The sequence below is a fragment of the Odontesthes bonariensis genome, chromosome 20 (assembly GCF_027942865.1).
Source record: "Odontesthes bonariensis isolate fOdoBon6 chromosome 20, fOdoBon6.hap1, whole genome shotgun sequence".
Classification (NCBI taxonomy): domain Eukaryota; kingdom Metazoa; phylum Chordata; class Actinopteri; order Atheriniformes; family Atherinopsidae; genus Odontesthes; species Odontesthes bonariensis.
Genome location: NC_134525.1, coordinates 25,196,421 through 25,248,732, shown reverse-complemented (window position 1 = coordinate 25,248,732; position 52,312 = coordinate 25,196,421). Strand labels below are relative to the sequence as shown.

The window sequence follows — 52,312 nt, the reverse complement described above, 5'->3', positions numbered from 1 at the left end:
AATTCTCGGTCACACTACATGCTATTTTTACAGGTCATGGCCGATTCATGTGTACTTGAAAAAACACTGAAATAGCTTAATGTACACATGGCATTGTTAATGTATGAACAAGTGTGATATAAATTCAGATCTGAAAGTTCTGAGAAGCTGCAACTTGCCGATGTTATCATGAAATATTTAATGTTGAATTGAAGCGTCTCAGTGTTTCACATGCTGTTTCACATGCTGTTTAATGCTGTTTTTTAGTTTTAGAACATCCCGCGCTGTGTTATGGGGGTGTCACTGACCAGGGCAGCCCAGTGGACCACCGCCACCTCTGGTTCTGGCAAACTGGAGTCTACGCCAATGAATGAGTTCTTGTTGAAGAAAATCCTGTGCTTTGTGGAGCAGTTCACTTCCCAACACCCACAGGAGGCAGAGCATGTGTTTGAGGAGCCACTCCAATGGAGCACTACTTTGGTGGCTTCTGATTTCCAAACAGGCTACGACGTCAGGTTGGTTTAATCCTGCGGCATACAGCTGGCAGACCAGCACTGTCACTGCTATGTGTCTGTACGAGATATTATGCTGTCACGAAAGTTTCCAAATGTGTTTTACTTTGGCTCTCTTCAAAGCAGAAAGCTATAATTAATTTGTTTTCCACTTTTAGTAAGATTGAGAACATTTTTGGTCTACCTTCAGTGTGTGGTTGGCCGTGTATCCCATAGCTGGGATGCAGAGAAGTACAAAAAACAAAAATTACAGGCTCCAGTATGCTTTCATTGTTTTGGAATTTGTGATCTAATATGAAACAAATAACTGTTGATATGTTTTTATTTCCCCTCAGTGACTGGGCTGTACAGTCCTGTGAAAAAGACAGTGAAGGGCAGCCCCTGTTGCAGCTCTCCCCTCCTAATGTTTATGTGCGCAGCTTCGGCCAGCTGTCTAAACTAGTTCATATGGCCGATGAGAGGAAGCTGGAAGAGGTTCGAACATGTCTAGAAGGTAACCATGTTGAGATTTGGATTGTTTTGCGTCCCTAAGCAGTCCAACCACCATAACCCACTGCCTTAATTTGTTTGTCCTCCTTGCTACGCTCTACAAACATCCAGTTATGCTGCCACTGGCGATTCTGTACAAATAGATATTTACTGTAGAGGCATTGCCAAAAACAGTTGTGGTAATATACACAATATTTGCCTGAGACATGACTATGTAAAGAATGTGGTAAAAATTTGTTTCCATTTTCTGGAGATGGAATGTTAGTTTGAGTTGTTTAAAAGTAGTGCATGTGTGAAAAAAGTACACACAGTACAGGTGACACCAGCTGTATTGGTAGTTCAAACTAAATCAGTACAGCTAGTCTCTTCTGTTGTTCAGAAAATAGAGACCCCATTGCTGAGATTCTTGGTTCAAGCTTTGCCACTAAGTTGGACAGAGACGAGGTCTGTCTCGATGTTCTAAGCCTTAAAGATGAAGTGAAAGAAGAAGGCTCAGCCGCGGACTCCTCGGACGTCAAAGTCAAGCTGTTTGCAGTGCTCCAAAACATGGACAAACAGATCCTCAGCCAGATTCTTGGAGAAATATCAGAGTGAGTGCCTCACTCATATCTCACAAATGTCTTCACACTCAGAGTGCCTATAAATCCTGCTTTCTTCTTTGGACACATCCAAACAGACCTGCTCCAACATGTGGTTGATGTGGTTGTGTCTGATTTAGATAGACAATAAATTTGTTTTTTTCTTTTCCATCTTTGCAATAGACAGGTCAGGCTTGATGCCACCGCAGTGAAGAATGAAGTGGAGTTGTTGAAACAGTTCTGCAGTGGAGGGGAAAAGAAAGTGTTGAAGTCACTTCGATACACATCAGGTTTGAATTATCTTCACATCACATCTCATTGGGTTGCAAGGCAAGCAGTTGCTGTTAACAGTAACACTGGATCTAATGCCGGAATAGTCCAGAGCATAAAAACTCTTTGCCGCCTAAATCGTCATGGAAGTCATTATATCTGTCAGATTCCAGTTTACCAAATCATTAGTCTGCACGTGCTTTTTGCCTCTCTGTGGTGTATTTATCATGTCCAGACAAAGCACGCAGTGGCATGCACAAGCCTTGTGATGAATGCAGCCTATGTCCTCCTTTTCTCCAGGTGAATTGATACCTTCTATGAAAATACTCCCCAAACCCACTTTATAATATGCTGGTGTCACGGTGTGGCTCAGTTTCCTGGTGTATGATTTATATTAGACGTGAAAGCATGGTTCCAACCCTGGACTGGTGTCTCTTTGGAGTTCTATTTCATCCTCTGTTGCTCACCAGACACTTGATGAATCCTAATTTTCCTTTGACTTCATATTCTTCTGAACGTCATGTTAGAAAGTTTGATGCTGGATTGCTTTTCCCTTTTTTTTTTTTTTTTTAAGATTTTGAATTTCCAAATGGCTGTCGCGCGCCTCCATGGAGACAGGTGCTCGGTGAGATTTGTTACCTTGTGATCGAGCCATGTGACACTGAGACCCTCTATATCACCTCCAGCACAGCTGGGGTTTTTCTTAATGAGGTGAGACTGGCAACAAAAAACACTGGACTACTTAGTTGCCATGTAATTTGAATTATGCTATTTGTATATGATATTTTCTTCTTACAAAATTACAGATCTTTTTTGATAGATACGTTCCGATTAATCAGTTTCTGAGTTGCAGTGATGGGATGATTTTGAAGCTGTTTGGTTTAAGATAATTTTGTTCTTTCCTTCTTTAAGCTCGATATTTTTTGTAAGTATTTATTTACTTTTTCTTTTCTGAGAGCGAGAGAGAGAGACAGCAGAAAAACCCTTTTACCTGAAAATGAACCAAAACAATAAAGAACATTCACATAGTACACAAGAATGCAGACAAGATACAGATGAGGCGCGTTCAAACTGACTCAGAGAGTAATCGGTTTTGACATTTTTAAGTCCTTTCTGTGCGTTGCTCCAGATGGATGAGGCAGCATGTTTAAACAAAGAGAAGTACGTTACAAGATAACCATGACCCATAAAAAGGCCTCAGAGCACAGCACTGAGCCACATCAAAGTCCACGGTAGGTGCGTTCTTTGAGCGTATGCCACCATAATCCAGCTGGGTGAAAACGTAGAATGCATGGATTTCATGAGACACCAATCAGTTTGAAATGTTTTTTTAGAAAATATCAACAAATGTAGAATCTGATGCCAGCAGCACAAGTGAAAAAGTTATCAGAGATGCAAAGAAAGACAAATAGCGTAGTGGGTTTTAGCAGGCATCCCATTTACAGAGGCAACAGTCCTCGCTGCAGCTGGCCCCGGTTCACGTCCCGCATCAGATGGCCCTTTGCTGCATGTCATTCCCCCTCTCTCTGCCCCCTGCTTCCTGTCTCTCTTCAACTATCCTGTCCATTTAAGGCATAAAAGCCCCCAAAACATAAAAAGAATAGTGACTGGGTAGTTGTAGTTTTAAGATTGCTTCCCTTCATGACTGGAGTTCAAATCCTAACCTCCCCCTGCATGAAAGAGGGATATGAGTGTAAGTCGCTTTGGATAAGCATTTACCAAATGCATAAACATAAATAACACAGAAGAAGATTTATCAATCAGCAGATTAATTGGGGGACAGGTGAGGATGTCAGAATTGGTCATAAAAGGAACTTTTACCAAAGGATTAGTTTGTCCAACTTTCAACATTTACCGAGAATAAAATTGTGAAACATTCAGGAAGTCTAGAGAAAATCTCTAGTTTGTAAAGTTCAGTGCTGGAAAGCACTATTGACTGTGGCCTCCTCAAGATTGCACTGCATGAGGAACTGTCATGCTGCGATCATCAATAGTTATAGTTATATAACCAATATGAGCACATGTAGCAGAAAACTGTCTCCACTCAACAGAGTCTGTCGCTGGATCTATAAACGTAACCTGAACCTGTATAAGACAATGATGAAGCTATATAACAACTGTAGAGCTGAGTTTGTTGGGCACCAGGTGTACCCAAATGGACAACAAAAACGTGACCACTGTGTAGTGGTCCATGTTTCAGCTTGATTTGGGTAAAAACAGACACGTTTTGCGTGCCAAAGATGAGAAAGACCATCCAGGCTGTTGCAAAAGCTAGCATCTGTAGGTATGGGGCCGCATCAGTACCCACGGTATGTGAAGACTCCGCTGAAGCAGAAGCGTATGTTAAACATTTGGAGAGACATATGCTACCCACGAGGGGATGTCTTTTTCTGAGGAGACAGGGACTCCTTATTCTGCACGTCTTACAACAGGGTGGGTGTTCGGAAAGATTTGTCTCCTCTCTCTTTTGCATTTCTAAAACACTTCCAGTCTTCTAAAAATGAAGGACATCTTAACACAACAATATTTCAAGCCTATCCAGTATATGTACATGATTGAATATAATTGCATGTAATGGAGAGAGGGATAGAGAGCTTGTGAATATTTGTTAAATGTCTGGAATTTGTCTAAATTTGTGTCATTTGTAAGAGAGATGTTGCATGCAGCAGCACCTTTTACTCTTTCATGACGAGCCTTAGGTTTCCTGTCTCTGTTTCTTCACCTGGAAATGGTTGAAGCAAGGTAAAAAAAAAAGTACAACCTCTAACCGAATTGGTGACACTGATGAAAATGAAACCTCAAAGAGCAACAGTGTCTTAAACCTAATTTAGCGGTTTACACGGTTTTAAACTTCCTCTAAGGCTGCCTGGAGATACTCCGGGCTTCAACCGTTCCAGCTGACATGTGGGCCACGTTTTGATTGTGGTTTTTCAACTTAATGAAGCTCTTTTTCTGTTTTTTCTTTTTTTTTAAAGGGCAGGAAACAGGAGGGAGACGAGAGTGGCTATGAGCGAATAAGTGACATTTACAAAGATCTGATGACGCTTCTGAAGAGCAGATCTCCGCATTTTGCAGACAACATAAACAAACAGGTACAGATGACATCAACACATTAAGGCCCCTCTTTTTTTAACCTTAAATTTAGCTCTCTAGCAAACACGTGGGTGTTAAAATGCATCTTTGTCTCATGAACCTTTATTTGATCCGTCTTACTGTCTGACTCACATTCGCAAACAGAGTTGGGATTGTGCAATCAGTGTCTGTGCTGTTCCACGAGCTAGTGGAAGTGAGCTAGTGTCTGGTTGTCACTGTGTTGAAAAATTTCTGAATCAGCCTCCTCCGTGTTCCAACATCAAAACAGTGAAGCCACATCCCAGTCGTCACCACGACCTCCTCTCTCTCTGTCTCTCTCATACACACACACACACACACACACACACACACACACACACCTTGTGCTGACCCTATCCATCACAACTGAATGCCCAGTGAACTCCCCGTTTTTTGGCCCTTATGAACATAGAAAAACAAGTACACACTCACAAACACGTAAACACACATGCTCATTTTTAAGCATTGAAATACGTTGGATTTATTGAATAGTGCTATTTCCTGCTTTAGTAATTTGACGACATAACAAATCACTGCAATAATGGATTCCATCTGCTCTCAAGAATCTGTTATCATTTAAAATATGTGATCATTTTTTTCTCACTGATGTTGGAAAATGTGGCATCATCACAAGCTCATCAGATTCTTGACATGTGCTTAATGCTCCCCACCTGCTTTGCATGCTTATCCGCACCATTTCTTAACAGAGGAAGCAGCACTTAGTGCGTCATGTGAAAGATCTTTTCACAGTCGTTTGATCGTAACGATGCGATTCTCAGCTCACTGAAATGTAAATATGATTACAAGCAATAACATCTGAATTCAATTTCTAATCATCTAACGTACAAATATTTCTGTCAGAGCTGGAACAAAGAATACGGCATTCACAGTATTAGTGCGCATCACAATTAGCTAATGTCGGCAAAGATGCAACATTTCTATGTGTTTTCAGGAAAGACTTTTAACCTTAAGACACACAATTCTGCACGTGAAGATACATTTGAGACAACAACTAAAGTCGGCAGAAATGTTTAAAAACGATTCGAGCATTTAGTGGAAAGTCCTGCTGATGCTGCTGTAGACATCTTGGTTGCATCTAGATTTACTCTCTACTGCTTTGTCCAATTGTCAGTGTGAAATGTGTGCAGCAGATAGTACCCTTATTAAGTACCCTTATAGTACCCTTCCAAGAACAGAAAAAGAGTGTCCATGGAATGTTCCCAATCCCCTAATGCCATGCTGCACCCGTCTAACCCTACACCTGTCAGTGGAGACTCTAAATAATGATGATCGTGTGTAATCTTAATTCACTGCTCCATACCAAGTGGACAAATTGCTGCGTTACATAAAAAAACAAAAATGAACGAGTGAAACTGATGTGATGGCCTTTTTTACAGCACAGACATTTATATTTATATAGACATAACTTATTTGTGCAACTGTTGTTGGTCAGTGCAACTTTAACAACTTACAGTTGATAGATGGAAATGTGGTTTATGAAGACTTCAGTAAACAATTGAATAGATCCAGGCCTAACCACGATGAGAAAAAGACGTTTTGGGCTTTTATGTTTTAGGAGTGCTGTGGGAAGAATGATGGCTAAAGTCTGAACAAGCTAAAAATGATGGACAGCTGCATTAAAATAGCTGTGAAAGAGTATGTGGAGGCACAAATCATTGTTCGAAACTTTTTCTCTTGGATTCCTCGACTCCTTTGATATGAGCAGTGTGCACTGTCCTGTTACTTTGATTTGAATCTGTGTGGAATATTTTCAATGCCTCATCCAGTCTAATCCTTTTTGTATGTGGTGCTTTAACCCGTTGCTTTGAAATGTGTCTGATTGATTGCTGATGACAGCAATCAAAGGGTACATTATACATCATCCGTATGAGAAGTTAAGTAACATCACTCATTCCTCTGGATTTTCTCCATTCCAGTTTTGATTTGTGAAAGCAATAACTGTTGTCTGTCAGAAACACTATTTTGTGTTGTTCTAGCTCAGTTCCCTGATTGCAAAGCAAGGAGCCCAAACCCAGAAGGGTGATAAGGCTATAGATAAAAACATTTAATCTCCACACTCGCTCCTTTACAGTCTTTTTTAACTGGAGCATTAGATTTGACAGCCTCAGGCGGCCAAAGACAACGATAGCTGCGGCATAGAGAGGAAGCAGACTTTCCTCGTCTGTTTAGTTTGTGGAGTCCTTTTGACACCACGGCGTGATTGGATATTGAACAAGCTGCATATTTGCACGTTCCGAAACACAGTGTCACTGTGGGGCTGCGTGGTGGCGCGGAGGTTAGCAAGAATGTTCCTGGTTCCACTTTCAGCAGGGGCCTTCCTGTGAGCAGTTTGCATGTTCTCCTTGTGCCTGCCTGGGCTCTCTCCAGGTACTCGGGCCTCTACGTCCAAAAACATGCATGTTCAGTTAATTGGTGATTCTAAATTGACCTTGAGAGTGCGCGTGGTAGTTTGTCTTGTTTGAGGGGGCCCTACGTTAGACGGGTGACCTATCCAGGGTGTGCCCTGCATATTGCCTGACGGCAGCTGGGGTAGGCTCCAGCCACCCACCACTCTGAATTGGATAAAGCAGGTATGGAAAATAGATGTATGATTATGAATGTTTTTAGTGTTCAGGTGTCAGTCCTGTTCCACACAGCAATGGTCTACAATGAATTTACTGTCACATGCTACGAAATTTGGAGTGTTTCCTTCTATGTCGGCAAATGGATTTTGTCCACTTCACATATGACAGAAATAAACAAAGTTGGTTAGCCAAATAAAGTCAGACTTTGAGTCTGTGCTTGGGTGACTTGTCTTGTTTCCAACTGCAGGTCACTATGTGTATAAAGAAAAAAAAAGTGATTGGGCATGCTTGCCTCTTGCTGGTGGGTGAAAACAAGCCATAGAAATGCATCTAAATTCTTTTTCACTCCCTTAAAAAATGTTGAGCCCCTAACAGCCAATGACAGTCTGAGCTATTTCTGCTGAAGCAGGTGTCTGTGATTAAAAGCTCTCGCCAACAAGCCATTCATACGTGTCTCACTGGCATTCATATACGGGCTGTAAAGTTTGGTATTAAGACCTTGAAAACCTCCAAAAACTAATCATACCCGAATAACGGTGACACAAAGGCGTTACTTAGTCTGAGCCAAGCTGTAAGGTTTTAGGTGAATGAGAAACAGTAAGTGTTTTGACATTGTTCAACCAATTAACAAAGAGAGCGCTCCTCTCTGTGAAAGTTCTTTTATTCCATTGCCTCAGTAAAGACTCGGTTCTCATGCAGTTCGGCATGGTTGTCGAGAAAGGGCTTTTATGGGAGTTTTGTGTTTTTCATTTGCTACTAATACTGCGTTTACCTCTTCTTGAAGTGACACAACCAACACTTTGTTAGACATTAATGCTGAATGCTCTGAGTCTAGCCTTATGAAGCAGGCCTAATCGGTGCAGTAGGTGGCTGGAAAATTCATAACAGTGAGCATGAAATGAACATTCTTTTTCATGGGCAACGTTTGGAGAATTTTCCAGCCTGATGATTTTTGCTACCAAAATGTGTTGTGTTTTGGGAGCGTTTTTGCAAGTTGAAAGAAGTCTTCCTCCTCACCCCTCGGCCTCCGTCTTTCTCTGCTCACCGGCAGGTTTTTGTAGTTCAAGAACCTCTAACAATACAAAGGATTCCGCATGTGGAACTGGTTGATGGAGAGGAACAAGGCCAACTCCAGAAGTCTTACGAGCAACAGAAAAAGAATGTGCTCGAGAAGCCGAAACAACAGCATACGTCGAACAAGGCAGGCGCAGAGAAGAAATATGAACCATGTCTGAGATGGAGGAATCTTGGTCTGTTGTCTAAATGTGGGTATGTGATAATTCATCTTAAAAGATGTGTCCTGAAATATCCTCGGTCTGCTGCACACTGAATGTGACAGGTATTCCTCTTCTAGAAGAAATTAGCGTCAGAGGACAGTAATGCCAAGCTTTAAGCAAATCCTTTCAATGTGTCTGCCTGCAGTCACATGTTATTAAGACATTGTTGTATGGTTTATACATTTCATTGCAAGCATTCTTGATTACACTGGTGATCTGAGTTAACAAATACTTCATGTATGGAAACCCTTTTTGCTCAATTACAGATACAAAACCAAGAGAAGAGTACCAGGAAAAAAAAATCCCAAAAATATCCATCACATATGGTCTTTGATTGATAACTAGATCTACTAAGAGCTGAGCTGTTGCAGCTGCACCTTTTGATAAGTGTACCCGTTTGAGTAGAAACTGGCTTAAGATAAAAGTGCTTCAGTTGCAAAAGAAAATGTCCAGCACAACCCGTGTGTTGAATTGTTAAATAATGATTATGTTAGAAAAATAAACCGTATTCAAAAAAGAAGCAGGCACAATGTCTATTATTTCAAATCATTATTGCAGAGCGGAGAACACGAAGCCCAGTCAGAGCTCTGGTGAGAAGAAGAAAAGGCTGAGACCAGGAGCCAAGAGCAAGATAAGAGGAGAATTCACTGTGTCTTCTTCACCAAGATGCCTGTCCTCTCAGAAAATGTAAGTCTTCCAAATGAATGCTCCCTCTCAGGTCTGCAACGGCTCCTTCAGGCTTTAGACTTGGAATGGTTTGCAGTATGAAGCAATTGGATTTCGATAGGGCTGGGCGAGTTAACTCATTATTATCGTCTTAACTCGTTAATTATTTAACGCCGATAAATATTTCATTGCGCATTAAAGGGATAGTTCGCCTCTTTTGACATGAAGCTGTATGACATCCCATATTAGCAATATCATTTATGAACATTGACTTACCCCCTGCTGCATCCTGTGAGCCGAGTTCCAGCCGAGTTTTGACGTTGACGAAGGTAGTCCGGCTAGTTGGCTGGAGCTAAAAAAACAATATGCGTTCAAAAGAGTAATACATTTGCATCACAAAATTGTCGATCTAGAAAAAGTCAGATCTCACATCGCTTGGCGCTATTTTTGCCTCCCTTGATATCAATGCGTCAAGCCACCTAGCGATAGCCGCACCTGTTACGGTGTTTACTGCTCGGAAGCAGGGGACTGTTCGGTCTGCTCTTCGGTCTGCACAGTTTACATTGGACGCATTGATATCAAGGGAGGCAAAAATAGCGCCAAGCGATGTGAGGTCTGACTTTTTCTAGATCGACGATTTTGTGATGCAAATGTACTACTCTTTTGAACGCATATTGTGTTGAGAAGCAAGACGCTTTATTTTTCTAGCCCCAGCCAACTAGCCGGACTACCTTCGTCAACGCCAAAACTCGGCTGGAACTCGGCTCACAGGACGCAGCGGGGGGTAAGTCAATGTTCATAAATGATATTGCTAATATGGGATGTCATACAGCTTCATATCAAAAGAGGCGAACTATCCCTTTAACATAGTTTTTTTTTTATCTAAAAACTTTTTTTTTGGGGGGGGGGGCTTTTGTGTCTTTAATGGATAGGAAAGTTCAGAGAGACAGGAAGCAGGGGGCGGAGAGAGGGGGAACAACACGCAGCACAGGGCCGTCCGATATGTGACTCGAACCGGGGCCTATACCCTCTTGTACATGGGGTGACTGCTCAATCCACTACGCCACGGACCACCCCTGTTTTATTATTTATTTTGTAAAAGTCTGTTGCTGTCTGCTGTGGAACCGGAAAAGAAAGTTATCGGCGGATCCACCAAACATGGAGAAGGGTACGGAACTTTTACTCGGCCATTTTCATTTTAAAGTTCTTCCAGACGGCGGAGTCGACAGAACCAAAGTCATCTGTAAACACAGCCAAGTTGAATTGTCTTCTCAGCGTAGTAGTTCCAGTCTAAAATATCACTTAAAGGCAAAACACACAACTGATACCAGCAAGTCATTCAAGGAAACAGACAGTGGAGCGAGGCTTCTACATAAAAATGCTGATGTTAAAAGTGTGTTTGCACAACAAATGTTATGGCACTTTCATTCATATGGCAGTACATTTAAAATAAAACTAAATGCTAAAAGCTATACACTACTTTTGAATTCATTTTTGGATTTTGCGAACAAATGCGATTAATCGTGATTTATCAGGGAAATCATGTGATTAATTAGATTAAAAATTTTAATCATTGCCCAGCCCTAGATTTTGATTATTTGATCAATCGTATGTTTAAAACAATAGCAATTGTTCCATGTTCAGGCTGTAAACAAGGTTATGTGGGATCCTATGAACACCACAGCTTTCTCACTTATGTCCTGTGGTGTGTCTAATGCAACCTGGATCGACAAGTAAGAAACACTCACTCATGTGTGTCACCATCACAAAGCTATTGCAAATAAGCCAAAAACACTGTTGGAGCTGTGAAGACATACAGGAAGAACCGTGTTACTACTAACTAATGGCACAGTGGCCGTCGATTTTGCAGTGCATGCTTGCATTGAAAAAACAGACGGCCGAGTGGAAAAAGAAAGGCAATACAACAGTTTCCAGGAATAACTGGACACTGTTGAAACTCTTGTGTCAGTGAATCTAAGAAGGGTAGAAGAGCTTTGCATGCTGTCAGCTACGAGAAAACTGTGCAATAACAGGGCTAAACTTTGCCAAACAACAACTGTGCAACAAAAAAATAACCCTGCATCACACTGGGTCCATAATGTTTGCATGCATTTTAAGGCCCACTATAATGGGTAATGTGTGGTATCTGCTTTAAAACATGGAGACGTGCTGATATATGGCTTCATGTGTGCAAAAAAATGTGCTGGAAATATGGGTTTGCATACCAAAATATCCCATAAAAAGATGACATCAAGCCTCAGGAGACTTGGTTCCAGAGACACTTTCTAAAACGACGATGATGCCAAATCTTCTCCAAAAATAAGAGGGGTGACACGGTGAACTGTCAAAGTGTGCCTGGCGTGTGTTACAGTGGTAGATCAACTCCCAACAGATCTCTGCAGAACAAGTCGCACACTGATGAAGGAATGCCTCACTTTTGATGCCTTGAAGTTTACATTCGGGTGTGTATTTATTTTGCATAGACCCATCTCAACACTTTGTTTTCAATCACACTTAAAATCAAATATCCCATCTCTCAACTCAGAAATAACGCATTCAATTTCAAATTATCGAACGTTCAGTCACTAAGTATTTTGTTGGTATCGCTAAGTTTGTTGTGTTCTGTGCACGGGATTTGGACATTGATAGCAACATTTGCATGAACTTGCTAGCATTTTCCTGAACATGACCCGATGTGAAATGTTTTTCCCCCTCTTGGCTCTTGGCAGCTACAGCTTTTCAGCTGTTTTTGTACTCGATCCCGCCAATGTATACAAACTGTTAGTGTAATCAACAAAGTTGATCCAAACCCCTATTCACTGATTGCATGTTTTGCTGCAAGTCATTTACAAGCAGTGTAAGCAATAAAGACTGAACTTACTCAATCGTACTCATCACCTCTCACGTGTCAGGGCGCTGTGGGTCTCAGAGCGTTGTTTGATCTGGTGTTCGCCATGGAAAAAGTGTTTACATCCTGGAAAACACTCATATCAGCTTACTGCGTCTGATAATATGCTCCCCTGGAAATGCTATTTGTATGTACATGGTAACTGCCTCTCTGTGGAACCATTTGAACATGTACCAAATTTCATTGCTCCACAGTGCCCAATTTTTGCGATAGTACCGGCCCGTGCAACTTTAAAAAGCCATCTGCATTTCTGGTTGCATCAATAGCTTTGCAAGAGTCTTTGTTCTGTATATGATGACAGCTCCAGTCCTCCAGTGACATTTTTCCAATCTGTGTTTTCCTGCTGCTTAGATTCAGCGGAAGTTCATAGTTGAAACTTAAATTTCAGAATCATTAATAGGCTTTCTTGTGTGGGATGACCAGACTGTTTATCCATTAGAAATTTCCAGATGAAAATGTTTCATGCTATTGTGTTTGGTTTTCTTTGTCTGGCTGTGTACAGTATTGTCTATCCCACACCTACGCACGCGCATCATTATCTGCAGTAAGAAGTGCGCTGTGATCTGCTCCTTCATCTTCAGGAAGACCTCAGCGGGAGCCGTGCACGTGGAGTTTTTCAGCGAAAGTTCCACCGAGAGCGAGGAGGAGGAGGAGCAGCCGGAGCGCCGTCCAGAGAGCAACACAGACCTGCCCTCTGAATACTGGCAAATCCAGAAGCTGGTGAAATACCTCAAGGTATTAGAAAGTCACCCTATACACTGCTGTTTCCCTCTTCAGATGGATCTCATCCCAAATCAGCGAGAAATGTACAACTGGAGATAAAGACGGGACACAATTGACAGGAAGCATTGAAATTCATGCTCTTTTCCTGTCATCTTTACAAAACTTTGATGCGTACTTGAGTCTGCAGTCAAATGTCTTAAACTTTTATAGAACTGCAATCTATGGAAATTATATTTAGTCACAAATGTGCAGGAGGGAAGTTTCACCAAAGGTAATTTTCCTATCACGCCGTCCCATCCAGCTGCCATGCCTCAGTCATACCGAGACACTCTTTGTGACAGAAAGGATGTCGGATGAAATGAAGAGTGGGTTTATCCCATTCAAAGCTGTGGTTTGTTGGAAGATGCTTACTGAAGTGCTTGGCTGGGCTCATGGATTCTTGTTTTCTGACACAGGCCTGTTTGGTTGCAAATGCAAGCCAAGGCACAGGGGAAAGTACTGTCTGACAGCAGCAGCTGTACATGCTGTTTGCCCAATCCACAGAAGCATGAAAATGAAGCACGCCTCCGATAGATCTGACGGGGCATATGGGGAATATTAATGTGTCAAAACATGGAAGAAAAAATAAGGAAGACAGAAATGTCAATGACCCAGACTGGCTGGGAATGCCTCGGACTACTTGACTTCAGAAATGAAGCCGCCCCCCCGCAGTGGTCCCTATTACCTATTTATCTGGAGAGTATCATTCAGACAGGTTATAGTAAAACAGCCCCTTACAACCAGTCCCTTTGTCTTTAACAGTAAAAATACTTCAATTGCTATTTCAGTTTAAAGAAATGATTTTTTTTTTGTTGTTATTCTTTCAGCGTGGAACATTGATAACAATTCTAAAACAGTGTGTGAGTTCTCCATATTACCGTTTTGCTCCTGGCTTTCGTAGCTTGTTGCTCAACGAACTCGTGCGTCCTGCAACCAAAGAAATCTTTTATAGAAAACACTGCAGTCAGTGCAATTCTGAGCGGGTATTTTTAGCTTAGCAGAATAGAAAATAATGGAAGGAAATTCCCATTCTAAAAGTAGGCGCTTACTGTTTCCAGAAAGGGAAAAAAAGAAAAGAAAAAAAGATCTAAACGATACGAGAAAGGCAAATTCAGGAAAAGAAAAAAAAACACCCCTCTGGTTTGTAAGTTTTATACTTTTCAGTGGGATTGTGGTGAGTGCCTTAGAGTTTTATGTGTGTGTGTGTGTGTGCTGCTTCAAAAAGATGCATCAGTGCTATAACCAACATGTCCCAGTTTTCTATCTGTCTGGAAACTACACAGCGCAGTTATTTATGGGGTTAGTCCAGTAGTCATTTTATAATATCATTACCATCAGATGCTGAAACTTAACTTGAGCCAAGTTAAATATCTGTTTTATTTTAGGAGGAGATCTTTTTCCCCCTTTTTTTTTCTGCGCACTATAGGCAGGCGTTTGTACTCTAGGAAGTTTAACACTTTCACTGAGCGACGCATGGAGATTTTGTTTTGTGTTTTAATGATGTGTATGTAAGAATATTTGCCTTTGGGTCTGATGTGTTTGTTTTTATTCCTGTATGACTACGGGTACAAGGGTTACACCGACTGTTACAAAATCCAGAATTTAGACTGAAGTCAGTGGCTTGCAAGAGTGTGTGTGTGTGTGTGTGTGTGTGTGTGTGTGTGTGTGTGTTTGTTCAGTACATGACATACTGACACAGAAAACATTTTACAAAATTCAACTCGCATCCACAACACGTATACATACGCTGTATTTATTGGCTGGATGCTGAACGTACGACGACATATTTTAAGGACAGGACTTTTGGAAATTATGGAAAGAACACAACTTTGATAAAAATAAATAAATAAATAAATAAATAAAAGCATCATTTTAAAACTGACAAAAAGAATGTTTAAAAAATTTCAAAAAGTAGAATTTGAGAACTTTTGTCCAAGTTTGAATAAAGACCAAACTTGCCAGTGGAAATCAGTTAAGTTGTCCTTCCTAAACACAAAACCATTTTCACATTCTCAGACAATTATTTATTGAGTTTGATATGTAATTGTTGTCCAAAATGTTACCAGTTAACAGATAAAGATTTTAGGATACATCTATTTTCATGAGCAACCTTTTTGGTGTGCAAATGATCTCTTCTCAAGTAAGATTTTCCATCTTACCATTCAGACTGCAGCTGGAAGTGTTAAAGAGTCTTTGCAATGATACCTCTTTTAAAAAAAAAAGTTGTTGCACATATCAGCAACAAGTAGATGCAAGCTCTTGATAAACATGGTTTTGATATTCCATCCCCTATTAAGGTTGCACTCCCTCTGCTGGACAGCAGCGGTACTACTGCACTGCTTTCCTCTCAGGAGAGCCATCCTACTAATTGCTGCACTAAAACTAATGCTGTTCCCTATGTAAAACGTCCAGGATCGGTGCATTCTATCAACAGAGCGCCAGTTGTAGCTACTGTAATCACTTAATCATATTTCCTGTCTTTCTGAATCACTACAGCACTCGGTCAAAACCTTTTATTTTTGGTTATTGTAATTCATTTACAACATGCCTAATGTGGAGAATTTTCTCACGAGAATAATGACATCCTGTCATTCCACTGACATAAGCAACTCTCAGCTCAAAGACATAACTAGACGTTTGCTCACCATGCACAGTGCTCATTTTATGATAATGAGGCCCATTAGGTGATTAAGTTTTATGTTGTTGGAGATCCCATGTCAAATACAAAGCTAGAAACAGCCAATAATCATTCATTCTGTCCACTCCTGCTGGACTCTCCCTATAACAGAGTCTGAGACTTGGTTTGTTCTTGTCATTAGTAGCTTTCCCTCTGAGTCTACTATTGGAGCACAGAGTATGAGTGCACATGCATCCTCTATAGCTTGACCTCCACCAAGACTCGGCAGTCTTTCCTTACACTAAGATCTACAAAGCGTTTTCAGTCACCCAACTTCACCTGACACCAGTCCAGCATTGCAGACATATTTCTGTCTATCTGAGCGTGGTGCTTATGTGGATATTTATTCTCACAGTTCTGCATGTGGTCCAAGTCAAATGCAAAATAGCATCAAGGAAAAGGTTGACAGGGTATCACTGACAGCACTGTTAACCCCATTCCTACTCCCACATACTACGTGCTGCGATTTGTTGGCCTGGAGTGACTCTGGCAGGGCAGTCTGTGTCTGCAGAATCGAGTCCGCCGCTCTAAAGGAACCACACCAGAATAAGACCTCCATTCAGTAGTGTGGAAGCCTCTGCTATTTAGTAGCTCGGGCAGAGACACCTGCAGTAAAAGAAGAGAAAAAATGTATAAAGCATCTTTATGCAGCTGATATCAAGTTCAGGAATGGGCCATGTTAATCCAGTTTTATGCTTCAGATGGAGGAGCTCAAATTTAATTGTTTAGTGATGAATATGATCGCAATATGGTGCAATTTTCAGAGTGATTAATACTTATATATTTAGTCTCTGGTCTTTTACTTAGCGGTTTACCTTGAAATGTATATGAAATCTTTTTTCAGCAACGCTAGTAACAGCACTTGAGGTTTTATTGATTTACGAGTTTGGGTATTGTGTAAATTCATTGTACTTGTGCTCACAACTGCCCAAAAAAGATTGTGTACTTGAATTATAAACTGTTATTTTTGGATTATTCCCAACTCCTCCTGTAAACTATTGGATCTTTACACTTTAATCACAGATATTCAAGGCCGATTGAGGATTTGAATGATTTTTTTTTTTTTACTCAAGTCAAACATATTATGATCAAAACAAATTTGAACTTTGTTTTAAGTAGCAATAAGCAAACCTTAGCAAAGTACAGCATGCAAAACACCTCTGAACAAAGATAATAAATATTGGCAAAGATATTGAACTCCTTTACCTTGTTTGAATTTGTTTTTCTGTAATAGAATTTCTTTTTTAATTTGTTCCACATTGACCATCTGCACCTATCATGTTCAAAGACAGACACCGTAAAAGATTGTCAGATGTTGTCAATGTTTTAAAGAATGTCGACAATACTTCAAGACCAAAGCTAGCAAAACTGAAAGCATATGATCTGTTTTCTGTTCTCCCAGCTATCACCCTTAAACATTGCGTTTGTGTTGTTTTTACAAGGTACGAAGCTCGCCTGCTGAAGCCTTTGAAGAGTTAAAATGAAGGAGACAAAGGAAGCAGTAGATCCACTGCTGTTAATGGGCAAATGGTTCACATTTAGGCTAGCATTGTGATATGGAGAACACATGTGCCTGTTACCCTGCTGTGTCAGAGCATTGCTTTGTGAGGAAGATATGATCAAACACCCCTTCCAAACTGTGGCACAGGTCTATACTGAAGAGTTGCGCCCTCCATAATTTGCATCAAACAGATGATTTGCATTATTTGGGTTATTTTCCATGTAAACGAGTAGCAGGATAATCTAAATTCTTTTGCTCGGTTAAAACAATCTACTCCGATTGTTTGCCAAATGTGCTCTTAATAAAGCTTTGCCGAGGCAAGCTTGAATCCATTTAATCTGATTCTTTCCATGGCACATTTCAACCTCTGCAAAAAAAGGAATCATATTTGATGTTCACTTGCCAGAAGATTTTGGACTGAGAGCATCAGTGCCACATATTAAAAGACATGTAGCAGGCCGAGTATTACAGCTGCTATCTGTTTACTTTTTGCAGACTTTAGTTGGGCACGGATTTTAACATCATACTTGCTATTAAATCTACTGTCTACTGTAAACAAGCAAACTAAGCTGTGTTGGGAAATACATACACACACATATATGTGTATGCATATATTTTCACACTGATCATTCTCCGTGAAATTGTCTGTTTATGCAAACATATATTGTTTTTGTATATGTTTTTCATTTCCACCTTACCACACGAGTCTTTCATTGCTCTGAAAATATGTGTATGTATACTCCAAGGAAAACGTTGGGTTCACACTTTCTCACCGCATATCCTGTCTTTATACGTGTATATATTTATACAATGTACATCTATATACATATATAAAAGGACCACTGCCAGCCTGAACAGTGCTTTAAGCTCCTCACAGCACCGGCCATGAGACTGGTATTTTGAGTGCTGTAATGCATCAATCTACACTTTGGACATTATGTGGATTTATATTGGATTTTGGAAAAGACAAAAACAATTTGGATACTAAATTTAGGGGAAATAATAAAACAGATTGAGGCTTCTAACTACAGCATGCGTCACGTTTGACCACACATGCCTTATTTTTAAATCCCTCTATTGTTTCTGTCTTACTTTTTTTTCTGCAAACACAGTGGAGTTAAGTGGCAATAAAACGTAATCAGTTCAATTTCCTGCCTCGTGTGCAGAGAGGCTTGAGTTTAAATCAAAGTACAGATTTTCCACCCTTAAAACACTTGTTGACTGAGCGGTGTTGTAGTCAGTAAGTTGCTAATACCTGGGATGCAAGTCTAAAATGATATGGGTATGCTGTGCAGCAACTGTCAATGCATTCTGTCTTATAAATGCTAACTCATTAGCATTAGTTTAGTTTTGGGTTCAAGAGCTAACAGTAGTTTTCTTAAGGGGAATGTCTAATGGTTTCCTGTCTTGGGGTCACAGTGCTGTGCTCTGATAGGAAAGCATTTCATTCCATCACCATTAACCACCACAAAACTAAATGCGTAAAAAGATGTGGTAACTCCAACTCCAGTGAGAATGCTATTGCAGAGGGAGTGATTTCTGGTATTGGAATGGTGGGACCTTTGTTTCCTCCCCCCTCTCCTAAATATCTCCTTAATCTGTCACTTTCTTTCCTGATTTTATTTATGCATGTTTTGGCATTGTTATTTCAGGGAGGCGACCAGACAGCCACCGTGCTCACTCTCTGCGCCATGATGGACTTTAATTTGATGCAGGAGACATGCCAACTGGCCATCCGGGACGTCGGTGGCCTTGAAGTCCTCATTAACTTGCTGGATACGGACGAAGTCAAATGCAAAGTGAGTGGCTGTGCCAAAGCTGGACCTGGACGGCCTGCAGGCATGAACAGAACTCATCACGTTTGCCAGCCTGTGTTTTAGTAACAGAAACCCAAGTGTTCGGTAGGGAACGTGTCTTTGAAGACACAGTATAGCAACCACTCACCAATATGTTTGGGTGCTTTTTAACCACAGTATTTTGTCTACTATTAGTGGACATGCAAACATTTGGCTTCATATTTCTCAGCACAAACAGAGGCCTCATTTTGGCATGGTAACAGTTTAGTTTTTTCAATCTTAGAACAAATCTAGAAATTGTCATTTTTTGTTGTACATGTTCTATAAATAGATTGGATCACTGAAAATCCTGAGGAAGATCAGCCACAACATGCAAATCCGGTGGACCATTGTAGACATGGGAGGCCTGCAGAGTATAGTGAGGATTCTGGATTCACCAGTTAAGGACCTTAAGGCCTTAGCTGCAGAGACCATTGCTAATGTGGCCAGGTTTCGCAGAGCAAGAAGAACCGTCAGGCAACACGGTGGTATCAAAAAACTAGTGAGTATAAATCCACTGAACATTTTAATTGTGCTTTTTCAGTTTTTCAGTTTTTAATTTTTTTAATTTTTTTTACAACCCAAAGTGCTTTTATACAAAATAACACTTTTACTGATTCACACACACATACAGCACTTCTTAGTCAACACAGTTCACAGCCTTATGGTGCTTTTTCTGCATCATACACAATCTCAAACATCAATGTAAAAGTGGGGCTTCGTGCCTTAGAAGTGCCAAGAATATTTAGGCAAGTGAACTGGGGAAGCCATGGATTAAACCACTGACCCCTCCGATTGTCAGAGGGCCGCTCTCCTTCTTGAGCTACACCCGAAGCACAAAAATAGTTTTCTTTCTATGCTTGTCTCTGCTGGGTTTGTGATTTAATACAACCTTTTTGTTCTTAGCCACAGTCAATTTGGAGACATATTTTACAATTACTAATTGTTCGTTTTTTTTTAATTTAAAGTGTACAATAAATACTAAATTACCCTTTTCACACTGTACTGTACAGTAGATTTCTGACTGTGGTGTCCAATCAGTTTTTTAAGGTGGCTGAATGGGTGCAGAGTAAAACAGAATGTCTCCTACTTCCACTGACCTGCATCCATGTTTGTTGACAGAAGGACCTGTGATTAAAGCCGCCATGGATTGTATATTTTCCTCAGTCCTAAATCGGATGTTCTCATGTGCAAGTCACTCACGGAGGCAGATTAATTTCACGCTATTCTACAAGACCACCTTTGAACTGTGCACTGTAAAATAGCTTCGCCTGCTCTGTCTCACTGACCAGGAACTATGGATTATAACACTGAATGATGGCCATAAACCATCAAACTGGGCTTTCCAGGCCTAACATCAACATCTGTCCTGACAGTTTTCCACTCCTTGCATCTCTGGTGTTTTCATGCTTGCAGACCATGTTGTAATAGATTTTTAATTACACTCTTAATCATAGCCAACAAGTTGCTGTTCCCATCTGGAACCATCCATTTTCACTTCAATCTTGCAGGCGAACTTTGGAGAGAATTGAATTTATGTCAGGTTCACTGAATTTTTGTATGTGTAATTATGGAGGCTTTCTGCTTTAACACACATGGTCTTCTTGCTTGCCTTCGTGCCTTCTTATCTTTGGTTTTACCCACATGTGAGTCTGGTGTCTTCTCTCTGATCAGGTAAAGCTGCTGGACTGCGTCCCTAATTTAGCAGACCCAAGTACAAATCTGGAGAAGAATGTGGAGGTGGCCCGCTGTGGGGCCTTGGCCCTGTGGAGCTGTAGCAGGAGTACCAAGAACAAGGAGGCCATTCGTAAAGCTGGTGGTATCCCTCTGCTGGGACGCCTGCTCAAGTCTCCACATGAAAACATGCTTATCCCTGTCGTGGGCACCCTGCAGGAATGTGCCTCAGAGGTGGGGACAACTACATTCTGTGCAATAAAACATGGATACATGGTTCTGTTTAAATACAGATATTGAATGAACAGATCCAAGTGATCCAACTAACTGTTGTGCTAGGCAGCATACACCTTGTTACCATAGATGAGCACAGCTCCATATCATTGTCTGTTGGAGTTTGAATTGAATTAACTCCACTTGTGCTGTCAAGATCCCCCAAAACACTTATTCTTTAGTCTTTTTTGTCAAAAATGACCATGTCTGAACAATTAAAGAAACAGTATAATGAATATTATTTTGAATTGAAAGGCTTGGAGAGGTACTGAGAAATGAGGATTTGCAGACGCTAAATATGTGATGATTGTCCCCCTGACAATTCGTTGAGATTTTTTTAATCGGTTTTGGCCAAGAATATTAACTCCTCCCCACAAGTGAATATGCAAATTTTCATTAGTTCTCTTCCGGCTACTCTGAAAAGTTCATTCAAAATGACTCTAGCTTTGAGTTGGATGCTTTTAGTTTCTCTGTTAAGTAGCATGTTGGACTAAGAAAGGCTTCCAAACTATTTGTAATATTATTACTGAACTTGTAAGTGGTGAACGCTGAGAATAGTGAATTTAAAAAGAAGCCCTCGACTGTCAGATGCTGCACATCTGACAGTGCACAAAGTGAGGTCTAAACACTTAAGTGGAGTAAATATAAGTGAAGTCCATGTAGATTTACTATGATGATCAGAATAAAAGTACAAATATATTTGCAGCAAGATGTTTGGATTAATAAGATGCTGACTAAAAGATGAAAAGAATATTAGCCACATGTGAAGTGATTCAATAATTATCCATGGTTGTGTTGATTCTTTTGTTACCACAGGAAAACTACAGGACTGCCATCCACACTGAAGGAATGGTCAAGGACTTGGTCAAAAACCTAAGCAGTAACAATGATGAGCTACAAATGCATTGCGCCAGTGCAATCTTCAAGGTGCTTGCTTTTCTTTTTTTTGTGCAGTGGGCCGCCTTATTCTATGCAAAAGAAAACAGATTTTTAAAAAAATATGGACTAAAATTCTTCTTTAAGATTTCACCTCCGTAGCTCATGATGCAGGCTGCAGCTGAATTAACATATATCTCTCGATGTTCCTGTTTGCTTTACAGTGTGCAGAGGATAAACAAACCCGTGACCTAGTGCGCAAGTACAAAGGCCTGCAGCCGCTGGTTTCACTGCTTGGTAAAGCAGGCAACAAATATCTCCTGGCCGCTGCCACTGGGGCCATTTGGAAGTGTTCCATCAGCTTGGAGAATGTGACCACGTATGCACAGACACAGTCTTACAGTATCACTGCTTGTTAACACACACGTATTGAAACGCCAGATGCATAAATGATGCATACACACAAACACCATGCAAGTATAAAGACAGGATATGCAGTGAGAATGTGTGGACCCAACATTTTCTTTAGAGTATACGTACACATGATTTTAAAGCAATGAAAGGCTCATGTGGTGAAGTGGAAGTGGAAATATTGTTAACATAAAACAGACAGTTTCATAGAGCATGATCAGTATAAAAATACATATATATATATATATATATATATAAAAGATAAAAAAAACTCCACACTCTAGTGGGCGGTGCCCTTCCTTCCAGCTCAGGTCCTATACCACAGGACCGGGAGCTTAGGCGTTCTACGCAGTATCTTCGCTGTTCCTAGAACTGCGCTTTCTGATGTTTTTCCCGTGATCTGCTGGAGCCACTCTCCCAGTTTGGGGGTCACGGCCCCGAGTGCTCCATTTACCACTGGTACCACTGCTGCCTTCAATCTTTTAAACCTCCTCCCTCAGCCGTTAGTATTTTTCAAGCTTCTCGTATTCCTTCTTCTTGATTTGCTGTCACTTGGAATGGCTACATCTATCACTGCTGCCTACATCTGTAGTTTGTCACTTGCTTATCTATCTGGAAGTCCCTCGGGATTTTAGCTCTGTTATTCTTTACTACCTTCGTAGGTGTCTTTCCATGATGGTTCCTGCTCTTCCTCCTTGCCTCCCCTGGGTTTCACTCACACTCACTTAGCAGTTCATCACTGGAGGTCATCTTCCTGATGAGTTCCTGGATCTTTGTTGTTTCATCCTGGATAGTGGCTCTGACGCTCACTCGTCCCGGCCTCCCTTCTTCCTCTTAGTGTACAATCTCAGGATGCTGGACTTGGGGTGAAATCCTTTGTGCATTGTGAGGTCTTGTCTTGATATCAGGGGCTTCTATCTCCTCCTTTGGCCAGGTTGATATGCCAGCGGGGTATCTGATGACAGGCAGGGATTAGGTGTTGATGGCTCAGACTTTGTTCTTCTCATTCAGCCGTCTCTTCAGGACCTGCCTCACTCTTTACAGGTTCTTGGTTGTGGCTGACTTCCTTGCAACCTCCTCATGGTTGCCTTATGCCTGTGGGATCCCAAAGTATTTGTAGCAGTCTCAACGTCTGTCATGGTGCCGTCTGGTAATTCATCATCTCGCCTCTCTTAGATATCATTCGGCTGCATTTATCTTGTCCGAATGACATCCCGATGTCCTTACTGTATATTTTCGTGAGGTGTATAAGTGAGTCGATGTCTCACTCAGACCTGGCAGACAGGTTGATGTCGTCCATGTAGAGGAGGTGGCTGATGGTCGCTCCACTTCAATAGCCACTCTTTGTGATGATGGGGCTGAAGGGGTTCAGACCTATGCAGAACAGCAGTGTGGACAGAGCATCTACTTGGTAGATACTGATGCTAACTTGTGGAATTGGCTTGGCATTAGTGTCCAGGGTTGTCTTCCACAGTCCCATCGAGTTCCTGAAGGCTCTTAGTGTCCTGTTGATGTTGTAAAGTTCTGAGCGTTCCAGTTATCATGTGTGCAGGATGGAGTCGTAGGCTTTCTTGTTGTCGATGCAGGCAGTGCACAGATTTGTATGTCTGATCTTACAGTCTTGAGTGAAAAGTCCTGTCCATCAGTAGCTGGTGTTTAGCTCCTCGGCTGTTTCTCCCAACTCCCCTCTGGGCCCTGCTCATGTATTGAGCCATGTGCCTACTCACCTTATCTGCTATAATGCTTGACAGGAGCTTGGTAGTTGGACTGAACTCCCCCTTCTGTGGATCTTTCATGATCTAGAATATATGACCTTGGGTTAACCAGTCTGGGTGGGTCCCATCCATTAGCAGCTGTTTCATATTTATATTTCCACAACACAAGTTTAGTTTGCTTCTTTCCATTGGATAGTACATTTAATATCCCTAGATATATCTATATAGATATGTTATATCTATACATATATACGATATACATATATGGTTGTTATTGGGTATCTTATCGTTAGTTTTTATAACACATTATTATTTAAATGTGGGAGCTTTAATGGCCATGCGTCAGGAGGGCTGCTCTGGAGCTGTTGGAAGACCTTATATTGTGTGGAATAACTCATGCAGCCCTTTAGGTTTAATCAGCTGTTCCTCTTGAGCTGATGCCGTCTATGTGTGTGATGCCTCTGATCTTTCTTCTCTTAAATTTACCTACACAGTCAATGTTTCTGTGGCACTGTTTCAGTCAGCAGTTTTGTTCTGTTTGTGATCCCAGAGGCTGAGACAACCAAACAGATCAGTTTGACTTCTCTCTTCTTCACTCAAGAGTGTCTCGGTTTCGCAATCAGCAAAATTGCGCCTCTTTGTTGCTGTTCTGTTGCTTTTATTTTTGGGAATATTCAGTTGAGGTGGAAACAGTGTTTTTAGATGGAAATGATCAATTAGTGGAGTGTCTACATGCATTCATGGTTTATGTGGGTGTGTAAAATTAACTCCTGCATGTGCATATATTTTCATGATGATTAAGATTTATATAGGGAGTCACACGTACAGAAGGCTTAATAAGTGCGGCAAAAATAATGCATATACACGTTTCTTCCTCTGTGTTGACATGCAGTGGTCATAAAACTACTTAGTTTTATGCATCTGGCACTTAAACTCATGCAGACACATATATCTCGAGCACATTGCAGCCATCTCTTGTGGGATCTACAGAATGATTGCATTTTTTGTTATTTGTGATCCTACAGATTAGTGTGAATTTGACAGATTACTCACTGCATATAAGAACAGAAATCTAATGAGGCTCTGTGTAAAAAGTTTAATAGGAATTGAACATTTTATCCGCATGTGCCCATAACTTTTCAGACATGTGCTTGCTAAGCTGATGTGGTTAACAGCAGACTTGCAGTATGTAAAAAAAATTAACAGCAAAAATGGATATGGAACACAGGGGGTTCAGCCAACTTATGCGCATTATCGTCGTCATGCCATAATCACACATGTTACTTTTATATGCGGCTCTCACTCAGTCATGACTAGTTGTATCACTCTTTCCACTCTTCACTATTGTCATTCCTCCCTCTGCTTTGCCATTGTCTCCGGTTGAAGTGATTACTTGTGTAAAATGTCAAGTTTTTGTATGGATTCTATCACGCTTTGAACTTTTACATGAGTTTTTGCCTTTAGATCTCGTACTTTTCCACCGTTAACAAAGGATCAAGTAAATGTGCAGATTTTATAGGCCTTAGTGATGTGTCATTTAAAGCCCATTAGTGCTGTACCAGCTGAAGGCATACTGAAAGAATCAGGAATTTTTAATGTCAGAACATGCAGGCTGACAGGGCCTTTAATCATTTGTCATGTAAGACAGGAATTTATTTAAGTGTCATTTAACCTACTTCCTTCAGTAGTGACATTTCTGGAATGGTTTCTGACTTGTACTTTAGTGTCAGATGACTTTTATGTCTGTAATTTTCCTTCCTTCTAAAATAAATAGTGCCCAGACCGTGCCCTGGCAGACCAATACGTTTCCACTTGTGCACCCCTGAAAGAATGATTTAGCTGTATTTATTTTCTTTTTCAGTGTGAGGCTGGGAATGTAATATGTAACCCACATGCAGTGATTTAATACCTCAATAACACATTAATCAATTCAAAGCTTAAATCCTCAATGTAGCCAAAAAACTGATAAGACATCTTTTCTTAATCATCCTTATGATAACAAGTATGGAAGCTAAAGTTTTCTGGTTTGTGGGGCGATTATCTAAAAACACTCTTCTTGTTGTTGCACTCTTGATTAGCAGTTAAAATTGTTGTGGAATTCTGATAATGACAAGAAAATTGTCCAGTAGCAATCACACGGATCGCTCCGCACTGCATATATCATAACTGACAGAATGATGCATGAATGATGCAATGATGTTAAGTTGGCCCATCTGAAACGGAGTGTCGGCTTTCACATTGAGTTAAGTGCGAATTCCTTTACAAAAGAAGAGGGATGAGAGTAACGTTCCTTTAAAAGCAAGTCTTTAACAGACACCATGACAGGAATCTTGAAGGGTTTGATTATGGAACAGTAGTAACTCGATCCTTATTCTGTGGATAGAGGTGCTACTTTTATAGCTCAAATCCAAACTTTAAAGTGATATCTTAAGTGGGATCTTAATATTTTTCTGAAAACGAGCAAAACCAACAACACTGGCACTGACTAACTGTAGCTATGCAAGATGATAAAACAGCCTAACCATGCTGGCCATAAGTAATATGCAGCAGAAATGCTTACATTTAGGGAAGGTATTCTGTCACTCCCTGTTCCTTGCCTGTTGCTATAGAAATACTACTTCTGATGATGATACAAATAGAAGTAATTGTAATGGTGCTATTAATCATATCTAAGCCACATTTAGTGACACTTCATTTAAAAACTGTGAAAATATAAAAAACACACCACTTATGACATGTCATGGAGTAGCAACAGATTCCCATATGAATTGTCTTCTATTTGGTTTTGCAGATGATATAGATAGCTGGTAAACTTGGCCACATCATTAGGAGGAAACCAGCGTGATGCACTGCAAATGATTTTAAATGCCCACTTGAGTGTTTAAGTGGTTCTGTTTTTTGCATTTTGCCTCATTTGAATTGCTCAAAAAGCCTGGGTCAGGCAAAAGCTTGGAACGAACCAACTGAATCATTACTGTCAAAAAGGAAAGGATACTAATGGTAACAGGGGCACACGCTCTTTTCAGAATCAATCAAAGGCTCAGTGGTGTAGTGAAACGAAAATCATTTTGGAATATATTTTGCTGCAGCGATGCAGCAATGTGAGATTTTTTTTCCCCCTTGTGCTTTCAGTAAGTCAAATGGAACAGGTCCTGTGGCCTATTGCAACAACAGGATTACTTCTTATTTATGTGACTAATGACTTGTGTGGTCTGGACAGTACTGAGGTAGGCGAGACCTCCATTCAAGACAAGTAGCGGCATGTGTTAGCCATTTTCCTGATTAATGATGCGTCCAAATGAGAAATGATTGATGCCTTGAAATATAATTACATTCATAACATAAGCGTGTATGTCTAAAAACCACATTGTCTTAGGCTTATGTTTTTTAAACATGACTACCATCATTACCCGGCCAAGTTTATATGTATGAAGAGAAACCTTAAACAGTGAAACATTATTTTGTCCCACATTTATGGATGCACCACATGTGGCCCCTTGAGCCTGTGTACTGAGGTGTTATGGACACACAGAAATAATGTAAAAGCTTTAACAAAAGAGTTGGGGAATAAGTTTGCAATGGAAAGTCTCGACTGCTAAGTCTTGGACTGTATTTGCCAATGCAGTAATGCTTGGGGTCAAGCTTGTGGGGCTTGCTTCCAAATACTGGCTACCCCTCCATCTTACCTCTGTTCCAGCCCTACGATGAGCAGACGATAATTGCCCCCTTAAACGATTATTCTCCTCCCCTCATGATAGCTCACCCAAGTTATTTATTGTTCTGCTATTTCCTTTCAAATAAAATAGATTAAACTTTTTGTTAAACATCAGATTGAATTAATAATAACTATTTCTACCCTCGTTGTCATTGGTCATTGTCTTGCTTTTGCTTAAAAGCTCGAGTTACAGTAAAGGGCAGCTTTTGATTTACTAGACTTTACTAAAGGTGTGACGAGAGCACATGAATCTGTGAAGAAAGGGCATATAATCAGTTTAAAAACAATGCTGCACAGAAGCTGCTTTGTGCTTTCTGCATTCTCATACATGCTTCAAACCTTCATTTGTGTAGATCCCAGTGTTTGCAACTGAAGCTGCTTCAGGCAGCTTTGTGTAATGTTACTCTTGCCATGGCGTAATTACCTCAGCTGGGCCTGGCTTAACAAAAATAGACACGGCACACTGTTCATTTTTTCTCAAAAGATAATCCTGCTGTTGTAAAGTGCAGATGACACCTCGGTGATGGCATAGGAAAACTATTGTTTTGGTGGATTTCACTGAAGTTAACTTTGGCAGCTGCTCTATTCATTAGCAGTGTTTTCACTTGCAAGAATAGGCTGTCTGTCGGTGGACCCTGACCAAAACCAAATGACCTTGGCCATCTACAATGGCTTACGAACTACGGTGCCAGCAACCGTAACTGTGAATAAAAACAGCCGTAGAACTTAACTGTACATCAGAGGTTTGTTGAGGTTTTTTGCAACCACAGCATATCCCTTCTGAATGTTTACTGTCTATCTACCACTCCATAGCATACACAAACAAGGCAAAACAGCTAAGGAGGGAGGAAGCGTTTCCAAGCCACAGCAAAGCTTTGGTTATGCAAAATAAATGCGAGGGACAACTGTAAGCAGCCGTGGGAAAAGTGCATGTGCTGCCATTGTTGTTGAAAGCAATGTTATGTCCATGTTTGACTTGGACAGCTAGTAACTGATCATTGATTACCTGTGCAAAGCGTGTGGCTCTGATGGCTCCCATCCCCTCCTCTGGCACTGAGATGAGTTGCCACCCGAAGTACAGTCATGTTTACTTTTATTTTCCTGGGTTTTCACCATATTTTTTTTTTCACTGACTGTGGTAACAAAGTGGCCATGAACATTCACAGCTGTAGTAATCTCCTGGTGTTACATGCACTGCAGCCATAATGTTTACATGTGAGCCCATGAATCGCATGGCAATCGATCACAATTAAAGGAAATATATAATACCCTTGTTTTCTTTTTTAAGTTGACACAACCTTAATGCTGATGTTAGTAACTGACATTGCAGTCGACTCTATTTTTGACTCTGGACACGTGCTCATTAATCAGTTTATATACTGACTATAACAAAACAGTCTGAATTGTTTATAATGCAATCTTCTCTTCCTTCTCTTCACTCAAAGCTTTCAGGAGTACAAAGCCCTAGAGATCCTGGTTCGTCTGCTAACGGATCAGCCTGAAGAAGTGTTAGTCAATGTAGTGGGAGCCCTGGGAGAATTTGCTCAGATACCCACAAACAAAGCCACCATTCGTAAGTGTGGAGGCATCAAGCCGCTAGTCAATCTACTCACCGGAACAAACCAGGTTTGTGAAACTTTCTCTTACTTAATTTAGAACGATCTCGTCTTCAAAAAACATGCTTCTACATTGTATGTCCACCTTGTCTTTTAACCAGGCGCTGCTCGTGAATGTAACCAAGGCTGTGGGTGCATGTGCCACAGATAAGGATAGTATGACGTAAGTCTTGGTCTCCTCCTATTCACGCTAACATGGTCTTTTGGTATATACAGAAGTTCCGAAAAGCCAACAGATTTTTGTTAGTGTCTCTTAAAATGTCACCAACGATCTACCTCCAAATGCATACTGCTGGCCATCTATTGATGTCATCTGTTTTTAAAAGAGAACGACACCATTTCAATGATCTAAACACAGTATCATTAACCTGCCACGGCTTGATGCATAAAGAAATTTACGTCCTTTTAATTTGTAATGATGCAGGTAGGCTGCTCTTTCATCTCCAGCTTAATGACAGATTTTAAAAGCTTTGTTTATTGTCCCTGCTGTGTTAAATATGGTTGTGGTTTAATTCCCAGTGTTTTACTATAGCCTTGCGGTCACTGCGCTGGTCAGACCAACATACCTAAGGCCCTGCCCTTTCCAAGACTATATGGCTGGAAAAGCACAGTGAAGCAGAGCTCGGAGCGTTTTTATTTTTGTGTGTTCGTTTAACCTCACCCTCAATACTGCACATCACTGTTGAGCTTCCATCTGTGCCTCATTTGCTTTTACAAGGCCGTTACAGACTACAAGACCTTTCTTAATTAGCACTGGACAGAAATTTAACTAAACGTCTGTGTTTACATTGTTAGTTAGCTGCTAATGCTGTTGCATGAGCCTTGCATGTTTGTTTGGAGGGAAAAAGCAAGGGGCTGGATTTTAAAAATGAGCCGTGTCAAAGTAAAGCCAGGAAGTGTGGTAAAATTCACACAACAGAAGTCCATGACATCTGTTCATCATGTTCTCTATATTTTTCCACGTATGCATGTTTACACCAGACCTTAATCCTTCAGCCTTCACATGATGCTGTAAACAGAGAGTTCCTATTTCAACAGCCCCTCTCTGTATATTTTGTGTCGATTGCTTATTTTGAGACACACACATGTACAGTAGTTTGCCGAGCAATTAACGTAAATCACATTTGCTTCTTTCCTTCTCCATCGCAATGCTACCATAGTTTTTTTTTTTTTCAGATTGTGACAGCAATGACAGATGACATATAACTAACATATGCAATTATGGATGTGCTGATAAGACAATTAGTTGCAAAATTTTTGTTAATGAAGTTTTCTTAATTTCACCACAATACATTTTTTCAAATAGCCCCTTTCTGTTATTCAGCAGAATCATGATCTCATTATTGATCTGACGTAGATTATTTATAACTACTGAGAACTCAAAATTAGCATTGATCACTATTAGATTCCCATGAAATGTTTTCATTCTCAGCTAGTTGATGACCTTCCACGAATCCTGTGTAACGACAGGACAAACACACCGTTTTTAAGGCCTAGTTTGTGGTCTCCTCCTCTAATCCATCACTGTCAGCTGCAACTTCATTGCTAATCTGTTTGATACCTGCTTCATATGGGAAGATGGGGCTGCTTTGGCGGATGATATGACGCTTCACTTTTGTTTTTGGTCTGGATTTAAGAGGCCCTGCAGACTGGAATCTGATGTTATGATCCCTCTAGACTGATTTATGTGCAAACGGAAGACAGATGGCGCAGGGGACATCCCTGATGAGTGTTCGCTCGTTGCCAGTCACGGAGATACTGTGATTAGGGAGTGTTTAAGTAATTATGACAGCATTCAATGTCGGCCTTGTTGGTGGAAGCACACATGGGGAACACGTTACATGTTATTTATACCAGACAACGGGTGCACTGTGGTGTAATTCTTTGACTTCTCAGAGCTTGCCTGCAGTTTTGAAAACAGTCATGTATATGACATGAAATAAAGCTCACGCTAAAGCAAACTTCACTCAGACTTTATGAAATATAGAGCGACCTGTCTCAGGCTCTGTTTTATTTGGAAGGGGGCCTTTTCTGGCTCCGCTTTAAAAACAAGGCACCAACATGAAGTGTAAGTTTGCCTCATTGTCTATTTATAAATCCATGTATGAAGCACAGATATATGTGAGTTGACCTTTGGCCCCATCGTTGCTGAGCTTTTCCGTGGAGGATGATTTGCGCGAACACAGTGGGTGGGTTACAGAGGAAGAGAATGAGCCAGACTGAAGGCATGTTGAAATGAAAATTGAGTGCTTACACTTATCTGACAAAATAGATGAAGAAAGAAATACAGAAATATGCTCTTATTTCAATCGTGTATGATATTATGCTCTCTTCCTCACTCTCTTCAGAATAATTGACCAACTTGATGGAGTGCGCCTGCTGTGGTCACTACTAAAAAACCCCAGTGAAGATGTTCAGTCTAGCGCCGCATGGGCCCTTTGTCCATGTATCGAGAATGCAAAGGTACAGTGAAGTAAAGTTTTTTTTTTTTCAATCCCTGGAGACACAAACTGCATAATTCTTCTGCATCTGTCTGGTGTCATACTGCTGAAACACTCCAACGGCACAAAGATAAGCTGTAAATCAAGGAACTTTGCAGAGTTCGTGTTGTTTCAGAATGAAGGGTTATCTCACTCACAAGACAAAATCCTGCTTATATCACCACGCTTGACTCCATAGCTCTCCCTCTAACCTGCTGCTGCTGGGAGGTTAACAGGGGCAGAGCTGTGTCAGTGGAGGCTTACATGAACCTTGGACTAATATGAAGCAGAGAAGCCTCCTTGGCACATTGGGATTGGGGAATTGGGGAGCAGGCAGGGAGAAAGACTGAGTAATATCCTGTGGCACGGCGTCTGATTTCCTAGCTGAAAATCTTCCCTCAACATGCTACTTGTTACAGAGGCACACAATCCATGCAAAGAGCGCAAGGAACCAGACGGCTTCTGTGAAGCCACTTCTCTAATGAAAACACTTTGCAAATGTATCCAGTACACGGCTATGAATATTACATAACTCTAAATATAATGTTATATAATATGAAATTAAGAGTGTCTAGGTCACCTTGACATACTTTTCTCAAATTAAAAGTTGTATAAAGTTTTTCGTGGCTATGCAAAGCCTGAGAAATAGCCTGGAATATGAGCTCCTTCAAACATTTGCTTTAAACTTTTAGCAAACTATTGTGCATGCAATGTTCATGCAAATCATGCAATGTTGTCAATAATCTCGTGTCAGTAACATTAGCAGGTCTTTGATCTCTTGAATAATTTACAGCAACTAATATAATGTCCTATATATATATATTTTGTATACGCTGGAATTTCTCTGGTCATGAAATATATCAACAATTATGTATGGTAACCATATGGAGGGAATGGAGGGAGAAGGTAGGCTGCAGATCCACTGTGAACGCTAACAAAGTTTGACATTGTTTGTCTGGATGTCAGTGTGCCAATTTTGAGGGAAATTCATGAACATGCTTTCTGGTTGTTTTTTTTCTGGGACAGGGGCAATGACAAGAGCTAAATATGGCTCCCTGCCCATCGAGTTTAGGAACCCGATACAGCTGCTTTGGTGCAGTCGTTATTTAGATAAAAAAAAACAAAAAAAAACCCCATGTGGTTTGACTTAGCAGTTTCATAGCAGATTTATGAAAAAGCCATAGTATAAATACATCTGCTGCTGTTGCTCCATACTGTTGCCCCTCCATATACAGACTTAGGCAGACGCTATGCTCAGTGTCAACATGTATTCAATTTGAATTGATTAGGCACCATATAGGTACCCTGAAGAGTTAGTAGTGGATTAGTCAATTATGCTTGTTCTCCCAAAAAAGGACCTTCCCAGTCACATGTATCAGGGTTATAGAATTCATTTGTCTTGATGCAGAGACGTATTTAGAGACTTAATTTATTTCCCCTTTACATGGTAGTTTGGTAGGTTAAAGCAGCCCGATTGCTTCAGAGAAGGGGGTCTGGGCATTCTGAACTTGACTAAAACCCCTCAGATCACGCACGGCTGATAATGTGTTTTCTATTTAATTTTATCCTGGGTAAAAGGAGGGGAGAGAGAGGTTAGTGAGAAAGGCCTTTCCATGTGCCGCCTCATAATGCTGTGGTTTTCAAAACTGGGGGCCCTTCCAGGCCATGAAAGAGATTCTGGCTAGTCTGCCGCAGCTGGTGGCTTGAGAGAGCTTCCTCTGTCACAGGGACTCCCAGCCAGTCGTCATCAGTATTCCTGAGGAAGAGCTTCCTGTGTATCGGGGGTCAGCCTGTGGCCCTGGCACCCCCCTCACTGGCCTGCACGCCGCACACAGCTCGTCCTCTGGCACTGCATCACAGGGCCCTTGCAGGGCAGCATAGCCTGATCTCAGCCATGCACTCTCTGTTGGAGAGGAGGAAACAACAGCACATCCAGCTTTCCCACAGTAGCTGTGCACTAAAACTGTGAATCACTTTTTTTTTTACAATTTTCTAAAATCCCTGGTCTATACGATAGACAACAATGATATGCCATCTATAGTAGTGTGCCATACATCATCCTGGACATGTAGCTTGATGTTAAAATGATTCAAATTAAGAGTGCTTTGTGATTTGCATTCAGTGATCCATAATTGCATGCTCTTTTTGGAAATTCTAGCCCTGTTTTCAAAGCACTGAACATTACAGACTCAGCCAACTCGATGTATTCTTCCTTGGCCGGAAATGTAATAAGTTGTGATTTTAAACATCGGCCCGATGTGCCAAGCCATCCTGAAACCGGAGTTTCTGCCAGCTCTTCCGCTGTGGTTCACTCCGTTTGGTAGGCATCGCCCCACAAGTGGCTCAAAGTCAGAAGCAGGAAGCTCAAAGCAAGAAGCCATGAGTTTGGGAAAAAGTTTTACATGTCACTCTTGAGCCTAAAATTCTATGTTTCATCTTCATTATGACAAGTTGGGGTGTGAGTAGGAGAGGTGGATACAGATGTCAAACGTTTTGCAATAAGAATCCAAAATAAATCCAAAGTTCTTCTGTAAGATAGACAGTAGATCACATTGCATGCACAGGAACTCTTGCTTCGACTGATGAGAATACTCTCTTTGTACCTTTTTTCCCCGCAGTGTTTTGCTCTATCTGCCATGTTCAAATGTCACTGCCTGCGTCTCCTTTTCCTAATTACGGTGCTCTCCTCCTCCTCATCTCCTGTGTTCATATTTACCAACCTCCAGCTAATAAATGACTCTTTGACTGTAGGATGCAGGGGAAATGGTGTGCTCCCTTGTCGGTGGATTGGAACTGATTGTTAATTTACTGAAGTCAACAAACAATGAGGTGTTGGCAAGCATCTGTGCTGCCATTGCCAAAATAGCCAAAGACAAGGAAAACCTGGCTGTCCTCACGGATCATGGGGTCGTCCCATTGCTGGCTGAGCTGACGAACACAGTAAGACCACCTCGCTGTTCGAGACAAACAATGAAGCTGTATTATTTTTTAACTCATGATCACTCATAATAAATGATAAGTACAGCGAAGTGTTGCTGTTCTTGCCTTCTTTGTTCTTTACATTACCATTACAGTTATCTTGAATCCATTAACCTGTTTTCCTCTACACAGACTGACGACAGGCTGCGTCGCCATCTGGCCGAGGCCATCGGCCACTGCTGCGTGTGGGGCAGCAACAGAGCATCCTTTGGTGAGGCGGGAGCCGTGGCACCTCTGGTCTATTACCTCAAGTCGAAAGACAGTTCAGTCCACCAGAGCACAGCCATGACCCTGTACCAGCTGTCCAAGGAACCCAACAATTGCATCACCATGCAAGAGAAAGGAGTGGTCAAGGTCAGTCGCTCTACAGTTTAAGCTTGATTCCTGGGTCCTCATTAATTCTTTTTTGTAGGTACTTTACAAAGTTCCTTGTGGTATATTTGGTGCTTTTGAGACTAAATCTGGCATAATTGCATTGAGGAAAATGCGCTTTGGTCTCCCACCACCCTTGTCCGTGATGTGTGAAGAACACAGAGTAATAAACTTTGAAAAGCTGCAACTATTTTCAGAGCCTTTGACCGATGGAGCAGAAACAAAGCAGGTTTTATTCGGTGGCGGAAACATAACTCCACTTTCTAGCCGTCATGGGAATTCAGAAAAGCAAACAGCTCAATGTGTGCGCAGTGCCATTTCTACGGTAGACCCTAGATGCCATCACAGCACAAGTCAAAGGACTGTAGCTGGGGGTAACTGTTACTAAGGGCTATTTCTGGACATCAAGGCAGAATGCAGCAGTGATATGCTTCAGACCAAGGAGTGGGTTAAAGCTGTTCAAAGCTCAAACAGAACAATGTTTTCGTTTATGGTCAAGTTTTGTTTTTTCTTCCTAGTTGGTCCATGTCCACCAGTGTTTCTCATCATGGGAGCTGAGTCTTCCAAAAAGGAACTAGCATTGTTTTGTCTATCACTTGAGCTTGTCAGGCTGCTTCCATGCTCAGCAACACAGGCTGTTTAGATTTGTCTGACAGTGATTGTGGAGATTTTATGTTAAGATTAAGCTGTAACTGATGTTTTGTTACAAATGCTCATGTATACCATATTTCAGCATCTTCTCCTCTGATTTGGACATGTTTCACAGCGAGTCTTTCACATGAGAAATCTTTTTTTGTGGCCACGAGTGCGTTCAACCACCTCCCCTAATAACAACTGTGATATAAATTATAAGATGCCATTGCTGCCAGATATTTTTTTCCCATGTTCATTAAATGGAGCACTTTAGCTTGATCTGCTGCTACAGTGTATGTGGTTCAAACACTAGCCATAATTGGTTAGTTGGACTGAACATTGGGTGTTCCGAAAGAGTCATGTCCAATTTGCAAAAGTCGTTAAGCTGCATGCTTTTTGTAGTTTGAGCCATGACAAAAACGAGGCAAGCCCTTTTTGATTATTATTATTTTTTTTTTTTGCGTTCAGTTTTTGTGTCTATATTTGACTTTGGAGCGTGTACGTGTGTGTCCAAATTCAAGACATCCCACCCTTTTTAATCTGTCTCCGTGTTTGTCTTTATTAATGTACCAGTTAAGAATTGCAACATTACTCCATAATGTATTTTTGGACTTTTAAAGAGCTTAATTAGCAAAAGGCCACGAAACTGCACCAGCACTGCATTTGTTCTTAATCTCAGACATGGAAACACAGCACAGACGGCCTCATTGTTCTGTCTGGCCTTGGTCTCAGCCAGTCTGGACGAGGGATGCTGATGCTAACCTGCCTGACCCCAGAGGAAACATTACAGTGTGTCGATTTCCACCGCTGAGTGTGCACTATATTGCTCTGCTTTATGATGTACGTGGAGTTGAATATGTTAAAACAATTTCTCCAATAGTTCTGAATGGATTGGTGAGGGTTTATTGAGGGCCGATGCAAAATTCTGGACTCCCTCTTGTATTATTTTTTCAAAAAGTTTTTTTTTTTTTTCTAATGCTATTAAGAAACTCTCAAAAGCACTTTGAGATTGTTTTAATGTAAAGTGCTTTATAAATAAAATTCATTATTATTATTATTATTATCAAAACATGTTCACCCACGTGTAGTATACTGTTTTAAAAGGAATAAAAGCCTCTCCTACTCAAAAGCTGCTTTCGAAAGCGACACCCCCCCACCCCTAATGCACACTTAATGGTGTATTGCCCCGTCCCTTAAGATTTGCAAGGGAAATCAAGCGTTCAAAAGAATGTATTTCACGCTGGAAAACACATTAGATAACCATCCTGGTGTTTTTATTCTGCTTTAACCTAAACATCGGTTTTGTCCGCTTAGTTATTTTCTCTTCATACTGTGAGTTTTAAACGTCACACATAAATCATTTGAATTTCATGATGAAAAAGTCTTTCTGTCCTTTGATTTTTTTTAAAGATTTTTTTTATTTATTTATTTTTTTCATTCCTAATCTTCCGTAGAATGTTTTTGGATCAGATTCCTCCTGGTTTAAAGAAGGAACTCTGTCTATCTGAGGAAATACATACCAACAAAAGCGGGAGTTTTAGCCTGAGAGATAAATCGCCCTCTCGGTTTGATTTGACATCCACTCTTAGTATCTCACACTTTTATACGGATGTGCTTCATTTTGTGTCACGTATTAAATCAACATGCCTTTCCCCCGTGCTTTACATTGCTTCCAAAAGACTGAGGATTGTTTGCTGAAACCATAAATCTGTGCAGACAGCTTCAGCCAGCTATTTGTGTTAAAGAGCCTCTTTCATAAGCAAAGCTTTGTGGAGTAATTGATGAAAATTACAAAATGCGGACGGTAATTATTGGCAATTTTCAACTGAAGGTATTCCAGAGTGTAGCTTTTGCCAGGTCTTGGTATGTATTATAGGCTTTTACTAATCTAAATGAGAAAAACGTTTGCACTTTTGTTACTATGAGTGCTTTTCTTCTCTGGCACGCTGGGTGTTTGTTTTGTTTCTTCTCCTACAGCGAGGCTGTGGGGGGCCTGAAATCACTCAAATGCGAGAATGAGAATATTTCCAAATGTAGTATCGCAGAAGTATTTACTTCCAAAGTGTCCCTTGGCTTTGTATGAAACATGACTTCAGGCTCCGAGTGTGGCGAGCAGATGACGCAGTGGGCCGCATATTCTGCTATGACTGCCATGTTTTTTTAGATCCATGGGGCGTAATGTTTTAGAGCCTTTGACCTAAGCCTCTGTCCCTGATGCCGTGTTCTTCCAGTTAAACAGAGTTATGCTTCAGTTTAAAACTTGCATCTTAAAATCATTGATTGAGAAAACTCCCTCCTTTTCCTCTTCCTCTTCGGAGACCCAGAAAAAGCAGCATAGCGGTCTCTCGCTCACTGGAGACTGCAGGGAATGTTGTTTACCTTGACTTCCCTCTCTAACTTCCCCTCGACCTAGCTAAACACTGCTGTCTGTTTGTACTATTTGCTAAAACATGGTAATTCCAGGAGTTGGGAGCCGCATGGTGCAGTAATGGCTGTCAGACCTGGAGCAGGGGAGCTTCAACCTGAGCTTCTGGCGGCAGTTACAGTCCAGCAGAGCACACTTAACACTGTGACACCTCCACGGGCGATAGATTATGTACGTATGTTTGTGCATGTGTGTGTGGATGCGAGTATGCAATACATGCAGCCCTCCCACTGCACACCCGCTCCTGTCAGGCCTCCATTGGCTGAGTAGGAGGAGGGAGAGCATGGTCCCCAGCTTCCCGTCTTGGAGGTCAAGACTCACTGGAGCTCTCTGAAGTGCAAAAGCCTCAAAAAGTCTTGATTTGGTTTTCAAACGTCGGGCAAGTGTTCCTGCTACCACAGTCGGAGAATATCTAACAAGTGCCGTATTATATTCCAAGAGATCCCAGCTGGGAGGGAAAGAGCGAGCGAGGAAAAAAAAAAAGCAGCAAAGACAGACACGCTTATCTTAGCCTAGCTTTGCGCTTTGGGAGACCTTATTTGGCGATGTCTGAATAACGTGCTAGGAGGTTGGCAAAAAGCGGCATCTCTGGCACTTCTCAGGCATCCTCTCTTTTCACAAAAGAGTCTTGTTTAGAGAGCCTCATGTTTTCTGCCGCCTGTGGATGCAAGTTGGCTTTGGGAGCTGCTGTAAATGCTATTTTAGAAATTTGTTTTTCAAGTTTATTAACAGGAACTGACATGTTGGCCTGCTGCATACCTATTTCAACAAAGTAATGTGATTGTAATCACAGCGCAGGGTGTTCGCTTCTCGGTTTCAACTGGAGTCGCGCTGCAGATTCGCAGCTCTTTGTGCTCACACACAAGCTGGCTCACCTCATCTTTCATCTGTTTCCCTTTCACTGTTTATCTTTGTGCTGAAAATCCTGGGAATGTCCTCTCTCTGCCTCTCAGGCTGTTTGCTAACCACACAAATCTGCGGAGTGGTGGTTGTAGAGGACGGGAACAAACCTCAACTCTGCTTTGTAATGCATGCTAATGCAATGATAGCCCAGGCAGAAAAAAAAAAACGATTGGCTGGACGAAGATGAGCAAAAATCCATACACAAAACCAAGTTTAAAGTCTGAAGCAGACGAAAGAATCTATCATTTTGTTTACATAAAGCTAGCGGTGAATAGTGTTTGTGATTTTCTCTAATAAAGTCTACATATTGTCCTCCGTGTTGCTCGTGATCAGCAGGGATGTGATGGTTTTGCGCTGAAGCCGCGGGAACTGTCCACATCGTGTTCAAACACACCACTTGTAAGCCTGCTGCAGCATGCTGTTTGTTACAGAAATCATTTTCAAAGTCCCTCTTCCTTCACTAGAGAACAAGACATTGATATATGGAGCTTAAAAGGGCCTCAGGCGTCTCTGCAGGGTATCTATCAAGGCTCTGTTATGTTTAGGAGGAGGGAGGCCTTAAGTGCTCAGTTGAGGGATGTAATGTTGCCATTGGTTCATTATGGATGTAAACAAGACAATCTGAAATAATTGCAAGTGTGGCTTTGGAGACCTCAGTGGCACACCATTGTGTCTACCACACAGCACACATTGAACAAATTTAGATTCATCCAGAGTATTTGTGCTTACATTTACTTTTGTTTTGACTCTACCCCACAGCTGCTCACAAACAGAATGCGGTGATTTTTGCTGCAGATAAACCAGGAAATAAAAACTCTATCCAAAAACAAATGCCGCTCACATTTTTATTTTTATTTAGTTTTTGCTCGAGTCCACATAATGTGCAACTCTTTAAAACGATGAGAATCTTTTAAATGTCCAGTTTTATACAACCAAATAATAAACCTCCAAAGCTAGAGTTTTTCTGGAAAGCTCCAAACCCTTATGCTGCAATAACATCTAACGAGATCCATTACACAAGCCACTAATAGTCGGATATAATCTGACCTTTGGAGCGGTGGAAAGGCTGTCGAGTGGTGTGGTTCATGCTCAGGTTTTTAATGTCGGGCCTGCCCTGCACGACTTTCATCTGAACAAACTTACAGAGGCATGTGTGCATGCAGCTGTTACCCCTTTGCTGAGGCATGGTTTGGAATGGGGACACACACTGAATACACACACTGAGTACACACACGGAGACGTACGCGTGGCAGGGCAGTTGGAGATAGTTCCTGCACAGTAAAGTTGGGACATGTGAAAGCAGCTACTTATTTGGGTGCTGGATGTTTTTCCAGAGGTGTATTAGTCCACTTTTAGAAAACAATGATGCTTATGGAATTTGCTCCTGCTGCTGCCAGCTGTAACCTCTGTTTCTGTGCACTCCCACAGCCTCTGATTCACATCATGGGCTCTGACATCGAGGTGCTCCAGGAAGCGGCTGCTGGCTGCGTGCGCGACATCCGACTGCTGGCTCTGGCAAATAAAAAGGCCTGTTTGTTCATTTGACGGCTACTCACCGCAGTGCAGCCTCTGGGGATGCAGAAATGATCAGGGTGGTGACGTGAACCTAAATCTTCATTTGCAACATGTTTTTTTGTTTTTTTTCTAAATTTGCAAACACTACCTTTTAACACAACCATAAACTATCAAACAATGAAAAGACACTCGGGGATATTACAATCTAATCAGCAAATGCAGACACAAAACAATCAAACAAACAAAAATGCTCAACCTTTCTCATTTCCTGGTCCCCCCTTCTTCTCTGATCATCTTTGAACACTCCCTTTCTTGTACTGACTATATGGCACTGCTGGAAAACATCTACCTTAATAATCTAAACTGTGAAAAATAAAATGTGTGTTCTGATAGAAGATTTTGTGAAAAACATGTAAGAACAAGTTAAAGTAAGTAAAATAAGTATCACAAAATGTCCTGTCGATTTATTTGAGAAGGTATTAAATGTTTCATCTTGATTGATAAGTTCTTATTTATTTCTCCTCTTGCTCCCGTTTAGCCTGTAAACTTTCATCCTGAACTCTTTGTTTACATCAAATATTTCAACACAACTTAGTATGAATACATTGGGGAGGCCTTCGTCTTGCTCTCTGACCGTCTGCATGTGGAAACTATGAGGATAGAAATAAAAGCCCTTTTTTTGTGTGTGTTTGTTCTGTTGCCAGAGACCCCCAAACGTTTTGCAGTGAAATACTTCTGGGCCACCTTTTCCACATTCCTTAGAAAACCCAAATGAAACCAGAGTATCTAAACAACACCCACATCTGCTTTGGGTGCTCAGCCTCCCCCGACACAAGGTGCACACTCCTGTAGTTACATGAATAAGTCCAAAGTCAGAAAACTCACAACAAGAAACAGAATACGTAAATGTGGAACATGCAGCGCGAATGATGAGAACACACAAATGTTCTGTATAAATACCAAACAGTAATAACCCATAAATTGGATAAGTGGATAAGAAATGTTCACAACACAACAGTGTGTTGGGCCTACACTGTAAGAATAAACAGAAAAACTGATTTTCCAAGGTTTACTTAGAGTCATTTCACATTTTGTTGGGATATTTATTATAAATGATAAAATATAGATTTTTACCAGCTCATTATTTTTGTCAGTAAAACCTAAAATGTTGTGGATGTTTGGCCTGCTGGGATCATCTCTGCACCAAAGCACTTTCATGGCATTAAGTCGGCGCCAACTATAAAACATTCTTGGAGAAAAACAGCAAGTTGCTCTGCCTGTTCCCTTTTCGTTCCTGAACCCCTTCCCTGATCCCGTCATCTTTTGTTCACACAGCAGGGTTGTTACCGATGTGTGCGTGCTGATGTGGGATGGTCCGATCCTTTTGTCTTCTTTTCCTGTTTATTGTAAACAGGCCGCGTCAGGCTCAGCTGCCCTTCACTGTTGGCTTCCATCGCCGCCGCCCTCTCGCATCTTTCTGGGTCTCTGATCCTGCAGCCCTGGTCCCACTTACCTTAGATGTTCCGCACTCAACCACAGATGCTGCCACGGAGTCTCATGGGACTTCCATCATTAATATCAGCCACGTGCAAAAATTGAAAATTAGCAAAACACTGAAAATATGTGGTCGAAAATCTTCATCACTCTTTGAAGTTTAAACACTAGCAGCTGCTTGCAGGGGTCAGTGGAAGAGCATGAATGCAGGAGGAGAGGCTGAGCTTGCTCACTAATGTGAAGACGCCACTTCCTCCAAAGAAAGAAACGAGCAAATCGATCCACAGTGATTAATGGCACTTTATTTCCACGAAGCAAGCTTTATAATCCCTGCGACAGGAACAAATATCAAGAACAACATGTACGTGTATGAAAATAAAGAGGGAAACATTGTGTGACCGTTTAGGCTTTCATTTACTCACACATTCAGCCCCTCCATAGCCCCTTCATTTCTTACACTCTGTAGCTCTTATCCTTTAAGCCTGCTGATTGATATCAGTCTTCTGTGTGTTCATTAAGTTCTGGGATGGAGTCGGGAAGTGATTAACTTGTAAAACTAAAGAAAACAAAGTAGCGTGTTGATTCTTGTTTGTTTAATCCAGACGTGTGAAAAAGACCAGTTGCTAGGAGGCCTTTACATGTAAGACAAACTCTTTTTCATCCACCAACTACGTCTGCATGTTGCAGTTTCCGAGGTGCAGTTAAGCTAAACGCATATTAACCCCGGTAGATTTGAAGGTGAAAACTTTGCTTTACTTGTAAACAAAACGACCCCGACTCACGTCTCGGCCTTTTTCCTTTTAAAATGATCATGCCAACCGGTAAAAACAGTGAAAATGAAAAGTAAGTGATGAGTTTATTTATATATTATATTTAAAAAACGACAAACGGTGACTCATATGTAATCATCTGGATTTAACGAAGACCATTGAATGAATCATGTGGCTGTGTACCAGTTAAGAGTCTGGCTGCAGTATCTTTCACTAACGGCAGCCTTGATATTAGTACCAAGCCCACACTCTAGAGGTGATAAATGCATCCATAGGCTTCTCAAAGTCTTTTCCTGAGTATAAGCTGAAAAAGTTGGACTTTACTAGCCTGGAAAACCAGCGCCAACTGCTGGACGGCAAAATGTTTTGCCTGCGGTTGGGTCTGGCCTCGAACCACTTTTCATTTTGAAAATACTGCCCTGAATCTGGCAGATGGCAACTAAACCAATCACAACGCAGAGATGTGTTTTGAATCAACGCGGGCGGGGCAGAGGGTTCTGGTGCGGGGTTTTGAGGGAGTGACGACAGAGCAGTGCGACGTTGGGCAGTGGAAGCGAACATAGTCAGCGAAAGCACAACAAGAAAGATGGCGGCGGCAATGGAACAGCGCTCGTTTGATTCAGCCTTGGCATCAGTTTTGGAAGAGTCCCCTCCCACCAAAGCTTTCTGTCGCGCTTACTACGTCACAGTCAGTTGCGCTGATTGGTCAGAGCGTTGGCCTATAGGCACAGACACGGTTTGAAAGACAACGGGTTGTGCTCATCAACAATGTTCCGTTGTATCCATTGATCGGAGCCAGACTAAATTAGACATCCAATCCATTTAGGCTGGTTTATCAGGCTAGGACTTTACTACAGATTGAACATGCAAAGAATAATATCAAGGTTCTTTGCAACTGTTTTGCCGAATGGTGCCAGGAAACAAAGATATGATATAATTGGTGGGTGACTGCAACAGGAAAGAATAATCTAAATCTTTGTCATGCATCACTTTAAATAATTGTCCATTGCAGGTTTCAGTGGAATCTAAGTCTGAGTATCATCAATAGAAACGGAACAGGCATTTCTGTTTTCTCTATACTGAACCGAGTCAAGACGACTTCTTGATATAAAGCTACATTTTGAAACCTTATTCCTTTGTCGCTACATTGCAGCTTAGTGCTACTGTCAATCTATATTACATTGCACTAAGGGTAAGCTAGGAAATGTGTTGCTACCCAGCCCAAGCAAACGGTGTTCAAGATGAACATGAAAAAGGGTGACATACTTATTTTAAAACAGTTGTGGCAAGGAACTCTTTTCAAACCTGATGTTGAGAGTTGTGAAGCACTGGGGTGAGGCTGAGAGGAAGCAGTAAGACGGATTGAGGAGCCTTGCCCTCCGGCTCATTGGTCATGAAGCCACATTTGAGTGTATTAGTTATGCCGCAAACCCTCTGAGAAAAGAAACTGCCACTTTCTTTGGCTTGTCGTCCGACACAGGGACATTACTCAAGAGAAATTAGAGGTTATGCCTCCACGCCTCAGCAGGAGCAGCAATTATGTCCATCTCTGGCCTTCCTGGTCACCTCTCCACTTCTCATTGCTTCAATGCAGGGATGGAAATGATGAAGGGATATCCCTGATGTTACCGTTCCTGTTTTGAGGGCCACATCTGCCACACCCTTGTCTTGTATCTTAACTTGGCATGTCTCACCATTGGCCGAACCTTCACCCTGCCCAGGCTCCAGCCAACCGTTCCCATGGGTGAGGGTGATGGAGGCAACTGCACAAGAAGAATGTGTGGAAATATCATTTCGGCAGTTGTGAAGTATGTGTCCACACTTTGGGTTGACGGAGTATTAAATGTGTATCGTTCACTCTTAAGGTCATGCAGCCCGTTTTTAAAGAGTACACTGTATGGTGATATTAGCTCAATTGTTTTAAAATGCGACTTCTCCTTTGAAGTTTTTCTTTAAAGGTCCCACATATCCCCGGGCGTCCTGCTGAAATATTTCATAAAAGAACCTAATGACCAGTAAAAGTTTATTTCAAATATTAGAAGTGGCTTTTCTGTCCCCTCCAGTGCCTGAAAACACGTTCTAATATATAAAATCCCAAACTGTTGCACAGCAGCAGCGCGGTTTGCTTGTGATGTTGCCATCATAAATATGTGTGCGCACAACGACCTCTCAGAGCTCCTCCAAACAGAGGGCAGCACTCTCTGGCAGCCGAGGACTGTGGGCTGAACACAGCTTCTGTTCTCAGTCGCAAATGAACTTTTAAAACATTGCAGCGCACTCACACCATCGGGCCTGCTGGAGAGAGAGTCGTGCTGGCCTCTCTTTATCCATTTCCTCTCCTCAGGTGAGCTCTCACGATGTGTTGCTCCTCAGAAGCTCTGAACTTTGCATTTGCAATCTAAGTGGGGTGTTTTTTTTTCCCACTTTTTTTAAAACTCTTAATGAATACTGACCCTCATCAAATGTAAATAACAAGATGATGCCTTCATCGGTCCCGACAGCTGCAGCTTACTGTGGTCCCGCCAGCATCAGGCGTTTTTTGACGGGAAGCTTAAAGCCGAAGCCCCACGCAAATGAAAAAAAAAAAAGAAGTCATTCCTGGAATATTTCTGCCACAGTTCTGAGTGGATAACACAGTTGTTGCCCACATGAAAAAAAAAAAATCAATTGAGCAGAAATTAATGTCATGCAAGCAATAATTTGATTTGAGCAGCAAACATCCTCTCTGTGCTCGGTGCACAAGCACCCAATAATAACTTATCTCAAACAATGTTAAGAGAATTAGAGAGGGCCAAAAAAGACACTGGGAGCAAGTGTCCAAAGGTCTGAGGGCCCCGCTGATAAAGGTAGAGCTGAATGCAGGGTTTTGTCTGCTCCAATAAAATGATCCTGTGCACGATAATCATTTTTCTGCTGCACATGATTTATGTGCTGACAAAAAAAGCCTTTTCTGTGCTCCGACTGTCTGAGTGGCATTTTATATTGGGACACAAACAGGTTTTGATATGTTCGGTAGATATGTTGGAGCAGCAAGCTTTTTGCCTGAAAGAGTTTTGGAAGAAATGTGGGGTTCTTGTGGACTTCCTTTAACACCAGATTATCTGCTCTGGGGTTGAATTATCTGGGATTGCCAGTGCTGGGACATTTGACAGTCTACAGTAGTGACAGGTTCCACCATCCACTCCTTAATGGGATTCCAGTCAATATGGAACCCTTGATTTTAATCAGAGATATCTAAAAGTGTTGTTATCGGAGGCCTAAACTTGCCTTTTGTCTTCGACAGGTCTTAAGAACATGCAGGGATGTATTTGTAGCACCTTCAGATGTGGTTCGGCTCTTTAAAGACTGTGATCCCTGGGTTGTGATATCACAATGACAAGCCAATACCATTTTTGTCCCATGAATAAGACAGATGCAGAATGGAGGAGGGTGCATTCAGCAATCATCCTGAACTGTTACGGCACTTAACATCAGAAGCTCTTTAATGAAACATTCTTTTCTTGCCGGATCCCTTGTCTGTCTGCCCGTTGTAGTCGTTGGAAGGCGGAAGAGGGAAGGCCTGAGGTTTAGGATATGCCTGTCAGCCACATTTACAGATCATGGCTTTTTTTTCTGTACCTGACTTTGAAATTGAGGAAATTGTGAAATCTAAGAGACCAAGAGTTCTGATTTGATGAAACTTGGAAGGTATGACTCTTGCTTAAAGAAAGGAGGAAAAAAACTGCATTGATTGGCTTTAGAAGGTACCTGCAGCTTTTCTTAGAACATATTTGTAGTTATTCATTTATGCTGTATGCTGCTTTACGAATTCTCTCTACAGCCTGATCTGAAGTGTGATGCTTTAGTGTTCTTTTCAGCTTCGTGTTCCCAGAGGTTTTTGAATGACCTGAAGCCTGTCTGGGCTGCTGCTTTCTGTCATTACATTAAACTAGAAAAGACAGAATAGAACAGGGACAATGCCCAGTAAAGATGCTCAAAAATGCCAAGTTTCTCACACAGCGGACAGTGAAGACTTGGCATGTGCTTCCAGCTGCACAGCTGTGAACTATAAGCCTGGCTAGGTTTCCCCTAACTGGATCAAGAACCAACCTGAGAGCTCCACATGGCACCCCACCAAAAATGATATTATCCCAAAGTTTTCATCAGTATCTTTTCATCAAGCTATCACAGCTCTGGACCTGAGAGGAAGAGATGTAACTGAAGGGGAATAGAACCAAATCAACAAATTGTCAGCAAGGGCATTATAGAACATCCTATTTAAATCTGAAACTGATTGCGCACTTTGAGTCATGAGCACAAAGACAAACTGTAATAGATGCTGCCGGCTTGAATTTCTTCACAGAATTAGCAGTAATATTTCCAAAAGTGGTCAATTAGGCAAAGATTCAAGAGTGCTTTTCTTTCTCATCTGGTGTGGTGTCAAATCTCCCTTTTGTGCCCTTCTCTGCTTTTTGACTTCTAAACTCCAATGTGTTTTTGCTGCCTTAAATCTGACATTAATAAATGTCCTTTCCTTCTGCGTAATGCATAAATAACCGCTGTTCCAGTCTAGCTCCCCGCTGTCTGTCAGGTTGCCCAAGCAGTCCCGAATACTTCAGAGCTTTGCAACTGTCTGCTCACAGAGAAAAATACCTGGAGACTCAAACAACCGAATTTAGCACAACCAAGATTTTCAGAGGTGATGACAAATGAATAACTGAAAAGTTTCACTTAAGTTTTCACACTGGCAATACAAATGACCAAGTCAAATATGCCTCGTTGTTATTCTAACATGAGTGAGTGCTTCTGGCAAGAATGGGTGCACAAATGGCAAGATTTGTTCATTCAGCTTGGATGGACGGGGCTAGAAAATCTGAAGGTTCAGTTAACAGTGAAAGCATGTTGCTTGACAGATGTATCAGCGTCATGCATGCTGTTCACCGAAGTGACTTTTCTTCCTGCAAAGAAGTATGTGTAAATAAAGTAGCCCAGTGTGTGTTCTTGGAAAGCAAAGGGTCGAAAAGACTGTTGGGTAGTCAAAATGATTTCCACTGGAATTCTGCGGATCAATCTTCTAATGGCACATGGTTTTAACTTTGATTGCTTTCAGTAGACATCAGCGGGCACTTGCTTCAAGTCACTGATTAGTGTCCCGAATGTTTAAAACCCTGCTGAAAATACTAATTGGGTCTTTTAAACAACCTGCAAATTTTCTCTTCAGTCACACTTTCCACTAAAGTTGGCAAACTTCTGAGCAAATATGTCTGTGGCTTTACAAGCAGTCTGTGTGCTACAGCATGTAATTCCAACTTGGAACATGGAGCAATTAGGTCTAAGACTGAGCTGAAAACATCATCCCAAACGGAGAGCAGACAGTGGCTGCAGACTGGAGTTTGAAAAATACTTTGGATTATAATGGCGTAACGGGTTTTCCTTGAGCGAACACTGATCCAAAGCAAGGACTACCTTCCATAGCCAGAACTCTTTATTTGAACTGATTGATGATGTATAACGTCGGTGCGACCCATGATGTGTCGCACCATTTTTTTCTGAGCGTTTACTTTTCAATTTCACCGCCACTGCCTGAAAAAGAGGCTGTACGTTGGGGATCTTCATACCGGGCTTATCTGCTTTTGTTTTGCTTTTTTTTTTGTTCTGTTTGACAATCTCGTCTTTCTAAAGGAAGAAACATTTGATTTCCCCTTGTAAGTGCTTTGTTTTCTTTAAAAAGTTCAGAGTCCAGTTGGTTGTTTCTGCAGAAAACAAATGTTATTGATGTGAGGATATAAAACTTTCACCATGAAGTTATTATGCTGCAGTGCCTAATGTTTTTTGATTGATTCACTCGGGCAGGAATGACCTCCTGTGCTGTTGCTCTGACTTAAATCACTGGTTTCGTCACCGTGTTATGTTGAGTGTGTGCAGAATATATAAAAAATGTTTTTATTACTTTCATCAAAGTTCAAAATGTTCAAAAAGTTCTTCTATAGGACTGAGGTCAGGCCTTTGTGGTGCCCACTCCAATACCTTGACTTTGTTATCCTGAAGCCCCTTTGTAATTCATTTGGAGGTGTGCTTGGGGTCATTGTCTATTGGGGAGAATTATTTGCACCAAAGCTTTATTTTCCTGGCCGATGTCTTTATATTCTGCCTCAATACACCCACGTCTCCATGTGCAGTTGCAAACTGTGGTCTGACTTATTTTTATGGCAGTTCTGAAGCAATGGCTTTCTCCTCGCTGAACAAATCTTCAGCTCATGTCAGCACAGGACTCGTTTTTCTGGGAATTATGATACTATCTTACCAGTTTCAGCCAGCATCTTCACAAGATCTGGGCTGATTTGCACATTTCACACCAAAACACATTCATCTCTGGGTCTATGATGGCTGTACAGTCCCATGGTGTTTATACTTGTGTATTATTGTTTAAACAGGTGAACAGATAAAATACATCCACAGGTATGCCACCAATTAACTCAAACTGTGTCAATTAACCATCAGAAGCTTCTAAATCTCAGACTGGAATCATCTGGCATTTTCTAGTCAACTAAACTTAGAGTATGTGCATTTTTTACTTTGATGAAAGTAATAAACAAATACAAAAATTAACTACAAAAAATGTTGGGGATCCTAACTGACTTGAGAAAAAAAAGGGTTTACACTGATTTAATCCACAGTGAGTCTTTTTTTTCTGAATTATACGTAAACTTCTTGTTTCAGCTACATATAGGATATATCAGTAGTACAAACACATAACAGATTGCAAATTCTCAACAGGTACACTATCCAGGGGCAACTCTGTAATATTTATTGGTTTAAGAGGTTCAGAACAATTTTTTCTGGACATTCTCCAGAAATTCGCCAGTATTTAAGCATGAAAATGGCTTCAAAGAGCCGTTACCGGGGGCTCAATCAATGATAATCTTGCAGTTTTATAGAAATTAATCTGTCTGAGTCTATCGCTCCACTAAGTTGGCTGAAATTCAGCCAGGCAGTTCTTACGTAGCCTTGGTGTCAAACAAGAAAATCAGGCTACTGAAAATGCAACCCGATTAATAGCAAATTAATAAGCGCAGAGCTTTTTTTCCAACAGTACAGTGAATATTGTTTTTCATTCACGCACTCCCTAGATATCACAGGGCCAGCACAGACACTAATGAACATCCACGCTCACACTTGCTCCTGAGGTCAATTTAGAATGAGGAAACCGGAGTACCCGAAGAGAACCCATGCTTGCACGGGGAGAACATGCAAACTCCCCACAGAAAGGCCCCCGGCTGAGATTCAAACCGGGAACCTTCTTGCTGTGAGGGAACGGTGTTAAACACCACATCATCATACGGTTATGCTCAACTTTTAGCCTAATAAAAAAGGTCTAGAGAAATTTCAGAAGAGCTGACTGCCACACAAATCCAAGAACAATACCACAAAGTTTTCAAACACCAAATCACAGAAAAGTATAATATCACGGGTGTGGATTTGTCACACACGAAGTCCAGAGCAATAGATGAAGGCAGCAAGTCAGCAAGTAGATGTCTCCTGATCCTAAAAGGAGGAGTGTGTTTGGAGGAGAGGAGGAGGAGACCAATTTTCAACCTGCTTCTGTGAGAGAGTTGAGTTAGAGATCCTGTTTAAGAAACTACAGAAACGCCGCAAGTCCAATCCTAAATACTTACTTTCTCAGGCTTGCCTAAGCTCCTCCACAGCCACAGGCTGTTTTTACACAGAAACTTTGATGAGGAAAACTCGTGGTGTGCCCCCATAAACCAGAAATCAGACAATAAAAGTTTTTATTTATTTATATTTCAATCTTTTTTTTTTATACATATATAAATTTATGCATTCATTGTCTCAGCGGTGAGATATCCCAGAAATTCCTTGCAGCTTTAGAGAGGGTCGGATATCACAAAGAGATCTATTTTTTAAATCTTTTTTAAGAGAATATGGAAAACAATTTGCACATGAAATGGCAGGACATTTTGAATATCTGCAAAATGACTCTGCAGTGGCCTATATTTATTGACTCAATAACACTGCTGCATAGCTATAAATGTTGCCACTTGTTAATCTCAAGCAACCGATGAGTAAATGACAAAGTAAGCAGATGACAGTGTAATTCATGAGCTCCAGCCTGAGATGAAACAGAGCCATGCGCAGGGATTGCCTGCAGAGTCCCTGCCATGATCCCTTTGAGGCGGGACGTCGTGATTAATGTTATGTTCCTACCTGTAGAATCGCTTTGCTCGCCCACAGTGGACAACGGTCATAGGCAGAGGTACGAGAGGGTGGATTAAGATTAAATAGACCTTAACAACAAGTCTCCTCACAGGGTTGAGCCGAGCCACAGATTTAGATAACGGCGAGGTCACAGGAGGTAACAGAAGTTCACCTCAGGCAAGAAGTTAAACTTACATATTGTGTAAAAGCTGAGCAAATAAACCGTTACCGACCTTAATTAACGTGATTACATGACTGGGCCATTCATGGCATGTTTGCATATGCTGTTAGTAAAAGTTAACTTCCCCGTTAAATGAAAATAAGCACAAATAAACAATAATTACACACAACACAAACCCTTCATATGGCTATTGCTGCTTAGTCACGTCCTTTGAATAACCACCTTGGATAAACCCCAAAGGGACATACAGCTGAGCAACACAGAAGGTATGACTCATGAGCCCATAATGTGACAGGTTAAAATGGAAGCCAATGAGAGGGTGCATCAGAAGTAATCAGCTGTGGCACGGCTATATGCAGTACAAACTTTCCCCTCTGCATGTTTGCTCAGAGTTTGATTCAGGCAGCAGTAAAATGAAGACGGACGGCTTTCGTTCAGGTTTAAGACCAAGTTGTAACCTCATGGAACTGGAACATGAGGGAGCAGGTTTACTGCTCTGCTAAGTGTGTTTGCAGCAGACAGTGGGTTTGACTCCCTCTCAATGCATGGTGCAGCAGCTGTAAAAAGTCTCCACCATGCAACGTTGTTACAGCAGCTTTGTTCCCCTGGAAGAAAAAGCAACCTGTTCTGCTGGGATTTTTTTTTTTTTACTTGTTTGAGGGTGTCGCTATTAGCTGATCTCTGGGAGGAACAATTTGGAAGCACAAATACAAATTATATCAAATGTGCTGAAGTGGAATAAACAGGTTCATAGCTTGGGGTTTCATTAGAGAGCTCCCAATTAATGGTTTCCACATTGGTTTTTACATATTAAAAATGTGGATTTTAGTCGTTTTCAGGGAATAATTTAGAGCTTTGTGGTAACTGTGTGTAAAAACGCTTGATTGCTTCCATCTTCTAGAAAATCATGGTGTGAACCAGCTTTAAAATTCCT

The 52,312-nt window shown here is 41.2% G+C and overlaps 1 protein-coding gene across 1 annotated transcript; it reads left to right on the top strand.

The window, feature by feature from the left end:
* Positions 1–253: 253 nt before the first annotated feature.
* odad2 (outer dynein arm docking complex subunit 2) lies at positions 254–41,062 on the top strand. Its single transcript, XM_075452400.1, has 20 exons — positions 254–494; positions 827–984; positions 1,360–1,570; positions 1,742–1,848; positions 2,403–2,539; positions 4,804–4,920; positions 8,576–8,793; positions 9,360–9,488; positions 12,957–13,110; positions 18,968–19,114; positions 19,443–19,652; positions 20,825–21,058; positions 21,914–22,024; positions 22,198–22,352; positions 29,260–29,440; positions 29,532–29,593; positions 31,779–31,893; positions 34,662–34,850; positions 35,022–35,243; positions 40,651–41,062. The coding sequence occupies exons 1-20, from the start codon at positions 271–273 to the stop codon at positions 40,765–40,767; spliced, it is 3,198 nt and encodes a 1,065-aa protein (XP_075308515.1). The 5' UTR covers positions 254–270; the 3' UTR covers positions 40,768–41,062.
* The last annotated feature ends 11,250 nt before the right edge of the window (positions 41,063–52,312 follow it).

Bases quoted from the DNA above. Each gene is read 5' to 3' on its own strand.
- odad2 (XM_075452400.1), top strand. From the start codon at position 271: ATGGGGGTGTCACTGACCAGGGCAGCCCAGTGGACCACCGCCACCTCT. The intron at 13,111-18,967 runs GTATTAGAAAGT...TTGTTATTTCAG, and splicing joins AGCTGGTGAAATACCTCAAG to GGAGGCGACCAGACAGCCAC. The intron at 19,653-20,824 runs GTGAGTATAAAT...CTCTCTGATCAG, and splicing joins ACGGTGGTATCAAAAAACTA to GTAAAGCTGCTGGACTGCGT.